This window comes from Lampetra planeri, unplaced genomic scaffold (genome assembly GCF_965212315.1).
Source record: "Lampetra planeri unplaced genomic scaffold, kcLamPlan1.2.h2 scaffold_469, whole genome shotgun sequence".
Taxonomy (NCBI): domain Eukaryota; kingdom Metazoa; phylum Chordata; class Hyperoartia; order Petromyzontiformes; family Petromyzontidae; genus Lampetra; species Lampetra planeri.
Window position 1 is genome coordinate 1 of NW_027615292.1, and position 51,946 is coordinate 51,946.

The following is a 51,946-nucleotide window of genomic DNA, read 5'->3' on the forward strand; positions in this document are numbered from 1 at the left end:
AATCGCAGGGTTGGGAACAAAAAAACAACACTACACAGAGGCTGTGGTCCATGTATAGGTTGTGTGTGTGTGTGTGTAATGTAGACAGAGGTTGTGTGAGTTTTCATTCCTCGGCTTCAATAACAGAATTGAAAACATTTACCGCGCACGGACTGAGGCTGTGGTCCATGTATAGGTCCGTGTGTGTACTATAGACAGAGGTTGTGAGTTTTCATTCCTCGGCTTCAATAACAAAATTTTAAACATTGACCGTGCAGATTGAGGCTGTGGTCCATGTATAGGTGTGTGTGTGTTGTCTGTATACTATAGACAGAGGTTGTGGGTTTTCATTCCTTGGGTTCAATAACATTGAAAACATTGATCATGGACATAGGCTGTGGTCCATGTATAGCTGTCTGGGTGTACTGTAGACAGATGTTGTGAGTTTTCCATTTAATGAGTTGATTATCACAGGGTTGGAAAAAAAAACACTGAGGCTGTGGTCCATGTATAGGTTTGTGTGTGTGTCTGTGTACTATTGACAGAGGTTGTGGGTTTTCATTCCTTGGGTACAATAACATTGAAAACATTGATCATGAACAGATGATGTCGTCCATGTATAGGTATGTGTGTACTATTGACAGAGGTTGTGAGTTTTCATTCATTGGGGCTAAAAACATTGACCGTGCACAGACTGAGGTCGTGGTCCATGTATAGGTTCGTTTTTGTGTTAGTACTACAGACAATGGTTGTGCGTTTTCACTCCTTGGGGTCAATAATAACATTGAAAACAACATTGACCGTGCACAGACTGAGGTTGTGGTCTATGGTACACTAGCGACTCGAGAAAAGACAGACACAAAGAAATCCCCTCTGCCTGAATCGGAATGCGAGACAGAGGTCGTGAGTTTTCATTTCCTTGGGTTCAATAACAGCATTGAAAACATTGACCATGCACAATCTGAGGCTGTGGTCCATGTATAGGGTTGTTTGCCTGTGTACTCTAGACAGAGGTCGTGAGTTTTCATTCCTTGGCTTCAATAACAGCATTGAAAACATTGACCATGCACAATCTGAGGATGTGGTCCATGTATAGGGTTGTTTGCCTGTGTACTCTAGACAGAGGTCGTGAGTTTTCATTCCTTAGCTTCAATAACAGCATTGAAAACATTGACCATGCACAAACTGAGGATGTGGTCCATGTATAGGGTTGTTTGCCTGTGTACTCTAGACAGAGGTCGTGAGTTTTCATTCCTTGGCTTCAATAACAGCATTGAAAACATTGACCATGCACAATCTGAGGATGTGGTCCATGTATAGGGGTTGTTTGCCTGTGTACTCTAGACAGAGGTTGTGAGTTTTCATTCCTTGGCTTCAATAACAGCATTGAAAACATTGACCATGCACAAACTGAAGATGTGGTCCATGTATAGGGTTGTTTGCCTGTGTACTCTAGACAGAGGTTGTGAGTTTTCATTCCTTGGCTTCAATAACAGCATTGAACATGCACAATCTGAGGATGTGGTCCATGTATAGGGTTTGTTTGCCTGTGTACTCTAGACAGAGGTTGTGAGTTTTCATTCCTTGGCTTCAATAACAGCATTGAACATGCACAATCTGAGGATGTGGTCCATGTATAGGGTTGTTTGCCTGTGTACTCTAGACAGAGGTTGTGAGTTTTCATTCCTTGGCTTCAATAACAGCATTGAAAACATTGACCATGCACAATCTGAGGATGTGGTCCATGTATAGGGGTTGTTTGCCTGTGTACTCTAGACAGATGTTGTGAGTTTTCATTCCTTGGCTTCAATAACATTGAAAACAAGATTGAACAATCGTGATTTGAAGCTTTCGTGACTGCAATAAATCCATATATTTTGATTATTTCGGTAAAGTCACTCATAGGTAATAAAAGGACTTATTTTATTAAAATTAAATCATTAATTTAATTAAAATAAATTATTTATTTCATTACATACGAGTGACTTTACCGAAAGAACCAAAGATTGAACGTGCAGTCTGAGGCTGTGGTCCATGTATAGGTCTGCGTCAATAGGATTGGAGACATAAGTTGTGAATTTTTATTTTGGGGTTCAATAACAGCATTGAAAACATTGACCATGCACAGACTGAGTCTGTGGTCCATGTATAGGTTTGTCTGTCTGTGTACTGTGACAGAGGTTGGTGAGTTTTCATTTAATGAGTTCCTTAACAGCATTGAAAACAACATTGACTGTGCTCAGACTGAGTCTGGTCCATGTATAGGTTTGTCTGGGTGGGCGAGTGGGGTGAGTGGGTGAGTGGGTGAGTGAGTGGGTGAGTGAGTGGGTGAGTGAGTGGGTGAGTGGGTGAGTGAGTGGGTGGGTGAGTGGGTGAGTGAGTGGGTGAGTGGGTGAGTGAGTGGGGTGGGCGAGTGGGTGAGTGAGTGGGTGAGTGGGTGAGTGAGTGGGTGAGTGAGTGGGTGAGTGGGTGGGCGATGTGGGTGAGTGAGTGGGTGAGCGAGTGGGTGAGTGAGTGTGGGTGAGTGGGTGGGTGAGTAGGTAGGTGAGGTGAGTGGGTGAGTAGGTGGGTGAGTGGTTGGGTGAGTGGTTGGGTGAGTGGGTGGGTGAGTTGGGTGGATGACTGAGTGAGGCTACAAGGGGGAGTTGTCTGTGTGATCATCACCAGAACGAGGTTTAGTGAAGGGATTTTAAACACTTTAATTGATCATCATCATCATCACCTCCATCATCACAACCATCATCACCACCATCACCACCACCATCATCGCTATCACCACCATCACCATCACCACCATCATCATCACCACCATCACCACCATCATCACTATCACCACCATCATCATCATCATGACCACCACCATCATCACCACCATCACCTCCCCATGAATCCACCTCTACCCCTGTATCCACCCCTACCTCTCAGCATTCCACCTCCACCTCCTCCACCCCTACCTCCACCACCTCCACCACCACCATCACCACCACCCACCATCACCACCACCACCACCTCCACCACCACCTCCACCACCACCACCTCCACCACCACCACCACCTCCACCACCACCACCTCCACCACCTCCACCACCATCATCACCACCACCTCCACCACCACCATCTCCACCACCACCTCCATCACCACCACCATCAATCACCTCCATCACCTCCCCATGAATCCACCTCTGCCCCTGTATCCACCCCTACCTCTCAGCATTCCACCACCACCTCCACCACCTCCACCCCTACCTCCACCACCTCCACCTCTCCCCCCTCTCTCCCCGTGTAGCCCCATCACCATCCCAACATCTAACCCCCTTCCTGCCATTCCACCACCACCACCACCTCCACCACCACCACCTCCATCACCACCACCACCACCTCCTCCACGTCCACCACCTCCACCACCTCCACCTCCTCCACCCCCCTTGTTCTTGGGTGGTGGAGATTTTGGCCGGAGTCGTTCAATCTCCTCCGAGCAGCCGGTGAGATGAGACAGCTGATGTGGGCTCGTGAAACATCCATTGTAGACCTCCGGCGAGTAGTTTGAGTTGGTGAGCGCCTGGTCCCACAGTCACCCAGCCTGGTGAGGGGGGAGAGGGTGAGCGTGGTGAGCGTGGTGAGTGTGGAGAGTGTGGTGAGTGTGGAGAGTGTGGTGAGTGTGGAGAGTGTGGTGAGCGTGGTGGTGAGTGTGGTGAGTGTGGTGAGTGTGGTGAGTGTGGTGAGCGTGGTGGTGAGCGTGGTGGTGGTGAGGCAGACATTGTAGACCTCCGGCGAGTAGTTTGAGTTGGGTGAGCGCCGGTCCCACAGTCACCCATGCCTGGTGAGGGGGAGAGGGTGAGCGTGGTGAGCGTGGTGAGTGTGGAGAGTGTGGTGAGTGTGGTGAGTGTGGAGAGTGTGGAGAGTGTGGAGAGTGTGGTGAGCGTGGTGGTGAGTGTGGTGAGTGTGGTGAGTGTGGTGAGTGTGGTGAGCGTGGTGGTGGTGAGGCAGACATTGTAGACCTCCGGCGAGTAGTTTGAGTTGGTGAGCGCCGGTCCCACAGTCACCCAGCCTGGTGAGGGGGAGAGGGTGAGCGTGGTGAGCGTGGTGAGTGTGGTGAGTGAGGTGGTGGTGAGCGTGGTGAGCGTGGTGGTGAGTGTGGTGGTGAGCGTGGTGGTGGGTGTGGTGAGTGTGGTGGTGAGTGTGGTGGTGAGTGTGGTGGTGGAGTGTGGTGGTGAGTGTGGTGGTGAGTGTGGTGGTGAGCGTGGGTGGTGGGTGTGGTGAGTGTGGTGGTGAGTGTGGTGAGCGTTTTGGTGAGTGTGGTGGTGAGCGTGGTGGTGAGCGTGCTGAGTGTGGTGGTGAGTGATTGGTGTCTGTCTCTCTCTGTCTCTCTGTGTCTGTGTGTGTCTCTGTGTGTGTCTCTCTCTCTCTGTCTCTCACACACTGACCACCACCACCACCACCACCGCCACCACCGCCACCACCGCCACCGCCACCTCCACCACCACCATCACCTCCATCACCACCATCACCACCATCACCACCATCATCATCACCACCATCATCACCACCACCGCCACCGCCTCCACCGCCACCGCCACCACCACCGCCACCGCCACCACCGCACACACACTCACCAGGCCTGATAGTGGAGTCGCGGCCAAACAGGTGAAGCCTACGCCGCCCCAAACAGAAATGCTCAACGATGTGAAAGATTTCCTCGGGTTTCTCCGGAGGCATCGATCCACCACCACCGCCACCACCGCCACCACCACCGCCGCCACCACCGCCACCACCGTCGCCACCACCGTCGCCACCACCACCGTCGCCACCGCCGCCGCCACCACGTCCGCCCGTGCCGAGGCTGGTGACGTCGTCAGATTCCTCGGCCATCAGCAAGTCGATGTCGACGTTTGCGTGGATGAAGTCACCGTCGGTGGAGCGTCGCACCGTGCCACGGATACCCATCAGGCAGTGCTCCTGGTGAGGGGGTGGTGAGGGGGGTGGTGAGGTGGGGTGGTGAGGGGGGTGGTGAGTGGGGTGGTGAGTGGGGTGGTGAGGGGGGTGGTGAGTGGGGTGGTGAGTGGGGTGGTCAGGGGGGTGGTGAGTGGGGTGGTGAGTGGGGTGGTGAGTGGGGTGGTGAGTGGGGTGGTGAGTGGGGTGGTGAGTGGGGTGGTGAGGGGGGTGGTGAGTGGGGTGGTGAGGGGGGTGGTGAGTGGGGTGGTGAGTGGGGTGGTGAGTGGGGGTGGTGAGTGGGGTGGTGAGTGGGGTGGTGAGTGGGGTGGTGAGTGGGGTGGTGAGTGGGGTGGTGAGTGGGGTGGTGAGTGGGGTGGTGAGGGGGGTGGTGAGGGGGGTGGTGAGGGGGTGGTGAGTGGGGGTGGTGAGTGGGGTGGTGAGTGGGGTGGTGAGTGGGGGTGGTGAGTGGGGTGGTGAGGGGGGTGGTGAGGGGGGTGGTGAGTGGGGTGGTGAGTGGGGGTGGTGAGTGGGGGTGGTGAGTGGGGTGGTGAGGGGGGGTGGTGAGGGGGGTGGTGAGGGGGTGGTGAGTGGGGTGGTGAGTGGGGTGGTGAGTGGGGTGGTGAGTGGGGGTGGTGAGTGGGGGTGGTGAGTGGGGTGGTGAGGGGGGGTGGTGAGGGGGGTGGGTGGTGAGGGGGGTGGTGAGGGAGGAGAGAGAGACAGAGAGACAGAGAGAGACACAGAGACACACAGAGAGACAGAGAGACACAGAGAGACACAGTGAGAGATTCAGAGAGATACACACAGAGAGACACAGAGAGATGGTGACATGGTGAGTGATGTGGTGAGTGGGTGGGTGGGTGAGGTGGTGAGTGACATGGTGAGTAAGATGGTGAGTGATGTGGTGAGTGGAAGTGGTGAGTGACATGGTGAGTGAGGAGTGCTCCTGGTGAGGGTGAGCGGGGTGGTGAGTGGTGGGTGGTGAGTGGGGTGGTGAGGGAGAGAGAGACAGAGAGAGACACAGAGAGAGACACAGAGACACAAGAGAGACAGAGAGAGATGGTTGACATGGTGAGTGAGGTGGTGAGTAGGTGGGTGAGTGGGGTGAGTGAGTGGGTGAGTGAGTGGGTGGGTGGGTGAGTGGGTGAGTGAGTGGTGAGTGGGTGAGTGGGTGGGTGGGTGAGTGGGTGGGTGGGTGAGTGGGTGAGGTGAGTGGTGAGTGGGTGGGTGGGTGAGTGGGTGAGTGGTGAGTGGGTGGGTGGGTGAGTGGGTGGGTGGGTGAGTGGGTGAGTGGGTGAGTGAGTGGGTGAGTGGGTGAGTGGGTGAGTGGGTGAGTGAGTGGTGAGTGGGTGGGTGGGTGAGTGAGTGGGTGAATGAGTGAGTGAGTGGGTGAGTGAGTGGGTGAGTGGGTGAGTGAGTGGTGAGTGGGTGGGTGAGTGAGTGGTGAGTGAGGTGGTGAGAGAGAGAGAGATGGTGACATGGTGAGTGATGTGGTGAGTAGGTGGGTGAGTAGGTGGGTGAGTGGGTGGGTGAGTGAGTAGGTGGGTGAGTGGGTGGGTGAGGGTGGGTGAGTGGGTGGGTGGGTGAGTGAGTGGGTGGGTGGGTGGGTGAGTGGGTGGGTGAGTGAGTGGTGAGTGAGGTGGTGAGAGAGAGAGAGAGATGGTGACATGGTGAGTGATGTGGCGAGTAGGTGGGTGAGTAGGTGGGTGAGTGGGTGGGTGAGTAGGTGGGTGAGTGGGTGGGTGAGTGAGTGGGTGGGTGAGTGGGTGGGTGAGTGAGTGGGTGGGTGAGTGGGTGGGTGAGTGGGTGAGTGAGTGGGTGTGTGGGTGAGTGGGTGAGTGGGTGGGTGAGTGGGGTGAGTGAGTGGGTGAGTGAGTGGGTGAGTGAGTGGTGAGTGAGGTGGTGAGAGAGAGAGAGAGATGGTGACATGGTGAGTGAGGTGGTGAGTGGGTGGGTTGGTGAGTGGGTGGGTGGGTGAGTGGGTGGGTGAGGTGGTGAGTGACATGGTGAGTGATGTGGTGAGTAGGTGGGTGAATGGGTGGGTGAGTGGGTGGGTGGGTGAGTGGGTGGGTGAGGTGGTGAGTGACATGGTGAGTGATGTGGTGAGTGAGTGGGTGGGTGAGTGAGTGGGTGGGTGAGTGAGTGGATGGAGTGAGTGAGTGGATGGGTGAGTGAGTGAGTGGGTGGGTGAGGTGGTGAGTGACATGGTGAGTGATGTGGTGAGTGAGTGGGTGGGTGAGTGAGTGGGTGGATGAGTGAGTGGATGGGTGAGTGAGTGGATGGGTGAGTGAGTGAGTGGGTGGGTGGTGATGTGGTGAGTGACATGGTGAGTGATGTGGTGAGTGAGTGGGTGGGTGAGTGGGTGAGTGGGTGGGTGGATGAGTGAGTGGACGGGTGAGTGAGTGGATGGAGTGAGTGCTGAGTGAGTGAGTGGGTGGGTGATGTGGTGAGTGACATGGTGAGTGATGTGGTGAGTGAGTGGTGGTGGGTGAGTGGGTGGATGAGTGAGTGGGTGGATGGGTGAGTGAGTGAGTGAGTGGGTGGGTGATGTGGTGAGTGACATGGTGAGTGATGTGTGTGAGTGAGTGGGTGGATGAGTGAGTGGATGGGTGAGTGAGTGATGGGTGGAGTGAGTGAGTGAGTGGGTGGTGATGTGGTGAGTGACATGGTGAGTGATGTGGTGAGTGAGGTGGGGGGATGAGAGTGGTGGGTGGATGAGTGAGTGGTTGGGTGAGTGAGTGGATGGGTGAGTGAGTGGGTGGGTGATGTGGTGAGTGACATGGTGAGTGATGTGGTGAGTTGAGTGGGTGGGGTGAGTGAGTGAGTGGGTGAGTGGGTGGGGTGAGTGGGTGGGTGAGTGAGTGGGTGGGTGGGTGGTGAGTGGGTGGGTGGGTGGATGAGTGGGTGGGTGAGTGGGTGGGTGAGTGGGTGGGTGAGTGGGTGGGTGAGTGAGTGGGTGGGTGGGTGTTGTGTGGGTGGGTGAGAGTGAGTGGTGGGTGGGTGGTGAGTGGGTGGGTGGGTGGTGAGTGGGAGGGTGAGTGGGTGGGTGAGTGGGTGGGTGAGTGGGTGGGTGAGTGGGTGGGTGAGTGGGTGGGTGAGTGGGTGAGTGGATGGGTGAGTGAGTGAGTGGGTGGGTGATGTGGTGAGTGACATGGTGAGTGATGTGGTGAGTGAGTGGGTGGGTGGGTGAGTGAGTGGGTGGATGAGTGAGTGGATGGGTGAGTGGATGGGTGAGTGAGTGAGTGGGTGGGTGATGTGGTGAGTGTGGGTGGGTGAGTGAGTGGGTGGATGAGTGAGTGGATGGGTGAGTGAGTGGGTGGGTGATGTGGTGAGTGACATGGTGAGTGATGTGGTGAGATGAGTGGGTGGGTGAGTGAGTGAGTGGAGTGAGTGGGTGGGTGAGTGGGTGGGTGAGTGAGTGAGTGGGTGGGGTGGGGTGGTGAGTGGGTGGGTGGGTGGTGAGTGGGTGGGTGAGTGGGTGGGTGAGTGGGTGGGTGAGTGGGTGGGTGAGTGGGTGGGTGGGTGAGTGAGTGAGTGGGTGGAGTGATGTGGTGAGTGACATGGTGAGTGATGTGGTGAGTGAGTGGGTGGGTGGGGGTGAGTGAGTGGGTGGATGAGTGAGTGGATGGGTGAGTGGATGGGCTGAGTGAGTGAGTGGGGTGGGGTGATGTGGTGAGTGACATGGTGAGTGCTGTGGTGAGTGAGAGTGGGTGGGTGAGTGAGTGGGTGGATGAGTGAGTGGATGGGTGAGTGAGTGAGTGGATGGGTGAGTGAGTGGATGGGTGAGTGAGTGGGGTGGGTGATGTGGTGAGTGACATGGTGAGTGATGTGGTGAGTGAGGTGGGTGGGTGAGTGGGTGGGTGAGTGAGTGGGTGGATGAGTGGAGGATGGGTGAGTGAGTGGATGGGTGAGTGAGAGTGGATGGGTGAGTGAGTGAGTGGGTGGGTGATTGGTGAGTGACATGGCTGAGTGATGTGGTGAGTGAGTGGGTGGGTGGGGTGAGTGAGTGGGTGGATGAGTGAGTGGATGGGTGAGTGAGTGAGTGGGTGGGTGATGTGGTGAGTGACATGGTGAGTGATGTGGTGAGTGAGTGGGTGGGTGAGTGAGTGGGTGGATGAGTGAGTGGATGGGTGAGTGAGTGGATGGGTGAGTGAGTGAGTGGGTGGGTGATGTGGTGAGTGACATGGTGAGTGATGTGGTGAGTGAGTGGGTGAGTGAGTGGGTGGATGAGTGAGTGGATGGGTGAGTGGATGGGTGAGTGAGTGAGTGGGTGGGTGATGTGGTGAGTGAGTGGGTGGGTGAGTGAGTGGGTGGATGAGTGAGTGGATGGGTGAGTGAGTGAGTGGGTGGGTGATGTGGTGAGTGACATGGTGAGTGATGTGGTGAGTGAGTGGGTGGGTGAGGTGAGTGGGTGGATGAGTGAGTGGATGGGTGAGTGAGTGGATGGGTGAGTGAGTGAGTGGGTGGGTGATGTGGTGAGTGATGTGGTGAGTGAGTGGGTGGGTGAGTGGGTGGATGAGTGAGTGGATGGGTGAGTGAGTGGATGGGTGAGTGAGTGGGTGGGTGATGTGGTGAGTGACATGGTGAGTGATGTGGTGAGTGAGTGGGTGGGTGAGTGAGTGGGTGGATGAGTGAGTGGATGGGTGAGTGAGTGGATGGGTGAGTGAGTGAGTGGGTGGGTGATGTGGTGAGTGACATGGTGAGTGATGTGGTGAGTGAGTGGGTGGGTGAGTGAGTGGGTGGATGAGTGAGTGGATGGGTGATGTGGTGAGTGAGTGAGTGACTGAGTGGTGAGTGAGTGAGTGAGTGGCTGAGTGAGTGGGTGAGTGACTGAGTGAGTGAGTGAGTGGTGAGTGAACTCACCTTTGTCCTCTGGAAGACGGCTTGAGAGTCGAGGGTGAGTGGTGAGTGAGTGAGTGAGTGGCTGAGTGAGTGGGTGAGTGACTGAGTGAGTGACTGAGTGAGTGACTGAGTGAGTGGGTGAGTGACTGAGTGAGTGACTGAGTGACTGAGTGAGTGAGTGGGTGAGTGGCTGAGTGAGTGAGTGGTGAGTGAGTGGTGAGTGAACCTCACCTTTGTCCTCTGGAAGACGGCTTGAGAGTCGAGGGTGAGTGGTGAGTGAGTGAGTGAGTGGCTGAGTGAGTGGGTGAGTGACTGAGTGAGTGAGTGGGTGAGTGACTGAGTGAGTGACTGAGTGACTGAGTGAGTGAGTGGGTGAGTGAGTGGTGAGTGAGTGGTGAGTGAGTGGTGAGTGAACTCACCTTTGTCCTCTGGAAGACGGCTTGAGAGTCGAGGGTGAGTGGTGAGTGAGTGAGTGACTGAGTGGTGAGTGAATGAGTGAGTGGCTGAGTGAGTGGGTGAGTGACTGAGTGAGTGAGTGGGTGAGTGACTGAGTGGGTGAGTGACTGAGTGAGTGAGTGGGTGAGTGAGTGGGTGAGTGAGTGGTGAGTGAGTGGTGAGTGAGTGGTGAGTGAGTGGTGAGTGAGTGGTGAGTGAGTGGTGAGTGAACTCACCTTTGTCCTCTGGAAGACGGCTTGAGAGTCGAGGGTGAGTGGTGAGTGAGTGAGTGACTGAGTGGTGAGTGAGTGAGTGGGTGAGTGACTGAGTGGGTGAGTGACTGAGTGAGTGGGTGAGTGAGTGGTGAGTGAGTGGTGAGTGAGTGGTGAGTGAGTGGTGAGTGAGTGGTGAGTGAGTGAGTGACTGAGTGAGTGAGTGGGTGAGTGACTGAGTGGGTGAGTGACTGAGTGAGTGAGTGGGTGAGTGAGTGGTGAGTGAGTGGTGAGTGAGTGGTGAGTGAGTGGTGAGTGAGTGGTGAGTGAACTCACCTTTGTCCTCTGGAAGACGGCTTGAGAGTCGAGGGTGAGTGGTGAGTGAGTGAGTGAGTGGTGAGTGAGTGAGTGAGTGGCTGAGTGAGTGGGTGAGTGACTGAGTGAGTGACTGAGTGAGTGAGTGGGTGAGTGAGTGGTGAGTGAGTGGTGAGTGAGTGGTGAGTGAGTGGTGAGTGAACTCACCTTTGTCCTCTGGAAGACGGCTTGAGAGTCGAGGGTGAGTGGTGAGTGAGTGAGTGGCTGAGTGAGTAAGTGGTGAGTGAGTGAGTGAGTGACTGAGTGGGTGAGTGACTGAGTGAGTGAGTGGTGAGTGAGTGGTGAGTGAGTGGTGAGTGAACTCACCTTTGTCCTCTGGAAGACGGCTTGAGAGTCGAGGGTGAGTGGTGAGTGAGTGAGTGGCTGAGTGAGTGGGTGAGTGACTGAGTGAGTGAGTGGGTGAGTGACTGAGTGGGTGAGTGACTGAGTGAGTGAGTGGGTGAGTGAGGGAGTGAGTGACTGAGTGAGTGAGTGGTGAGTGAGTGGGTGAGTGAGTGGTGAGTGAGTGGTGAGTGAGTGGTGAGTGAGTGGTGAGTGAACTCACCTTTGTCCTCTGGAAGACGGCTTGAGAGTCGAGGGTGAGTGGTGAGTGAGTGAGTGACTGAGTGGTGAGTGAGTGAGTGAGTGGCTGAGTGAGTGGGTGAGTGACTGAGTGAGTGAGTGGGTGAGTGACTGAGTGGGTGAGTGACTGAGTGGGTGAGTGACTGAGTGAGTGAGTGGGTGAGTGAGTGGTGAGTGAGTGGTGAGTGATGAGTGAGTGGTGAGGGAGTGGTGAGTGAACTCACCTTTGTCCTCTGGAAGACGGCTTGAGAGTCGAGGGTGAGTGGTGAGTGAGTGAGTGACTGAGTGAGTGACTGAGTGAGTGACTGAGTGAGTGACTGAGTGAGTGACTGAGTGGTGAGTGAGTGAGTGAGTGGCTGAGTGACTGAGTGAGTGACTGAGTGAGTGACTGAGTGAGTGAGTGGTGAGTGAGTGGTGAGTGAACTCACCTTTGTCCTCTGGAAGACGGCTTGAGAGTCGAGGGTGAGTGGTGAGTGAGTGAGTGACTGAGTGGTGAGTGAGTGAGTGGCTGAGTGAGTGGGTGAGTGAGTGGCTGAGTGAGTGAGTGGGTGAGTGAGTGGCTGAGTGAGTGGCTGAGTGAGTGACTGAGTGAGTGGGTGAGTGACTGAGTGAGTGAGTGGTGAGTGAACTCACCTTTGTCCTCTGGAAGACGGCTTGAGAGTCGAGGGTGAGTGGTGAGTGAGTGAGTGGCTGAGTGAGTGGGTGAGTGACTGAGTGAGTGGGTGAGTGACTGAGTGAGTGACTGAGTGACTGAGTGAGTGAGTGGTGAGTGAGTGGTGAGTGAACTCACCTTTGTCCTCTGGAAGACGGCTTGAGAGTCGAGGGTTCGTGTGGAACCGGGTTTCTGCTTGTTCGTCTTGATCCAACAGATGTCTTCACAACGACGGAATCCCCATTTACATAGACACTGCACATAGACACACACATAGACACACACACAGATACAGTTAGATAGACACACACATACAGACATAGACACTGTAGACACACACATAGACACACACACAGTGACACACGCACACACTTAGACATACACACACACATAGACACTGTAGACACACACACACAGACACACACAGTTAGATAGACACACACACAGTTAGACACACACACAGACACAGATACACACACACATAGACACACACACACATAGACACACACACACATAGACACACACACACACATAGACACACACACACACATAGACACACACACACACACATAGACACACACACACACATAGACACACACACACACATAGACACACACACACATAGACACACACACACATACATAGACACACACACACACACACACATAGACACACACACACACACACATAGACACACACACACACACACATAGACACACACACACACACACATAGACACACACACACATAGACACACACACACACATAGACACACACACACACATAGACACACACACACACATAGACACACACACACATAGACACACACACACAGACACACACACAGACACACACACACATAGACACACACACAGACACACACACACATAGACACACACACACACAGACACACACACACATAGACACACACATAGCTATAGAGGTGTGTAGCTGTGTGTGTGTGTAGCTGTGTGTGTAGCTGTGTGTGTGTAGCTGTGTGTGTGTAGCTGTGTGTGTGTAGCTGTGTGTGTGTAGCTGTGTGTGTGTAGCTGTGTGTGTGTAGCTGTGTGTGTAGCTGTGTGTGTAGCTGTGTGTGTGTGTAGCTGTGTGTGTGTGTAGCTGTGTGTGTAGCTGTGTGTGTGTAGCTGTAGCTGTGTGTGTGTAGCTGTGTGTGTAGCTGTGTGTGTGTAGCTGTAGCTGTGTGTGTGTAGCTGTGTGTGTGTAGCTGTGTGTGGTAGCTGTGTGTGTGTGTAGCTGTGTGTGTGTGTAGCTGTGTGTGTAGCTGTGTGTGTGTAGCTGTAGCTGTGTGTGTGTAGCTGTGTGTGTAGCTGTGTGTGTGTAGCTGTAGCTGTGTGTGTGTAGCTGTGTGTGTGTAGCTGTAGCTGTGTGTGTGTAGCTGTAGCTGTGTGTGTGTAGCTGTAGCTGTGTGTGTAGCTGTGTGTGTGTAGCTGTGTGTGTGGTGTAGCTGTGTGTGTGTAGCTGTGTGTGTAGCTGTAGCTGTGTGTGTGTAGCTGTGTGTGTGTAGCTGTAGCTGTGTGTGTGTAGCTGTAGCTGTGTGTGTAGCTGTGTGTGTGTGTAGCTGTGTGTGTGTGTAGCTGTGTGTGTGTAGCTGTGTGTGTGTAGCTGTGTGTGTAGCTGTGTGTGTAGCTGTGTGTGTAGCTGTGTGTGTAGCTGTGTGTGTGTAGCTGTGTGTGTAGCTGTGTGTGTGTGTAGCTGTGTGTGTGTGTAGCTGTGTGTGTGTGTAGCTGTGTGTGTAGCTGTGTGGTAGTGTGTGTGTAGCTGTGTGTGTGTAGCTGTGTGTGTAGCTGTGTGTGTAGCTGTGTGTGTAGCTGTGTGTGTAGCTGTGTGTGTAGCTGTGTGTGTGTAGCTGTGTGTGTAGCTGTGTGTGTGTGTAGCTGTGTGTGTGTAGCTGTGTGTGTAGCTGTGTGTGTAGCTGTGTGTGTAGCTGTGTGTGTAGCTGTAGCTGTGTGTGTAGCTGTGTGTGTGTAGCTGTGGTGTGTAGCTGTGTGTGTGTAGCTGTGTGTGTAGCTGTGTGTGTGTGTGTAGCTGTGTGTGTGTGTAGCTGTGTGTGTGTGTAGCTGTGTGTGTAGCTGTGTGTGTGTAGCTGTGTGTGTAGCTGTGTGTGTAGCTGTGTGTGTGTGTAGCTGTGTGTGTAGCTGTGTGTGTAGCTGTGTGTGTGTGTAGCTGTGTGTGTAGCTGTGTGTGTGTGTAGCTGTGTGTGTGTAGCTGTGTGTGTGTAGCTGTAGCTGTGTGTGTGTAGCTGTGTGTGTGTGTAGCTGTGTGTGTAGCTGTGTGTGTAGCTGTGTGTGTGTGTAGCTGTGTGTGTGTGTGTAGCTGTGTGTGTAGCTGTGTGTGTAGCTGTGTGTGTAGCTGTAGCTGTGTGTGTGTAGCTGTGTGTGTGTAGCTGTGTGTGTGTGTAGCTGTGTGTGTGTAGCTGTGTGTGTAGCTGTGTGTGTAGTGTGTGTAGCTGTGTGTGTAGCTGTGTGTGTAGCTGTGTGTGTGTGTAGCTGTGTGTAGCTGTAGCTGTGTGTGTAGCTGTGTGTGTAGCTGTGTGTGTAGCTGTGTGTGTGTGTGTAGCTGTGTGTGTAGCTGTGTGTGTAGCTGTGTGTGTAGCTGTGTGTGTAGCTGTGTGTGTAGCTGTGTGTGTAGCTGTGTGTGTAGCTGTGTGTGTGTGTGTAGCTGTGTGTAGCTGTAGCTGTGTGTGTAGCTGTAGCTGTGTGTGTGTAGCTGTAGCTGTGTGTGTAGCTGTGTGTGTAGCTGTGTGTGTAGCTGTGTGTGTGTAGCTGTGTGTGTAGCTGTGTGTGTAGCTGTGTGTGTAGCTGTGTGTGTAGCTGTAGCTGTGTGTGTGTAGCTGTGTGTGTGTGTAGCTGTGTGTGTAGCTGTAGCTGTGTGTGTGTAGCTGTGTGTGTGTGTAGCTGTGTGTGTGTGTAGCTGTGTGTGTGTGTAGCTGTGTGTGTAGCTGTGTGTGTGTAGCTGTGTGTGTAGCTGTAGCTGAGGACCTGTCTGCCGTAGTCGAGGCCGTCGGAGGAGCCGCACCACAAGAAGATGAACGACCTCTGAGCCGCAACCTCCTCCACATCCAGCTGCATGATCTGTAGTATCAGCATCATAAGTAGTAGTATCAGCATCATTATCATCAGTAGTAGTATCATCATCATCAGTAGTATCATCATCATCATCAGTAGTATCATCATCATCATCAGTAGTATCATCATCATCATCAGTAGTATCATCATCATCATCATCAGTAGTATCATCATCATCATCATCAGTAGTATCATCATCATCATCATCAGTAGTAGTATCATCATCAGTATCATCATCATCAGTAGTATCATCATCATCATCAGTAGTATCATCATCATCATCAGTAGTATCATCATCATCATCAGTAGTATCATCATCATCATCAGTATCATCATCATCAGCAGTATCATCATCATCATGAGTAGTATCATCATCAGTAGTAGTATCATCATCATCAGCAGTATCATCATCATCATCATCAGTAGTATCATCATCAGTAGTAGTATCATCATCATCAGTAGTATCATCATCAGTAGTAGTATCATCATCATCAGTAGTATCATCATCAGTAGTAGTATCATCATCATCAGTAGTATCATCATCAGTAGTAGTATCATCATCATCAGTAGTATCATCATCAGTAGTAGTATCATCATCATCAGTAGTATCATCATCATCATCAGCAGTATCATCATCATCAGTAGTATCATCATCAGTAGTAGTATCATCATCATCAGTAGTATCATCATCAGTAGTAGTATCATCATCATCAGTAGTATCATCATCAGTAGTAGTATCATCATCATCAGTAGTATCATCATCAGTAGTAGTATCATCATCATCAGTAGTAGTATCATCATCATCAGTAGTATCATCATCATCAGTAGTATCATCATCAGTAGTATCATCATCATCATCAGTAGTATCATCATCAGTAGTAGTATCATCATCATCAGTAGTATCATCATCAGTAGTAGTATCATCATCATCAGTAGTAGTATCATCATCATCAGTAGTATCATCATCATCATCAGTAGTATCATCATCATCATCAGTAGTATCATCATCAGTAGTAGTATCATCATCATCAGTATCATCATCATCATCAGTAGTAGTATCATCATCATCAGTAGTATCATCATCAGTAGTAGTATCATCATCATGAGTAGTATCATCATCATCAGTAGTATCATCATCAGTAGTAGTATCATCATCATCAGTAGTATCATCATCATCAGTAGTATCATCATCATCATCAGTAGTATCATCATCAGTAGTAGTATCATCATCATGAGTAGTAGTAACTGGGTAGATGAGTGGTTGAGTGAGTGAGTGAGTGACTGAGTGAGTGAGTGGGTGAGTGAGTGAGTGGCTGAGTGAGTGAGTGGGTGAGTGAGTGTCTGAGTGAGTGAGTGTCTGAGTGAGTGAGTGTGTGAGTGAGTGGGTGAGTGAGTGTCTGAGTGAGTGAGTGTGTGAGTGAGTGGGTGAGTGAGTGTCTGAGTGAGTGAGTGTGTGAGTGAGTGGGTGTGTGAGTGAGTGAGTGTGTGAGTGAGTCTGAGTGAGTGAGTGGCCTGAGTGAGTGAGTGGGTGAGTGAGTGTCTGAGTGAGTGAGTGTGTGAGTGTGTGGGTGTGTGAGTGAGTGAGTGTGTGAGTGAGTGAGTGTGTGAGTGAGTGTCTGAGTGAGTGAGTGGCTGAGTGAGTGAGTGGGTGAGTGAGTGGTTGAGTGAGTGAGTGAGTGAGTGGCTGACTGAGTGAGTGGCTGAGAGACTGATTGACTGAGTGAGTGACTGAGTGAGTGAGTGAGTGTCTGAGTGAGTGAGTGTCTGAGTGAGTGAGTGAGTGTCTGAGTGAGTGAGTGTCTGAGTGAGTGAGTGGCTGAGTGACTGAGTGGGTGAGTGAGTGACTGAGTGAGTGGTGAGTGACTGAGTGAGTGACTGAGTGAGTGAGTGGCTGACTGAGTGAGTGGCTGAGAGACTGATTGACTGAGTGAGTGACTGAGTGAGTGAGTGAGTGTCTGAGTGAGTGAGTGTCTGAGTGAGTGAGTGAGTGTCTGAGTGAGTGAGTGTCTGAGTGAGTGAGTGGCTGAGTGACTGAGTGGGTGAGTGAGTGACTGAGTGAGTGGTGAGTGACTGAGTGAGTGACTGAGTGAGTGAGTGGCTGACTGAGTGAGTGGCTGAGAGACTGATTGACTGAAGTGAGTGACTGAGTGAGTGAGTGAGTGTCTGAGTGAGTGACTGACTGAGTGACTGAGTGAGTGTCTGAGTGAGTGAGTGTCTGAGTGAGTGAGTGGCTGAGTGACTGAGTGGGTGAGTGAGTGACTGAGTGAGTGGTGAGTGACTGAGTGAGTGACTGAGTGAGTGAGTGGCTGAGAGACTGATTGACTGAGTGAGTGACTGAGTGAGTGAGTGTCTGAGTGAGTGACTGACTGAGTGACTGAGTGAGTGTCTGAGTGAGTGAGTGTCTGAGTGAGTGAGTGGCTGAGTGACTGAGTGGGTGAGTGAGTGACTGAGTGAGTGGTGAGTGACTGAGTGAGTGACTGAGTGAGTGAGTGTCTGAGTGAGTGACTGACTGAGTGACTGAGTGAGTGAGTGACTGCCTGAGTGACTGAGTGAGTGTCTGAGTGAGTGAGTGTCTGAGTGAGTGAGTGGCTGAGTGACTGAGTGGGTGAGTGAGTGACTGAGTGAGTGGTGAGTGACTGAGTGAGTGACTGAGTGAGTGAGTGGCTGAGTGAGTGACTGAGTGGCTGAGTGAGTGACTGAGTGAGTGAGTGACTGAGTGAGTGAGTGACTGAGTGAGTGGCTGAGTGGGTGAGTGACTGCCTGAGTGAGTGACTGACTGCCTGAGTGACTGAGTGAGTGAGTGGCTGAGTGAGTGAGTGACTGATCGAGTGAGTGAGTGACTGACTGAGTGAGTGGCTGAGTGGGGTGAGTGACTGCCTGGAGTGAGTGACTGACTGCCTGAGTGACTGAGTGAGTGAGTGGCTGAGTGAGTGAGTGACTGATCGAGTGAGTGACTGACTGAGTGAGTGGCTGAGTGGGTGAGTGACTGCCTGAGTGAGTGACTGACTGCCTGAGTGACTGAGTGAGTGAGTGACTGACTGCCTGAGTGACTGAGTGGTGAGTGACTGAGTGAGTGAGTGACTGCCTGAGTGACTGAGTGAGTGAGGTGGTGAGTTCCCCCACTAACTCACCTCATCCCAGGTGAGTCCGTGCCCTCCGATGGCCCCACCACCACCTCTGTAGTATTCACTCAATGGGTGAGTGACTGAGTGTCTGAGTGAGTGAGTGGCTGAGTGAGTGAGTGTCTGAGTGGGTGAGTGACTGAGTGTCTGAGTGAGTGAGTGACTGAGTGAGTGAGTGAGTGGGTGAGTGACTGAGTGGTCTGAGTGAGTGAGTGGCTGAGTGAGTGAGTGGCTGAGTGAGCGAGTGACTGATCGAGTGAGTGAGTGAGTGACTGACTGAGTGACTGACTGAGTGACTGGCGAGTGAGTGGCTGAGTGAGTGCTGAGTGAGTGAGTGGCTGAGTGAGTGAGTGAATGAGTGACTGAGTGAGTGACTGAGTGAGTGGCTGAGTGGGTGAGTGACTGCCTGAGTGAGTGACTGAGTGAGTGGTGAGTGACTGAGTGAGTGAGTGAGTGGTGAGTCCCCCACTAACTCACCTCATCCCAGGTGAGTCCGTGCCCTCCGATGGCCCCGCCACCACCTCTGTAGTATTCACTCAATGGGTGAGTGAGTGACTGATCGAGTGAGTGAGTGACTGACTGAGTGAGTGAGTGGCTGAGTGGGTGAGTGAGTGACTGAGTGAGTGAGTGACTGACTGAGTGAGTGACTGAGTGAGTGAGTGGTGAGTTCCCCCACTAACTCACCTCATCCCAGGTGAGTCCGTGCCCTCCGATGGCCCCGCCACCACCTCTGTAGTATTCACTGAGTGGCGGCTCAATGAGGATGACGTCAAACTTTGTCTGCAGAGACGAGAGCGGGAAGGCCGGGAGATCAGCCTGAAGGTACCTGCGGTGAGGGGAGAGGTGAGGGGGGAGGTGAGGGTGGGTGAGGGAGTGGTGAGGGGGGAGGTGAGGTGGGTGGGTGAGGGGAGAGGTGAGGGGGGAGGTGAGGGGAGAGGTGAGGGGAGATGTGAGGGGAGAGGTGAGGGTGAAGGTGAGGGTAGAGGTGAGGGGAGAGGTGAGGGGAGAGGTGAGGGGAGAGGTGAGGGGAGAGGTGAGGGGAGAGGTGAGGGGGAGAGGGGGGGGGGAGAGGTGAGGGGAGAGGTGAGGGGAGAGGTGAGGGGGGGGGGAGAGGTGATGGGAGAGGTGAGGGGGGGTGGGGGGGGGGAGAGGTGAGGGGAGAGGTGAGGGGAGAGGTGAGGGGAGAGGTGAGGGGGGGGGAGAGGTGAGGGGAGAGGTGAGGGGAGAGGTGAGGGGAGAGAGAGGTGGGGAGGTGAGGGGAGAGGTGAGGGGGAGGTGAGGGGGGAGGTGAGGGGAGAGGTGAGGGAGAGGTGAGGGGAGAGGTGAGGGGAGGAGGTGAGGGGGGAGGTGAGGGGGGGGGGGAGAGGTGAGGGGAGAGGTGAGGGGAGAGGTGAGGGGAGAGGTGAGGGGGGAGGTGAGGGGGGGGGTGAGGGGAGAGGTGAGGGGGGAGGTGAGGGGGGAGGTGAGGGGGGAGGTGAGGGGGGAGGTGGAGGGGGGAGGTGAGGGGGGAGGTGAGGGGGGAGGTGAGGGGAGAGGTGAGGGGGAGAGGTGAGGGGGAGGTGAGGGGAGAGGTGGAGGGGGGGAGGTGAGGGGAGAGGTGAGGGGGGAGGTGAGGGGGGAGGTGAGGGGGGAGGTGAGGGGGGAGGTGAGGGGAGAGGTGAGGGGAGAGGTGAGGGGGGAGGTGAGGGGAGAGGTGAGGGGGGAGGTGAAGGGGGAGGTGAGGGGGGAGGTGAGGGGGGAGGTGAGGGGGGGAGGTGAGGGGGAGGTGAGGGGAGAGGTGAGGGGAGAGGTGAGGGGGGAGGTGAGGGGGGAGGTGAGGGGGGAGGTGAGGGGGGAGGTGAGGGGGGAGGTGAGGGGGGAGGTGAGGGGGGAGGTGAGGGGGGAGGTGTGGGGGGAGGTGAGGGGGGAGGTGAGGGGGGAGGTGAGGGGGGAGGTGAGGGGGAGAGGTGAGGGGGGAGGTGAGGGGGGAGGTGAGGGGGGGAGGTGAGGGGGGAGGTGAGGGGGGAGGTGAGGGGGGAGGTGAGGGGGGAGGTGAGGGGGGAGGTGAGGGGGGAGGTGAGGGGGGAGGTGAGGGGGGAGGTGAGGGGAGAGGTGAGGGGAGAGGTGAGGGGAGAGGTGAGGGGGGAGGTGAGGGGGGAGGTGAGGGGGGAGGTGAGGGGGGAGGTGAGGGGGGAGGTGAGGGGGGAGGTGAGGGGGAGGTGAGGGGGGAGGTGAGAGGTGAGGGGGAGGTGAGGGGGGGAGGTGAGGGGGGAGGTGAGGGGGGAGGTGAGGGGAGAGGTGAGGGGAGAGGTGAGGGGGGAGGTGAGGGGGGGAGGTGAGGGGGGAGGTGGAGGGGGGAGGTGAGGGGGGAGGTGAGGGGGGAGGTGAGGGGGGAGGTGAGGGGGGAGGTGAGGGGAGAGGTGAGGGGGGGAGGTGAGGGGGGAGGTGAGGGGGAGGTGAGGGGAGAGGTGAGGGGAGAGGTGAGGGGAGAGGTGAGGGGAGAGGTGAGGGGGGAGGTGAGGGGGGAGGTGAGGGGAGAGGTGAGGGGAGAGGTGAGGGGGGGATAGTGTGGACTCACTCACTCACTTACTCCACCCCACCCACTCACCCACACAGTCAATCACCCACCCACTCACCCACCGACCCACTCACCCACACAGTCACCCACTCACCTACCCATCACCCACTCACTCACCCACCCACTCACCCACTCACCTACCCATCCACCCACTCACTCACCCCCCCACTCACCCACACACTCACTCTCTCACTTACCCACTCACTCAGTCATTCAATCACCCACTCACCCCACGCACCCACTAATTCAACCAACCAATCAACCACTCACTCACTCACCCACTAACTTATAGAGTGAGTGTGTGGGTGTGGGTGGGTGAGTGAGTGTGTGGGTGAGTGGGTGGGTGAGTGAGTGGGTGGATGGGTAGGTGAGTGGGTGAGTGAGTGGGTGAGTGAGTGGGTGGGTGAGTGAGTGGGTGGATGGGTAGGTGAGTGGGTGAGTGAGTGAGTGAGTGGGCGAGTGAGTGAGTGGGCGAGTGAGTGGGTGAGTGAGTGGGTGCGTGAGTGACTGTGGTGGGTGAATGGGTGGGTGAGTGAGTGACTGTGTGGGTGAATGGGTGGCTGAGTGGGTGAGTGGGTGGGTGAGTGGGTGGATTAGTGAATGAGTGGGTCGGTGAGTGGGTGGGTGAGTAGGTGAGTGAGTGGGTGGCTGAGTGGGTGAGTGAGTGGGTGATGTGAGTGGAGTGGGTGAGTGAGTGGGTGATTGACTGTGTGGGTGAGTGGTTGGCTGAGTGGGTGAGTGGGTGGCTGAGTGGGTGAGTGACTGTGAGTGTGTGAGTAACTGTGTGAGTGAGTGGCTGGGTGAGTGACTGTGTGAGTGAGTGAGTGGGTGGGTGAGTGAGTGGGTGACTGGGTGAGTGAGTAGGTGAGTGACTGTGTGAGTGAGTAGGTGAGTGACTGTGTGAGTGAGTGAGTGAGTGGGTGGGGTGGGTGGGTGAGTGAGTGGATGACTGGGTGAGTGAGTGAGTGAGTGGGTGAGTAGGTGAGGTGAGTGGGTAAGTGAGTGAGTGGGTGAGTGAGTGGCTGGCTGAGCGAGTGAGTGAGTGAGTCAGTGAGTGACTGGGTGAGTGAGTGAGTGAGTGAGTGGACTGTGTGAGTGAGTGGTGTGAGTGAGTGAGTGAGGTAGGAGAGTGACTGTGTGAGGTGAGGGTGAGTGAGTGACTGTGGAGTGAGTGGGTGAGTGAGTGGGTGAGTGAGTAGGTGAGTGGGTGAGTGAGTGAGTGGATGAGTGAGTGAGTGAGTGGGTGAGTGAGTGGGTGAGTGAGTGACTGTGTGAGTGAGTGAGTGAGTAGGTGAGTGACTGTGTGAGTGAGGTGGGTGAGTGAGTGGCTGGCTGGCTGAGCGAGTGAGTGAGTGACTGGGTGAGTGAGTAGGTGAGTGACTGTGTGAGGTGAGTGAGTAGGGTGAGTGACTGTGTGAGTGAGTGACTGTGTGAGTGAGTGGCTGGCTGAGCGATGTGAGTGGCTGGCTGAGCGAGTGAGTGAGTGTGTGAGTGAGTGAGTAGGTGAGTGACTGTAGTGAGTGAGTGACTGTGTGAGTGAGTGGCTGGCTGAGCGAGTGAGTGGGTGAGTGAGTAGGTGAGTGGGTGAGTGGGTGACTGTGTGAGTGAGTGAGTGGGGGAGTGAGTGAGTGACTGTGTGAGTGAGTGGCTGGCTGAGCGAGTGAGTGGGTGAGTGAGTAGGTGAGTGGGTGACTGTGTGAGTGAGTGAGTGGGGGAGTTGAGTGAGTGACTGTGTGAGTGAGTGGCTGGCTGAGCGAGTGAGTGGGTGAGTGAGTAGGTGAGTGGGTGACTGTGTGAGTGAGTGAGTGGGGGAGTGAGTGAGTGACTGTGTGAGTGAGTGGCTGGCTGAGCGAGTGAGTGGGTGAGTGAGTAGGTGAGTGGGTGACTGTGTGAGTGAGTGAGTGGGGGAGTGAGTGAGTGAGTGAGTAGGTGAGTGGGTGAGTGGGTGACTGTGTGAGTGAGTGAGTGAGTGGGGGAGCGAGTGAGTGGGTGAGTGAGTAGGTGAGTGGGTGAGTGGGTGACTGTGTGAGTGAGTGAGTGGGGGAGTGAGTGGGTGACTGTGTGAGTGAGTCTCACATGGGAGGACAGTTTGTGTTGGCGATGAGTTCGTCTTTGAGACGAATCAGTTCTCGCAGCTTCGGATATTCCTCAAAGCGATCGGCCAAACCTGGTGAGAGAGACAGTCAGTGATGGTGGTGATGATGGTGGTGATGGTGGTGATGGTGATGGTGGTGATGGTGATGATGGTGGTGATGGTGGTGATGGTGGTGATGATGGTGGTGATGGTGGTGATGGTGGTGGTGATGGTGGTGGTGGTGGTGATGGTGGTGGTGGTGGTGATGGTGATGGTGGTGGTGATGGTCGTGATGGTGGTGGTGATGGTGGTGATGATGGTGGTGATGGTGGTGATGGTGGTGATGGTGGTGGTGATGGTGGTGGTGGTGGTGATGGTGGTGATGGTGGTGATGGTGGTGATGATGATACTACTGATGATGATGATGATGATTACTACTGATGATGATGCTACTGATGATGATGATGATACTACTGATGATACTACTGATGATGATGATACTACTGATGATGATGATGATACTACTGATGATGATGATGATACTACTGATGATGATGATGATGATACTACTGATGATGATGATGATGATACTACTGATGATGATACTACTGATGATGATGATGATGATACTACTGATGATGATGATGATGATACTACTGATGATGATGATGATGATACTACTGATGATGATGATGATGATACTACTGATGATGATGATGATACTACTGATGATGATGATGATGATACTACTGATGATGATGATGATACTACTGATGATGATGATGATGATACTACTTATGATGATGATGATGATACTACTGATGATGATGATGATGATACTACTGATGATGATGATGATGATACTACTGATGATGATGATGATGATACTACTGATGATGATGATGATGATACTACTGATGATGATGATGATGATACTACTGATGATGATGATGATGATACTACTGATGATGATGATGATGATACTACTGATGATGATGATGATGATACTACTGATGATGATGATGATGATACTACTGATGATGATGATGATGATACTACTGATGATGATGATGATGATACTACTGATGATGATGATGAATGATACTACTGATGATGATGATGATGATACTACTGATGATGATGATGATGATGATACTACTGATGATGATGATGATGATACTACTGATGATGATGATGATACTACGATGATGATGATGATGATACTACTGATGATGATGATGATGATACTACTGATGATGATGATACTACTGATGATGATGATGATGATACTACTGATGATGATGATGATGATACTACTGATGATGATGATGATGATACTACTTATGATGATGATGATGATACTACTGATGATGATGATGATGATACTACTGATGATGATGATGATGATACTACTGATGATGATGATGATGATACTACTGATGATGATGATGATGATACTACTGATGATGATGATGATGATACTACTGATGATGATGATGATACTACTGATGATGATGATACTACTGATGATGATGATGATGATACTACTGATGATGATGATGATGATACTACTGATGATGATGATGATGATACTACTGATGATGATGATGATGATACTACTGATGATGATGATGATGATACTACTGATGATGATGATGATGATACTACTGATGATGATGATGATGATACTACTGATGATGATGATGATGATACTACTGATGATGATGATGATGATACTACTGATGATGATGATGATACTACTGATGATGATGATGATGATACTACTGATGATGATGATGATGATACTACTGATGATGATGATGATGATACTACTGATGATGATGATGATGATACTACTGATGATGATGATGATGATACTACTGATGATGATGATGATGATACTACTGATGATGATGATGATGATACTACTGATGATGATGATGATACTACTGATGATGATACTACTGATGATGATGATACTACTGATGATGATGATGATACTACTGATGATGATGATGATACTACTGATGATGATGATGATGATACTACTGATGATGATACTACTGATGATGATACTACTGATGATGATACTACTGATGATGATGATGATGATACTACTGATGATGATGATGATGATACTACTGATGATGATGATGATGATACTACTGATGATGATGATGATGATACTACTGATGATGATGATGATGATACTACTGATGATGATGATGATACTACTGATGATGATGATGATGATACTACTGATGATGATGATGATGATACTACTGATGATGATGATGATACTACTTATGATGATGATGATGATACTACTGATGATGATGATGATGATACTACTGATGATGATGATGATGATACTACTGATGATGATGATGATGATACTACTGATGATGATGATGATGATACTACTGATGATGATGATGATGATACTACTGATGATGATGATGATGATATTACTGATGATGATGATGATGATACTACTGATGATGATGATGATGATACTACTGATGATGATGATGATGATACTACTGATGATGATGATGATACTACTGATGATGATGATGATGATACTACTGATGATGATGATGATGATGATACTACTGATGATGATGATGATGATACTACTGATGATGATGATACTACTGATGATGATGATACTACTGATGATGATGATGATGATACTACTGATGATGATGATGATGATACTACTTATGATGATGATGATGATACTACTGATGATGATGATGATGATACTACTGATGATGATGATGATGATACTACTGATGATGATGATGATACTACTGATGATGATGATGATGATACTACTGATGATGATGATGATACTACTGATGATGATGATGATGATACTACTGATGATGATGATGATGATACTACTGATGATGATGATGATGATACTACTGATGATGATGATGATGATACTACTGATGATGATGATGATGATACTACTGATGATGATGATGATGATACTACTGATGATGATGATGATGATACTACTGATGATGATGATGATGATACTACTGATGATGATGATGATGATACTACTGATGATGATGATGATGATACTACTGATGATGATGATGATACTACTGATGATGATGATGATGATGATACTACTGATGATGATGATGATGATACTACTACTGATGATGATGATACTACTGATGATGATGATGATACTACTGATGATGATGATGATGATGATACTACTACTGATGATGATGATACTACTACTGATGATGATGATGATGATACTACTACTGATGATGATGATACTACTACTGATGATGATGATGATGATGATACTACTACTGATGATGATGATACTACTGATGATTGATGATGATACTACTACTGATGATGATGATACTACTGATGATGATGATGATGATACTACTACTGATGATGATGATACTACTGATGATGATGATGATGATACTACTACTGATGATGATGATACTACTACTGATGATGATGATGATACTACTACTGATGATGATGATACTACTGATGATGATGATGATACTACTGATGATGATGATGATACTACTGATGATGATGATGATGATACTACTACTGATGATGATGATACTACTGATGATGATGATGATACTACTACTGATGATGATGATACTACTGATGATGATGATGATGATACTACTACTGATGATGATGATACTACTGATGATGATGATGATACTACTACTGATGATGATGATACTACTACTGATGATGATGATGATACTACTACTGATGATGATGATGATACTACTACTGATGATGATGATACTACTACTGATGATGATGATACTACTACTGATGATGATGATACTACTGATGATGATGCTGATACTACTACTGATGATGATGATACTACTACTGATACTACTACTACTGATGATGATACTGATACTACTGATGATGATGATACTACTGATGATGATGATACTACTGATGATGATGATACTACTGATGATGATGATACTACTGATGATGATGATGATGTTGCTTCTCACCAACATCGCGAATGAAGTTTTGAGGTCTCTGGCCTGTGTCCACGAAGTGTTGACAATAATCATTGTGAGGGTTCAGACTCTGGGTACCCTGTGATCATCATCATCAGTAGTATCATCATCAGTAGTATCATCATCATCATCAGTAGTATCATCATCAGTAGTATCATCATCATCATCAGTAGTATCATCATCAGTAGTATCATCATCATCATCATCAGTAGTATCATCATCATCATCAGTAGTATCATCATCATCATCATCAGTAGTATCATCATCATCAGTAATAGTAGTATCATCATCATCATCAGTAGTAGTATCATCAGTAGTAGTATCATCATCATCATCAGTAGTAGTATCATCATCATCATCAGTAGTAGTATCATCAGTAGTATCATCATCATCATCATCAGTAGTAGTATCATCATCAGTAATAGTAGTATCATCATCATCATCAGTAGTAGTATCATCATCATCAGTAGTAGTATCATCATCATCATCAGTAGTAGTATCATCAGTAGTAGTATCATCAGTAGTAGTAGTAGTATCATCATCATCAGTAGTAGTATCATCATCATCATCAGTAGTAGTATCATCAGTAGTAGTATCATCATCATCAGTAGTAGTATCATCATCATCATCAGTAGTAGTATCATCAGTAGTAGTAGTAGTATCATCATCATCAGTAGTAGTATCATCATCATCATCATCAGTAGTAGTATCATCAGTAGTAGTATCATCATCATCAGTAGTAGTATCATCATCATCATCAGTAGTAGTATCATCATCAGTAGTAGTAGTAGTATCATCATCATCAGTAGTAGTATCATCATCATCAGTAGTAGTATCATCATCAGTAGTAGTAGTATCATCATCAGTAGGGTGACACTTTGAGTGAGTGACTGACTGAGTTAGTGACTGAGTGAGTGAGTGGCTGAGTGAGTTTCTGAGTGAGTGGCTGAGTGACTGACTGAGTGACTGACTGAGTGAGTGACTGAGTGACTGAGTGAGTGGCTGAGTGAGTGTCTGAGTGAGTGAGTGGCTGAGTGAGTGTCTGAGTGAGTGAGTGGCTGAGTGAGTGAGTGGCTGAGTGAGTGTCTGAGTGAGTGAGTGGCTGAGTGAGTGAGTGGATCAGTGAGTGGCTGAGTGAGTGAGTGGATCAGTGAGTGGCTGAGTGAGTTTCTGAGTGAGTGGCTGAGTGAGTGGCTGAGTGAGTGAGTGGCTGAGTGAGTGAGTGGCTCAGTGAGTGGCTGAGTGAGTGGCTGAGTGACTGAGTGACTGGCTGAGTGACTGAGTGAGTGGCTCAGTGAGTGGCTGAGTGAGTTTCTGAGTAGCTGAGTGAGTGAGTGGCTCAGCGAGTGGCTGAGTGAGTGACTGAGTGAGTGACTGAGTGAGTGAGTGAGTGACTGACTGTGTGAGTGGCTGAGTGAGTGACTGAGTGGCTGAGTGAGTGGCTGAGTGAGTGAGTGGCTGAGTGAGTGAGTGGCTGAGTGAGTGAGTGAGTGGCTGAGTGAGTGAGTGACTGAGTGGCTGAGTGACTGAGTGAGTGAGTGGTGAGTGAGTGGCTGAGTGAGTGACTGAGTGGCTGAGTGAGTGACTGAGTGGTGAGTGAGTGGCTGAGTGAGTGACTGAGTGGCTGAGTGAGTGGCTGAGTGAGTGAGTGGCTGAGTGACTGAGTGAGTGACTGAGTGAGTGGCTGAGTGAGTGACTGAGTGAGTGAGTGGCTGAGTGAGTGACTGAGTGAGTGGCTGAGTGAGTGACTGAGTGAGTGGGTGGCTGAGTGAGTGAGTGAGTGGCTGAGTGAGTTTCTGAGTGATTGAGTGAGTGAGTGGCTGAGTGAGTGAGTGGCTGAGTGAGTGAGTGGCTGAGTGAGTGAGTGGGTGAGTGAGTGGCTGAGTGAGTGAGTGGCTGAGTGAGTGGCTGAGTGAGTGGCTGAGTGAGTGAGTGGCTGAGTGAGTGAGTGGCTGAGTGAGTGACTGAGTGACTGAGTGGCTGAGTGACTGAGTGACTGAGTGAGTGAGTGGTGAGTGAGTGGCTGAGTGAGTGACTGACTGAGTGGCTGAGTGAGTGGCTGAGTGAGTGGCTGAGTGAGTGAGTGGCTCAGTGAGTGGCTGAGTGAGTGGCTGAGTGAGTGGCTGAGTGAGTGGCTGAGTGAGTGGCTGAGTGACTGCCTGAGTGAGTGGCTGAGTGAGTGACTGACTGAGTGAGTGGCTGAGTGAGTGAGTGGCTCAGTGAGTGGCTGAGTGAGTGAGTGGCTGAGTGAGTGAGTGGCTCAGTGAGTGACTGAGTGAGTGACTGAGTGAGTGGCTGAGTGAGTGAGTGGCTGAGTGAGTGGCTGAGTGAGTGGCTGAGTGAGTGGCTGAGTGAGTGAGTGGCTGAGTGAGTGAGTGGCTGAGTGATTGAATGAGTGACTGAGTGTCTGAGTGAGTGAGTGAGTAGCTGAGTGAGTGAGTGGCTGAGTGAGTGAGTGGCTGACTGAGTGAGTGTCTGAGTGAGTGGCTGAGTGAGTGAGTGACTGAGTGAGTGAGTGACTGAGTGAGTGAGTGGCTCAGTGAGTGAGTGACTGAGTGACTGACTGAGTGAGTGAGTGAGTGGTGAGTGAGTGGCTGAGTGAGTGACTGAGTGAGTGAGTGGTGAGTGAGTGGCTGAGTGAGTGACTGAGTGGCTGAGTGAGTGGCTGAGTGAGTGAGTGGCTGAGTGACTGAGTGAGTGACTGAGTGAGTGGCTGAGTGAGTGACTGAGTGAGTGAGTGGCTGAGTGAGTGACTGAGTGAGTGGCTGAGTGAGTGACTGAGTGAGTGGGTGGCTGAGTGAGTGAGTGAGTGGCTGAGTGAGTTTCTGAGTGATTGAGTGAGTGAGTGGCTGAGTGAGTGAGTGGCTGAGTGAGTGAGTGGCTGAGTGAGTGAGTGGGTGAGTGAGTGGCTGAGTGAGTGAGTGGCTGAGTGAGTGGCTGAGTGAGTGGCTGAGTGAGTGAGTGGCTGAGTGAGTGAGTGGCTGAGTGAGTGACTGAGTGACTGAGTGGCTGAGTGACTGAGTGACTGAGTGAGTGAGTGGTGAGTGAGTGGCTGAGTGAGTGACTGACTGAGTGGCTGAGTGAGTGGCTGAGTGAGTGGCTGAGTGAGTGAGTGGCTCAGTGAGTGGCTGAGTGAGTGGCTGAGTGACTGTGTGAGTGAGTGGCTGAGTGAGTGGCTGAGTGACTGCCTGAGTGAGTGGCTGAGTGAGTGAGTGACTGACTGAGTGAGTGGCTGAGTGAGTGGCTCAGTGAGTGGCTCAGTGAGTGGCTGAGTGAGTGAGTGGCTGAGTGAGTGAGTGGCTCAGTGAGTGACTGAGTGAGTGACTGAGTGAGTGGCTGAGTGAGTGAGTGGCTGAGTGAGTGGCTGAGTGAGTGGCTGAGTGAGTGGCTGAGTGAGTGAGTGTCTGAGTGAGTGGCTGAGTGAGTGAGTGACTGAGTGAGTGACTGAGTGAGTGAGTGGCTCAGTGAGTGAGTGGCTGAGTGACTGACTGAGTGAGTGAGTGGCTGAGTGAGTGAGTGACTGAGTGAGTGGCTAAGTGACTGACTGAGTGACTGAGTGAGTGGCTCAGTGAGTTTCTGAGTGAGTGAGTAGGGTGACACTTTGAGGGGAAGTATGGTTGTTTTGTGGTTGTTTCGCTCACCTTGAGGAAGGTGCTGGAGTCTTTATAATCCTCCTGTTTAAATATCTCCTGCAGATCATCCTGTGACAACATCATCATCATCAGTAGTATCATCATCATCATCATCAGTAGTAGCATCATCATCAGTAGTATCATCATCATCATCATCAGTAGTAGCATCATCATCAGTAGTATCATCATCATCATCAGTAGTAGTATCATCATCATCATCATCAATAGTATCATCATCAGTAGTATCATCATCATCACCACCACCACCATCACCACCATCACCATCACCACCACCACCATCACCACCACCACCATCACCACCATCATCACCACCACCATCATCATCACCACCACCACCACCATCACCACCACCACCATCACCCATCATCACCACCATCATCACCACCACAACCACCATCACCACCACCACCACCATCACCACCATCACCACCATCACCACCACCACCATCACCACCATCACCACCACCATCACCACCACCATCACCACCACCACCATCACCACCACCATCACCACCATCACCACCATCACCACCACCACCACCACCATCACCACCACCACCATCATCACCACCACCACCATAACCACCACCACCATCACCACCACCACCACCACCACTACCACCACCACCATCACCACCATCACCACCATCACCACCACCATCATCATCATCATCACCACCATCACCACCATCACCACCACCACCATCACCACCACCACCATCACCACCACCACCACCATCACCATCACCACCATCACCACCATCACCACCACCACTACCACTACCACCACCATCACCACCATCACCACCATCACCACCATCACCACCACCACTACCACCACCATCACCACCACCACCATCACCATCACCACCATCACCATCACCACCACCACCACCACCATCACCACCACCACCATCACCACCACCATCACCACCACCACCACCACCATCACCATCACCACCACCACCACCATCACCACCACCACCATCACCACCACCACCACCATCACCACACCACCACCACCATCACCACCATCACCATCACCACCACCACCACCATCATCACCACCATCACCACCACCATCACCTCCACCATCACACCACCATCACCACCATCACCACCATCACCACCATCACCACCATCACCACCACCACCATCACCACCACCACCACCACCACCACCATCACCACCACCACACCATCACCACCACCACCATCACCACCACCACCACCATCACCACCACCACCACCATCATCACCATCATCACCACCACCACCATCACCACCACCATCACCACCATCACCACCACCATCACCACCACCACCACCACCACCACCACCACCACCACCATCACCACCACCACCACCATCACCACCATCACCACCATCACCACCACCACCACACCACCACCATCACCACCACCACCACCATCACCACCATCACCACCACCACCATCACCACCACCACCACCATCACCACCACCATCACCATCACCACCACCACCATCACCTCTTGGCTGCCGGCTGTGATGTTGACGTGTGACGCTGCTGATGATGATGACGCTGCTGATGATGATCCTGGTGATGTGATGTCGTCACGGTGACGCTTAGAGGACGATTCATCCAACGGTGAACTAGAAAACATCACCATCATCATCACCACCATCATCATCACCATCATCACCATCACCATCACCAGTAGTATCAGTAGTAGTATCATCACCATCATCATCATCACCATCATCATCATCACCATCATCATCACCATCATCATCTCACCATCATCATCACCATCATCATCACCATCATCATCATCACCATCATCATCATCACCAGTAGTATCAGTAGTAGTAGTATCATCACCATCATCAATATCAGTAGTACCATCATCACCAGTATCATCATCATCAGTAGTAGTATCATCATCAGTATCACCATCATCATCACCATTATCAGTATCAGTAGTATCATCATCATCAGTAGTAGTAGACACCCACTCACCACTCACTCACCTACTCACTCACTCACCCACCCACTCACTCACTCACCCACTCACTCACTCACTCACCCAATCACTCACTCACCCACTCACCCACCCACCCACTCACTCACCACTCACTCACCCACCCACCCACCCACCCACTCACCACTCACCCACCCAACCCACCCACTCACACCACCCACCCACTCACCCACTCACCCACCCACCCACCCCACTCATCATCACCCCACCCACCCACTCACTCACTTACCCACCCACTCACCCACCCACTCACCACTCACCCACCCACTCACTCACCACCCCACCCACTCACACACTCACCCACCCACCCACCCACTCACTCACTTACCCACTCACTCACTACACACCCACCCACTCACCACTCACACACCACTCACTCACCCACCCACCCACCCACCCACTCACCACTCACTCCACCCAACCCACCCCACACACCACCCACCACTCACCCACTCACCCACCCACCCACCCACTCATCCACCCACCCACCCACTCTCACCCTTACCCACCCACTCACCCACCCACTCACCACTCACCCACCCACTCACTCACCACCCACCCACTCACCACTCACCACCCACCCACTCCACTCACTCACATACCCACTCACTCACCTACTCACCCACCCACTCACCACTCACTCACCCACCCACCCACCCACTCACCCACCCACCCACCCACTCACCCACACACTCACCCACCCACCAACACCACCCTCCCACTCACCCACCCACCCACTCACCCACCACCCACCCACTCACCCACCCACCCACCCACCACCACCACCCACCCACCCACTCACCCACTCACCACCCACCCACCCACTCACTCACCCACCCACCCACTCACCCACCTCACCACCCACTCACTCACCCACCCACCACTCACTTCACCACTCACCCACCCACCCACTCACTCACTCACTCACCCACTCACTCACCCACTCACCCACACTCCACTCACCACTCACCCACTCACCTCACACCACTCACCACCTCACTCACCACTCACCCCTCACTCCACCCACCCACCCTCACCCACCCACCACTCACCACCCACCCACTCACCCACCCACCCCACTCACCACTCACCCACCCACTCACCCACCCACCCACTCACCCACCCCACCCACCCACCACTCACTCACCCATCACTCACCCATCACTCACCCACTCCACCCACCCACTCACCACCCACCCACTCACCCACCCACTCACCACACCACCCCCACCCACTCACCCCACCTCACCCACCCACTCACCCACCACTCACCCACCCACCCACCCACTCACCACACCCACCCACCCACCCAACCACTCCTCACCCACCACCCACCCACCCTTCACCCACCACCCACCCCACCCACTCACCTCACTCACTACCCACCCACCCACCACTCACTCACCCACCCACCACACCCCACTCACTCACCCACCCACACCCTCACCCACCCACACACCACTCACCACTCACTCACCCACCCACCCACTCACCCACTCACCACCACCCACCCACCACCCTCTCACCCACCCACCCACCCACTCACTCACACACCCACCCACCCACCACTCACCCACTCCACCCACCCCTCACTCACCACCCACCCACCCACCCACTCACCCACTCACCACTCACTCACCCCACCCACCACTCACTCACCCACTCACTCACCACACACCCCACTCACCCACACCCACTCACCCACCCACCCACCCACTCACCCACCCACCCACCCACTCACCCACCACTCACCCACTCACCCACTCACCCACCCACTCACTCACTCACTCACCCACTCACCCACCCACCCACCCACCCACTCACCACACCCACTCACTCACTCACTCACCCACCCACTCACCACTCACCCACTCACTCACCCACCCACTCACTCACCCACCCACTCACCCACTCACCCACCCACTCACCCACTCACTCACTCACCCCCACCCACCCACTCACCACTCCACCCACCCACTCACTCACCCACCCACCCACTCACCACTCACCCACTCACTCACCCACCCACCCACTCACTCACTCACCCACTCACCCACCCACCCACTCACCCACCCACTCACTCACTCACCCACCCACTCTCACCCACTCACTCACCCACCCACCCACTCACCACTCACCCACCCACTCACTCACCCACCCACTCACCCACTCACCCACCCACTCACTCACCCACCCACCCACCCACTCACCCACCCACCCACCCACTCACCCACCCCACCCACCCACTCACCCACCCACCCACCCACTCACCCACCCACCCACTCACTCACTCACCCACTCACCCACCCACCCACCCACTCACCCACCCACTCACCCACCCACTCACTCACTCACTCACTCACCCACCCACTCACCACTCACCCACTCACTCACCCACCCACTCACTCACCCACCCACTCACCCACTCACCCACCCACTCACTCACCCCACCCACCCACTCACCCACTCACCCACCCACTCACTCACCCACCCACCCACTCACCACTCACCCACTCACTCCACCCACCCACCACTCACTCACTCACCCACTCACCCACCCACCCACTCACCCACTCACCCACCCACTCACTCACTCACCCACCCCACTCACCCACTCACTCACCCACCCACCCACTCACCACTCACCCACCCACTCACTCACCCACCCACTCACCCCACCCCACTCACCCACTCACCCACCCACTCACTCACTCACCCACCCACTCACCCACTCACTCACCCACCCACCCACTCACCCACTCACCCACCCACTCACTCACTCACCCACCCACTCACCCACTCACTCACCCACCCACCCACTCACCACTCACCCACCCACTCACCCACCCACTCACCAACTCACCACTCACCAACTCACCGATATCCGCAGCGTAGATCTTGAATCTCTCTCTGTTCAGCTTCACTTCTCAGCATCGCCCCCAAACTCTCAGGACTCGAAACTCCCAACTAGTCACACAGCACACGCACCATCACTAGTACCAGCTACACACACAGCTACAGCTACTACTACTACCAGCTACACACACAGCTACTGCTACTACCAGCTACACACACAGCTACTGACTACTACTACCAGCTACACACACAGCTACTACTACTAGTGCTACTACCAGCTACACACACAGCTACTGCTACTGCTAGTGCTACTACCAGCTACACACACAGCTACTGCTACTACTACTACCAGCTACACACACAGCTACTGCTACTACTAGTGCTACTACCAGCTACACACACAGCTACTGCTACTAGGCTACTACCAGCTACACACTCAGCTACTGCTACTACTAGTGCTACTACCAGCTACTCACGCAGCTACTGCTACTACTAGTGCTACTACCAGCTACACACGCAGCTACTGCTACTACTAGTGCTACTACCAGCTACACACGCAGCTACTGCTACTACTAGTGCTACTACCAGCTACACACAGCTACTGCTACTACTAGTGCTACTACCAGCTACACACACAGCTACTGCTACTACTAGTGCCAGCTACACACACAGCTACTGGCTACTGCTACTACTAGTGCTACTACCAGCTACACACACAGCTACTGCTACTACTAGTGCTACTACCAGCTACACACACAGCTACTGCTACTACTAGTGCCAGCTACACACACAGCTACTGCTACTACTAGTGCTACTACCAGCTACACACACAGCTACTGCTACTACTAGTGCTACTACCAGCTACACACACAGCTACTGCTACTACTAGTGCTACTACCAGCTACACACACAGCTACTGCTACTACTAGTGCTACTACCAGCTACACACACAGCTACTACTACTAGTGCTACTACCAGCTACACACACAGCTACTGCTACTACTAGTGCTACTACCAGCTACACACGCAGCTACTGCTACTACTAGTGCTACTACCAGCTACACACACAGCTACTGCTACTGCTACTACCAGCTACACACACAGCTACTGCTACTACTAGTGCTACTACCAGCTACACACACAGCTACTGCTACTACTAGTGCTACTACCAGCTACACACACAGCTACTGCTACTACTAGTGCTACTACCAGCTACACACACAGCTACTGCTACTACTAGTGCTACTACCAGCTACACACGCAGCTACTGCTACTACTAGTGCTACTACCAGCTACACACGCAGCTACTACTACTACTAGTGCTACTACCAGCTACACACGCAGCTACTGCTACTACTACTACCAGCTACACACGCAGCTACTGCTACTACTAGTGCTACTACCAGCTACACACACAGCTACTGCTACTACTAGTGCTACTACCAGCTACACACACAGCTACTGCTACTACTAGTGCTACTACCAGCTACACACACAGCTACTGCTACTACTAGTGCTACTACCAGCTACACACGCAGCTACTGCTACTACTAGTGCTACTACCAGCTACACACGCAGCTACTGCTACTGCTACTACCAGCTACACACACAGCTACTACTACTAGTGCTACTACCAGCTACACACACAGCTACTGCTACTACTACTGCTACTACCAGCTACACACGCAGCTACTGCTACTACTACTGCTACTACCAGCTACACACACAGCTACTGCTACTACTAGTGCTACTACCAGCTACACACGCGCAGCTACTGCTACTGCTAGTGCTACTACCAGCTACACACACAGCTACTGCTACTACTAGTGCTACTACCAGCTACACACACAGCTACTGCTAGTGCTACTACCAGCTACACACACAGCTACTGCTGCTACTAGTGCTACTACCAGCTACACACACAGCTACTGCTACTGCTACTACCAGCTACACACACAGCTACTGCTACTACTAGTGCTACTACTCAGCTACACACACAGCTACTGCTGCTACTAGTGCTACTACCAGCTACACACGCAGCTACTGCTACTACTAGTGCTACTACCAGCTACACACACAGAGCTACTGCTACTACTAGTGCTACTACCAGCTACACACACAGCTACTACTAGTGCTACTACCAGCTACACACACAGCTACTGCTACTACTAGTGCTACTACCAGCTACACACACAGCTACTACTAGTGCTACTACCAGCTACACACACAGCTACTGCTGCTACTAGTGCTACTACCAGCTACACACGCAGCTACTGCTACTACTAGTGCTACTACCAGCTACACACACAGCTACTGCTACTACTAGTGCTACTATCAGCTACACACACAGCTACTGCTACTACTAGTGCTACTACCAGCTACACACACAGCTACTGCTAGTGCTACTACCAGCTACACACACAGCTACTGCTACTACTAGTGCTACTACCAGCTACACACACAGCTACTACTAGTGCTACTACCAGCTACACACACAGCTACTGCTACTACTAGTGCTACTACCAGCTACACACACAGCTACAGCTACTACTGGTGCTACTACCAGCTACACACACAGCTACTACTAGTGCTACTACCAGCTACACACACAGCTACAGCTACTACTAGTGCTACTACCAGCTACACACACAGCTACTGCTACTACTAGTGCTACTACCAGCTACACACACAGCTACTGCTACTACTAGTGCTACTACCAGCTACACACACAGCTACAGCTACTACTAGTGCTACTACCAGCTACACACACAGCTACTGCTACTACTAGTGCTACTACCAGCTACACACGCAGCTACTGCTACTACTAGTGCTACTACCAGCTACACACACAGCTACTGCTACTACTAGTGCTACTACCAGCTACACACACAGCTACTGCTACTACTAGTGCTACTACCAGCTACACACACAGCTACTACTACTACTAGTGCTACTACCAGCTACACACACAGCTACTGCTACTACTAGTGCTACTACCAGCTACACACACAGCTACTGCTACTACTAGTGCTACTACCAGCTACACACACAGCTACTGCTACTACTAGTGCTACTACCAGCTACACACACAGCTACTACTACTAGTGCTACTACCAGCTACACACACAGCTACAGCTACTACTAGTGCTACTACCCAGCTACACACGCAGCTACTGCTACTACTACTACCAGCTACACACACAGCTACTGCTACAACTAGTGCTACTACCAGCTACACACACAGCTACTGCTACTACCAGCTACACACACAGCTACTGCTACTACTAGTGCTACTACCAGCTACACACACAGCTACTGCTACTACTAGTGCTACTACCAGCTACACACACAGCTACAGCTACTACTAGTGCTACTACCAGCTACACACACAGCTACTACTAGTGCTACTACCAGCTACACACACAGCTACAGCTACTACTAGTGCTACTACCAGCTACACACACAGCTACTACTAGTGCTACTACCAGCTACACACACAGCTACAGCTACTACTAGTGCTACTACCAGCTACACACACAGCTACACACACAGCTACTGCTACTACCAGCTACACACACAGCTACTGCTACTACTAGTGCTACTACCAGCTACACACACAGCTACTGCTACTACTAGTGCTACTACCAGCTACACACGCAGCTACTGCTACTACTAGTAGCTTGATGAGTAGCTGAGTGAGTAGGTAGCTGAGTGTGTAGAGGAGTGACTATCTGAGTGGGTAGCTGAGTGAGTAGCTGAGTGAGTGGGTAGCTGAGTGAGTGAGTGAGTAGGTGAGTGAGTAGCTGAGTGAGTAGGTGAGTGTCTGAGTAGCTGAGTGAGTGGGGTAGCTGAGTGGGTAGCTGAGTGGGTAGCTGAGTGGGTAGCTGAGTGAGTAGGTGAGTGAGTGGATAGCTGAGTGGGTAGCTGAGTGAGTAGCTGAGTGAGTGGGTAGCTGAGTGGGTAGCTGAGTGAGTGGGTAGCTGAGTGAGTAGCTGAGTGAGTGAGTAGCTGAGTGAGTGGGTAGCTGAGTGGGTAGCTGAGTGGGTAGCTGAGTGAGTGGGTAGCTGAGTGAGTGGGTAGCTGAGTGGGTAGCTGAGTGAGTGGGTAGCTGAGTGGGTAGCTGAGTGAGTGGGTAGCTGAGTGAGTGGGTAGCTGAGTGGGTAGCTGAGTGAATGGCTGAGTGAGTAAGTGACCGAGTGACCGAGTGGGTGAGTGAGTTGCTGAGTGGGCGAGTGGGTAGCTAGCTGAGTGAGTGGGTGAGTGAGTGGGTAGCTGAGTGGGTAGCTGAGTGGGTAGCTGAGTGGGTAGCTGAGTGAGTGAGTGGGTGAGTGGGTGGCTGAGTGAGTAAGGGACCGAGTGACCGAGTGAGTGAGTGAGTGGGTGAGTTGCTGAGTGGGCGAGTGGGTAGCTAGCTGAGTGAGTGGGTGAGTGAGTGGGTAGCTGAGTGGGTAGCTGAGTGTGTAGCTGAATGGGTAGCTGAGTGTGTAGCTGAGTGGGTAGCTGAGTGTGTAGCTGAGTGGCTACTCTGTGTGTGTGCAGGGACCACAGCGCTCCACACGTTCCTGAAGCTTCACCCGAACGTGGTCACCTCCTACCCTGAGTGGGTAGCTGAGTGAGTGGGTAGCTGAGTGTGTAGCTGAGTGTGTAGCTGAGTGTGTAGCTGAGTGTGTAGCTGAGTGGGTAGCTGAGTGGGTAGCGGAGTGGGTAGCTGAGTGGGTAGCTGAGTGGGTAGCTGAGTGGGTAGCTGAGTGGGTAGCGGAGTGGGTAGCGGAGTGGGTAGCTGAGTGGGTAGCTGAGTGGGTAGCGGAGTGGGTAGCTGAGTGGGTAGCTGAGTGGGTAGCTGAGTGGGTAGCTGGCTACCTGCTGCGCCAGGAGCTGTCGCCGGAGCTTCTGACGCTTCTTGATGTCACAAAGTCGCTTGTCCATCGCGAGACGCGGGGAGAGCTGCACACACATAGACACACACACACAGAGACACACAGTGAGACACACAGAGACAGTCAGAGACACACAGAGACAGACAGACACACACACACAGAGACACACAGTGAGACACACAGAGACAGTCAGAGACACACACAGAGACACACACACAGAGACACACACAGACACACACAGAGACACACACAGACACACACAGAGACACACACAGACACACACAGTGAGACACACACAGAGACACACACACACAGAGACAGACACACACACACACAGAGACACACACAGAGACACACACAGAGACACACACAGAGACACACACAGACAGAGACACACACAGACAGAGACACACACAGACAGAGACACACACAGAGACACACACACAGAGACACACAGAGACACACACACACAGAGACACACAGACACACACAGAGACACACACACAGAGACACACACAGAGACACACACACAGAGACACACACAGAGACACACACAGAGACACACACACAGAGACACACAGAGACACACACACAGAGACACACACAGAGACACACACAGTGAGACACACACAGTGAGACACACAGAGACACACACAGTGAGACACACAGAGACATACACAGTGAGACACACAGAGACAGACACAGAGACACACACAGAGACACACACACACAGAGACACACACAGTGAGACACACAGACACACACAGACAGAGACACACAGACACACACAGAGACACACACAGAGACACACACACAGAGACACACAGAGAGACACACACAGTGAGACACACAGAGACACACACACAGAGACACACACAGAGACACACACAGAGACACACACAGTGAGACACACAGAGACACACACAGAGACACACACAGAGACACACACAGAGACACACACAGAGACACACAGAGACACACACAGTGAGACACACAGAGACACACACAGAGACACACACAGAGACACACACAGAGACACACACAGAGACACACACAGAGACACACACAGTGAGACACACACAGTGAGACACACACAGACACACACAGAGACACACACAGTGAGACACACAGAGACACACACAGAGACACACACAGAGACACAGAGACACACACAGACACACACAGAGACACACAGAGACACAGACACACACAGACACACAGAGACACACACAGAGACACACACAGAGACACACACACACAGAGACACACAGAGAGACACACACATAGACACACACAGAGACACACACAGAGACACAGAGACACACAGAGACACACAGACACACACAGAGACACACACAGAGACACACACAGAGACACACAGACACACAGAGACAGACAGACACACACAGAGAGAGACACACTGAGTGGTGAGTGGGTGGTAAGTGGTGGTGAGTGAGTGGTGGTGAGTGGTGGGTGAGTGAGTGGTGAGTGAGTGGTGATTGAATGAGTGGTGAGTGGTGGGTGAGTGGTGGGTGAGTGGTGGGTGAGTGAGTGGTGATTGAATGAGTGGTGAGTGGTGGGTGAGTGGTGGGTGAGTGGTGGGTGAGTGGTGGGTGGTGGGTGAGTGAGTGGTGGTGAGTGAATGAGTGGTGGGTGAGTGGTGGGTGAGTGAGTGGTGATTGAATGATTGAGTGGTGAGTGAGTGAATGAGTGGTGGGTGAGTGAGTGAGTGGTGAGTGAATGAGTGGTGGGTGAGTGGTGGGTGAGTGGTGGTGAGTGAGTGGTGGGTGAGTGAGTGGTGATGGTGAGTGAGTGGTGAGTGGTGGGTGAGTGAGTGGTGGTGAGTGAATGAGTGGTGGGTGAGTGAGTGGTGGTGAGTGAGTGGTGAGTGAGTGGTGAATGAGTGGTGAGTGAATGAGTGGTGGGTGAGTGAGTGGTGAGTGAGTGGTGAGTGAGTGAGTGGTGATGGTGAGTGAGTGGTGAGTGGTGGTGAGTGAGTGGTGGGTGAGTGAGTGGTGAGTGAGTGGTGGGTGAGTGAGTGGTGATGGTGAGTGAGTGGTGAGTGGTGGTGAGTGAGTGGTGGGTGAGTGAGTGGTGATGGTGAGTGAGTGGTGAGTGGTGGGTGAGTGAGTGGTAAGTGAGTGGTGGTGAGTGAATGAGTGGTGAGTGAATGAGTGGTGAATGATGGTGGTGTGTGAATGAGTGGTGGTGAGTGAGTGGTGGGTGAGTGAGTGGTGATTGAATGATTGAGTGGTGAGTGAGTGAGTGGTGAGTGGTGGGTGAGTGGTGGTGAGTGAATGAGTGGTGGGTGAGTGGTGGGTGAGTGGTGGTGAGTGAGTGGTGGGTGAGTGAGTGGTGAGTGAATGAGTGGTGAGTGAGTGGTGGTGAGTGATGGTGAATGAGTGGTGAGTGGTGGGTGAGTGATGGTGAATGAGTGGTGGGTGAGTGAATGAGTGGTGAGTGAGTGGTGGTGAGTGGTGAGTGAATGAGTGGTGAGTGAGTGGTGAGTGGGTGGTGAATGAGTAGTGGTGGGTGAGTGAATGAGTGGTGAGTGGTGGTGAGTGGTGATGAGTGGTGGTGAGTGAGTGTAGTGGTGAGTGATGGTGAATGATGTTTGGTGAGAGTGGTGGGTGAGTGGTGGTGAGTGAATGAGTGGTGGGTGAGTGGTGGTGAGTGAATGAGTGGTGGTGAGTGGTGGTGAGTGATGGTGAATGAGTGGTGAGTGTAGTGGTGAATGATGGTGAATGATGGTGAATGATGGTGAGTGTTGAATAATGAAAGTGGTTTAGTTGATTGGTGGTGACGCTGAGGAGAATTTAAGAGAGATCGCTCACGACGTCAAGTTTACGTTGCTGGTTGTTGTTGCTGCTGTTGTTGACGTTGTTGTTGACGTTGTTGTTGTTGTTGTGGTTGTTGATGTTGTTGATGTTGTTGTTGTTGTTGATGTTGTTGATCCTTCGCGTTGAGGCGGCCCTTGGCGGGAACCACGGACAGAGCGGCCGTTGGTTTCTTCCGGAAGATCGGGTCGCGTTTTATTGACGCATCTTCCGGAGGTTAACGTTCTGCCGTCTTCCGGAAGAATGATTCGTCTTCCGGAAGATTGATTCTCACCGTTTTATTGACTCTTCTTCCGGAAGATGACGTCATGTCGTCTACCGGAAGAATGATTTGTCTTCTGGAAGGATTCTCAACGTTTTATTGACGCTTCTTCCGGAAGATTAAGGTTCTGCCGTCTTCCGGAAGATTGATTCGTCTTCCGGAAGATTGATTCTCACCGTTTTATTGACTCTCTTCCGGAAGATGACGTCATGTCGTCTACCGGAAGATTGATTTGTCTTCTGGAAGGATTCTCACCGTTTTATTGACGCATCTTCCGGAAGATTAAGGTTCTGCCGTCTTCCGGAAGATTGATTCGTCTTCTGGAAGATTGAATCTCACCGTTTTAGTGCCGTCTTCCGGAAGATTGATTCGTCTTCTAGAAGATTCTCACCCTGTTTTGTTGACGCTCTTCCGGAAGATGACGTCATGTCGTCTTCTGGCAGTTTGCTTCGTCTTCTGGAAGGATTCTCACCTTTTATTGAAGCTCCTTCCGGAAGATGACGTCATGCCGTCTTCCGGAAGATGGATTCTCACCGTTTTAGTGACGCTCTTCCGGAAGATTAACGTTCTGCCGTCTTCCGGAAGATTGATTCGTCTTCTGGAAGGTTCTCACCCCGTTTTGTTGACGCTCTTCCGGAAGATGACGTCATGTCGTCTTCCGGAAGATTGATTCGTCTTCTGGAAGATGGATTCTCACCGTTTTAGTGACGCTCTTCCGGAAGATGACGTCATGCCGTCTTCCGGCAGTTTGCTTCGTCTTCTGGAAGAATTCTCACCGTTTTATTGAAGCTCCTTCCGGAAGATGACGTCATGTCGTCTTCCGGAAGATTGATTCGTCTTCCGGAAGATGGATTCTCACTGTTTTAGTGACGTTCTTCCGGAAGATGACGTCATGTCGTCTTCTGGCAGTTTGCTTTGTCTTCTGGAAGGATTCTCACCTTTTATTGAAGCTCCTTCCGGAAGATGACGTCATGCCGTCTTCCGGAAGATTGATTCGTCTTCTGGAAGATGGATTCTCACCGTTTTAGTGACGCTCTTCCGGAAGATGACGTCATGCCGTCTTCCGGCAGTTTGCTTCGTCTTCTGGAAGAATTATCACCGTTTTATTGAAGCTCCTTCCGGAAGATGACGTCATGTCGTCTTCCGGAAGATTGATTCGTCTTCTGGAAGATTGATTCTCACCGTTTTATTGACGCTCTTCCGGAAGATGACGAAGTTGTCGTTTTATTGACCTTGGCAGAGAGACGCCGCACATCTTCCTCTTCCGGAAGTTCGTTAACTGAGTTACGTCACCGCTATCATCAACATCACCATCATAACCATCATCGCCATCATCACAACCATCAACATCACTACCATCACAACCACCATCATCACTACCACCATCAGCATCACCATCACCACCACCACCATCATCACCATCATCATCACCACCATCACCATCATAATCACCACCATCATCACCACCACTACCATCATCACCACCACCATCACCACCACCATCATCATCACCATCACCACCACCACCACCATCACCTCCACCACCACCATCATCACCGCCACCATCATCACCACCACCACCATCACCACCATCACCATCACCACCACCATCATCACCACCACCATCACCACCACCACCACCATCACCTCCACCACCACCATCATCACCGCCACCATCATCACCACCACCACCATCACCACCATCATCATCACCACCACCATCACCACCACCACCACCATCATCATCATCACCACCACCATCACCACCACCATCATCATCATCATCACCACCACCACCATCATCACCATCATCATCACCACCATCATCATCACCACCATCACCATCATAATCACCACCATCATCACCACCACTACCATCATCACCACCACCATCACCACCACCATCATCATCACCATCACCTCCACCACCACCACCACCATCACCTCCACCACCACCATCATCATCACCACCACCATCACCACCACCATCATCATCACCATCATCATCACCACCATCACCACAACTAAGACAATGGACACTCACGAGTTTTTATTGATAGATTAGCATAACAATGATCACAATAATTAACATAAAAGTTGCACTATAAAGCCAGGAGACATCACCACCATCACCAACATCACCACCATCACCACAATCACCATCACCACCATCACCACAATCACCATCATTAACATCACCACCATCACCATCATTAACATCACCACCATCACCATCATTAACATCACCACCATCACCATCATTAACATCAAAAGCGTGGAATGGTTTGGGCATCAAATCTGATGCCCTGGCAAACACTACAAGACACACACAGACACAGAGACACAGAGAGAGACAGACACACACACAGAGACAGACACACACAGAGACAGACACACAGAGACAGACACACACAGATACACAGAGAGAGATAGACACACACAGAGACACACACACAGAGACAGACACACACAGATACACAGAGAGAGATAGACACACAGAGACACACACACAGAGACAGACACACACAGATACACAGAGAGAGATAGACACACACAGAGACACACACACAGAGACAGACACACACAGATACACAGAGAGAGATAGACACACAGAGACACCGAGAGACAGACAGACACACACACAGAGACAGACACACACAGACAGAGACAGACACACACACAGAGACAGACACACACAGAGACAGACACACACAGATACACAGAGAGAGATAGACACACAGAGACACCGAGAGACAGACAGACACACACAGAGACAGACACACACAGACAGAGACAGACACACACAGAGACACACACACAGACAGAGACAGACACACACAGATACACAGAGAGAGATAGACACACAGAGACACCGAGAGACAGACAGACACACACAGAGACAGACACACACAGACAGAGACAGACACACACAGAGACACACACACAGACAGAGGCAGACACACACAGACACACAGAGAGAGATAGACAGACAGACACACACACAGAGACAGACACACACAGACAGAGACAGACACACACACAGAGACAGACACACAGATACACAGAGAGAGATAGACACACAGAGACACCGAGAGACAGACACACACAGACAGAGACAGACAAAGATAAAGATCCCCCGTATAGCCTTAACAGACTGTAGGGGCAAGTGCTGTTAGCGAGCACCTATGAAGACAGACACACACAGACAGAGACAGACACACACAGAGACAGACACACACAGATACACAGAGAGAGACAGACACACAGAGACACCGAGAGACAGACAGACACACACACAGAGACAGACACACACAGACAGAGACAGACACACACACAGAGACAGACACACACAGAGACAGACACACACAGATACACAGAGAGAGATAGACACACAGAGACACCGAGAGACAGACAGACACACACACAGAGACAGACACACACAGACAGAGACAGACACACACACAGAGACAGACACACACAGATACACAGAGAGAGATAGACACACAGAGACACCGAGAGACAGACAGACACACACACAGAGACAGACACACACAGACAGAGACAGACACACACAGAGACACACACACAGACAGAGACAGACACACACAGACACACAGAGAGAGATAGACACACAGAGACACCGAGAGACAGACAGACACACACACAGAGACAGACACACACACACAGAGACAGACACACACAGAGACAGACACACACAGATACACAGAGAGAGATAGACACACAGAGACACCGAGAGACAGACAGACACACACACAGAGACAGACACAGACAGAGACAGACACACACACAGAGACAGACACACACAGAGACAGACACACAGAGACAGACACACAGAGACAGACACACACAGATACACAGAGAGAGATAGACACACAGAGACACCGAGAGACAGACAGACACACACAGAGACAGACACACAGAGACACCGAGAGACAGACACAGATACACAGAGAGACAGACAGACACACACAGAGACAGACACACACAGAGACACCGAGAGACAGACAGACACAGATACACAGAGAGAGATAGACACACACAGAGACACCGAGAGACAGACAGACACACACAGAGACAGACACACACACAGAGACACCGAGAGACAGACAGACACAGATACACAGAGAGAGATAGACACACACAGAGACACCGAGAGACAGACAGACACACACAGACAGACAGACACAAACAGATACACAGAGAGAGATAGACACACACAGAGACACCGAGAGACAGACAGACACACACACACAGACAGACACAAACAGATACACAGAGATAGATAGACACACACAGAGACACCGAGAGACAGACAGACACACACAGAGACAGACACACACAGACAGACACAGACAGACACACAGATACACAGAGAGAGACACACACAGAGACACCGAGAGACAGACACACACAGAGAGACAGACACACACAGAGACAGACACACAGAGACAGACACAGACAGACACACACAGATACACAGAGAGAGACAGACACACACAGAGACACCGAGAGACAGACAGACACACACACAGAGACAGACAGACACACACACAGATACACAGAGAGACACACAGAGACACCGAGAGACAGACAGACACACACAGAGAGACACACACACACATAGACAGACACAGAGACAGACACACAGAGACAGACACACAGAGACAGACAGACACACAGAGAGACACACAGAGACAGAGAGAGACAGAGAGCCACACAGAGAGACACACACAGAGACACACACAGAGACAGACACACAGAGAGACAGACACACACACACAGAGACACAGAGACAGAGAGCCATAGAGAGAGCCACAGAGAGACACGGGTAGAGAGACCAAGACGGACAGGACACGCTATCTATATATGAACAGATACTATAAGAGTCACACACCTACGGAGAGAATGGTTCTGAATTTACACCAAGACATTTGTTACAAGACTCATTTGAAGCCACACCCAGTTGGTAGGCCTCACCTAGGCCCGGCAAAGCCGGTTGGTAGGCCTGACTAAGCCTAGTCAGGCCTAGTCAGGCCTAGGAGAGGCCTAGTCAGGCCTGGGAGAGGCCTAGCCAGGCCTAGGAGAGGCCTAGTCAGGCCTGGGAGAGGCCTAGTCAGGCCTAGGAGAGGCCTAGTCAGGCCTGGGAGAGGCCTAGCCAGGCCTGGGAGAGGCCTAGCCAGGCCTAGTCAGGCCTAGCCAGGCCTAGGAGAGGCCTAGTCAGGCCTAGGAGAGGCCTAGCCAGGCCTAGGAGGGACCTAGTCAGGCCTAGGAGAGGCCTAGTCAGGCCTAGGAGAGGCCTAGACAGGCCTAGGAGAGGCCTAGTCAGGCCTAGGAGAGGCCTAGTCAGGCCTAGGAGAGGCCTAGACAGGCCTAGGAGAGACCTAGTCAGGCCTAGGAGAGGCCTAGTCAGGCCTAGGAGAGGCCTAGACAGGCCTAGGAGAGGCCTAGCCAGGCCTAGGAGAGGCCTAGCCAGGCCTAGGATAGGCCTTGCCAGGCCTAGGAGAGGCCTTGCCAGGCCTAGGAAAGGCCTAGTCAGGCCTAGGAGAGGTCTTGCCAGGCCTGGGAGAGGCCTAGTCAGGCCTAGGAGAGGCCATGCCAGGCCTAGGATAGGCCTAGTCAGGCCTAGGATAGGCCTAGTCAGGCCTAGGAGAGGCCTAGTCAGGCCTAGGATAGGCCTAGCCAGGCCTAGGATAGGCCTAGCCAGGCCTAGGATAGGCCTAGTCAGGCCTAGGAGAGGCCTAGTCAGGCCTGGGAGAGGCCTAGCCAGGCCTAGGATAGGCCTAGTCAGGCCTAGGATAGGCCTAGCCAGGCCTAGGATAGGCCTAGCCAGGCCTAGGATAGGCCTAGTCAGGCCTAGGAGAGGCCTAGTCAGGCCTGGGAGAGGCCTAGCCAGGCCTAGGATAGGCCTAGTCAGGCCTAGGATAGGCCTAGCCAGGCCTAGGATAGGCCTAGCCAGGCCTAGGATAGGCCTAGCCAGGCCTGGGAGAGGCCTAGCCAGGCCTAGGATAGGCCTAGTCAGGCCTAGGATAGGCCTAGCCAGGCCTGGGAGAGGCCTAGCCAGGCCTAGGATAGGCCTAGCCAGGCCTAGGATAGGCCTAGCCAGGCCTAGGATAGGCCTAGCCAGGCCTAGGAGAGGCCTAGTCAGGCCTGGGAGAGGCCTAGTCAGGCCTGGGAGAGGCCTAGCCAGGCCTAGGATAGGCCTAGACAGGCCTAGGATAGGCCTAGCCAGGCCTAGGATAGGCCTAGTCAGGCCTAGGAGAGGCCTAGTCAGGCCTGGGAGAGGCCTAGTCAGGCCTGGGAGAGGCCTAGCCAGGCCTAGGATAGGCCTAGACAGGCCTAGGATAGGCCTAGCCAGGCCTAGGATAGGCCTAGTCAGGCCTAGGATAGGCCTAGCCAGGCCTAGGATAGGCCTAGCCAGGCCTAGGAGAGGCCTAGTCAGGCCTAGTCAGGCCTAGGATAGGCCTTGCCAGGCCTAGGAGAGGCCTTGCCAGGCCTAGGAGAGGCCTAGTCAGGCCTAGGAGAGGCCTAGTCAGGCCTGGGAGAGGCCTTTCCAGGCCTAGGAGAGGCCTTGCCAGGCCTAGGAGAGGCCTAGTCAGGCCTGGGAGAGGCCTAGTCAGGCCTAGGAGAGGCCTAGTCAGGCCTAGGAGAGGCCTTGCCAGGCCTAGGAGAGGCCTAGTCAGGCCTGGGAGAGGCCTAGTCAGGCCTAGGAGAGGCCTTGCCAGGCCTAGGAGAGGCCTAGTCAGGCCTAGGATAGGCCTAGCCAGGCCTAGGATAGGCCTAGCCAGGCCTAGGAGAGGCCTAGTCAGGCCTAGGAGAGGCCTAGTCAGGCCTAGGATAGGCCTTGCCAGGCCTAGGAGAGGCCTTGCCAGGCCTAGAATAGGCCTAGTCAGGCCTATCCAGGCCTAGGATAGGCCTAGCCAGGCCTAGGAGAGGCCTAGTCAGGCCTGGGAGAGGCCTAGTCAGGCCTAGAATAGGCCTAGTCAGGCCTATCCAGGCCTAGGATAGGCCTAGCCAGGCCTAGGAGAGGCCTAGTCAGGCCTGGGAGAGGCCTTTCCAGGCCTAGGAGAGGCCTTGCCAGGCCTAGGAGAGGCCTTTCCAGGCCTCGCTAGGCCTCTCACAGGCCTTACCAAGCCTGACTAGGCCTGGCAAGGCGTGCCAAGGCGTCTTCTAGGCCTGGCTAGGCCTATCCCAGGCCTTGCCAGGCCTAGGAAACGCCTTGCCAGGCCTAAGAGAGGCCTAAGAGAGGCCTAGCTATTTGAAGCTACACCCAGTTGGCAAGGCATCAACTAGGCCTGGCAAAGCCTAAGTGAGGCCTAGCCAGGCCTAGGTGAGGCCTGGTGAGGCCTAGGTGAGGCCTAGGTGAGGCCTAGGTGAGGCCTAGGTGAGGCCTAGGTGAGGCCTAGGCGAGGCCTAGGTGAGGCCTAGGTGAGGCCTAGGCGAGGCCTGGTGAGGCCTAGGTGAGGCCTAGGCGAGGCCTAGGTGAGGCCTAGGTGAGGCCTAGGCGAGGCCTAGGTGAGGCCTAGGCGAGGCCTAGGTGAGGCCTAGGTGAGGCCTAGGCGAGGCCTAGGTGAGGCCTAGGTGAGGCCTAGGTGAGGCCTAGGCGGGCGAGGCCTAGGCGAGGCCTAGGTGAGGCCTAGGTGAGGCCTAGGCGAGGCCTAGGCGAGGCCTAGCGGACGGAGAAGTAGACAGCGATGATGATGACGATGAGGGTCGCCACGGCAACCGCCATGAGGATCACTCGGTTCTGTATCAACCTGGAGGCAGGGTGGGTGAGTGAGTGGGTGAGTGGGTGAGTGAGTGGGTGGGTGAGTGGGTGGGTGAGTGGGTGGGTGAGTGAGTGGGTGGGTGAGTGGGTGGGTGAGTGGGTGAGTGAGTGGGTGGGTGGGTGGGTGAGTGAGTGGGTGGGTGAGTGGGTGGGTGAGTGAGTGGGTGGGTGAGTGGGTGGGTGGGTGAGTGGGTGAGTGAGTGGGTGGGTGAGTGGGTGGGTGGGTGGGTGAGTGGGTGGGTGGGTGGGTGAGTGAGTGGGTGAGTGGGTGAGTGAGTGGGTGGGTGAGTGGGTGGGTGGGTGGGTGAATGGGTGGGTGGGTGAGTGAGTGGGTGGGTGGGTGGGTGAGTGTGTGGGTGAGTGGGTGAGTGAGTGGGTGGGTGAGTGGGTGAGTGGGTGAGTGAGTGGGTGGGTGGGTGGGTGGGTGAGTGGGTGAGTGAGTGAGTGTGTGGGTGAGTGTGTGGGTGAGTGGGTGGGTGGGTGGGTGAGTGAGTGAGTGGGTGGGTGAGTGGGTGGGTGAGTGAGTGGGTGGGTGGGTGAGTGGGTGGGTGAGTGGGTGGGTGAGTGAGTGGGTGGGTGGGTGGGTGAGTGGGTGGGTGGGTGAGTGGGTGGGTGAGTGGGTGGGTGAGTGAGTGAGTGTGTGGGTGAGTGGGTGGGTGAGTGAGTGGGTGGGTGAGTGGGTGAGTGAGTGAATGGGTGAGTGAGTGGGTGGGTGGGTGGGTGAGTGAGTGGGTGGGTGGGTGAGTGAGTGGGTGGGTGGGTGAGTGGGTGG

The 51,946-nt window shown here is 52.5% G+C and overlaps 1 protein-coding gene across 1 annotated transcript; it reads right to left on the minus strand.

Moving 5' to 3' along the window:
* Window positions 1–2,875: 2,875 nt before the first annotated feature.
* On the minus strand, window positions 2,876–43,340 carry METTL14 (methyltransferase 14, N6-adenosine-methyltransferase non-catalytic subunit). The gene is made up of 14 exons (XM_078623810.1): window positions 43,124–43,340; window positions 40,273–40,356; window positions 35,435–35,523; window positions 32,044–32,167; window positions 30,523–30,582; window positions 26,873–26,960; window positions 22,826–22,916; window positions 18,877–19,018; window positions 14,984–15,076; window positions 12,123–12,239; window positions 4,592–4,934; window positions 3,977–4,026; window positions 3,301–3,507; window positions 2,876–2,881 (listed from the first exon to the last, which is right to left on the minus strand). The coding sequence occupies exons 2-14, from the start codon at window positions 40,336–40,338 to the stop codon at window positions 2,876–2,878; spliced, it is 1,476 nt and encodes a 491-aa protein (XP_078479936.1). The 5' UTR covers window positions 40,339–40,356; window positions 43,124–43,340.
* Between the last annotated feature and the right edge of the window lie 8,606 nt (window positions 43,341–51,946).

Bases quoted from the DNA above. Each gene is read 5' to 3' on its own strand.
- METTL14 (XM_078623810.1), bottom strand. From the start codon at position 40,338: ATGGACAAGCGACTTTGTGACATCAAGAAGCGTCAGAAGCTCCGGCGA. The intron at 15,077-18,876 runs GTGAGTTAGTGG...CTGATACTACAG, and splicing joins ACGGACTCACCTGGGATGAG to ATCATGCAGCTGGATGTGGA. The intron at 3,508-3,976 runs GTCTACAATGTC...TACTCGCCGGAG, and splicing joins ACTCAAACTACTCGCCGGAG to GTCTACAATGGATGTTTCAC.